The sequence below is a fragment of the Monomorium pharaonis genome, chromosome 4, assembly GCF_013373865.1.
Source record: "Monomorium pharaonis isolate MP-MQ-018 chromosome 4, ASM1337386v2, whole genome shotgun sequence".
Taxonomy (NCBI): domain Eukaryota; kingdom Metazoa; phylum Arthropoda; class Insecta; order Hymenoptera; family Formicidae; genus Monomorium; species Monomorium pharaonis.
The window spans coordinates 31,326,378-31,396,954 of NC_050470.1; the positions used below are offsets into that span (position 1 = coordinate 31,326,378).

The following is a 70,577-nucleotide window of genomic DNA, read 5'->3' on the forward strand; positions in this document are numbered from 1 at the left end:
GTAATTCTATGAGTCATTCGAGATGTGATTCTTAATATATATTTTTCATATATTTACATAAGTACAATGTTTTGTCACTAGTCTTTATTAACTAATATACATAAATACGAGAAAACAAATTATTATATATTTTTATGAGATAATTCTGCAATAAAAATAGTTATTTACAATTATTTATGATATATCATATAATTTCAAAATTTTAGAGTTTGTTTTATTATATTTCTACATGCCCAACGACTAAAATTTTTGTTAATATATAATTTACACGTGCATGTACACACACACACACACGCGCGCGCGCGCACACATGCATGTAAATATATATCACATACCTTTTTATTAATATACAATAATACAATAGTACAATAGTATAATAATATAAATAATATTTTTATACACTTTTTTTGCTATTGATTAACATTTTTTGTTTCCAATAAAATGTTCTTCAAGTTATACGGAGGTATGATATAAAAGAAAAAGGTTTTCGCATAGCACGAAGGTAATCACAGTTCATCGGGACAACGTCAGCTGTGGTATGAGAGTTCTCTGCGTTCATTGCCGCCGTGTGAACAGCGACGATGACGACGAGGAAGCCCATACCGGTCGCAGACGTTGACCCACTGAGAAACTGGTTCCGCTTCCCCTTGAACCTCTCAATGGAGGAAGAGAGCGCCGGTGATACTGAAAGGTGGAGAGAGACAGATAGAGAGCGAGAGAGATCTCGCCGCGCAAGATTTTTGACATACTTTCTTGGTACTTTGCCTTGACCTTCGACCATTCTACTTTAAAAAACATTAACATCTCCGTGATCGACATGACGTGATTTACAGAAGTCTATTATTATTACCAAGCCTATAATGATGGACGAACAATTGACTTGCGTGCGTGTTCGTATCTCGGTATCTGTTTATCTATCTGTATATGAATCACTGTTACAGTTACAATGATTAATTTCACCGTACGTATATCAATGATCATTAGTTTTACGTACAAATTAATTCAAAATTCTATCATATTATTTATATAAATTTGCATGAATTATCTTGATGTATCATTATATAATATTACGACATTTTAATGAAGATATTTTGTTTATATATATTTTGTCTTATTACTTTTGTATTACACTAGAGTTATGGATTTTTTAAATTTCTAATTAGAAAGAAAAATGATAGTGTATTGTCGTTAAATAAGATTGAGTTTTTTCCTGTAATTGAGAATGCTTGAACCTTATTAAATGCAAGAACAACTAAAAATAACCACGCAAGGAAGATATATTTTTTACGTAAATATTTCACATATTTATGTTACTTTATATTTGTTTCATGAAAGCATATAAGTACCTTAATAGTATATCATATAATAGGATAATTGGCATCATAGAGCGAAAACCGTATACTCTGAAACATGCCTACTATACTACATCTAATGATTACTCAGATTCCCGTTCTCTCTCCACACAGTGTGAAAAGAGAGTAATGATAGTATTAAACTTCACGGTTCGTATATTCACATTCCATAGTTAGCGAGAAATATATGAATACGTACATTGTATGTACCAAACCTCATTTTACATAAATTTACATAATTTACAAAAAAATTTATGCGCGATAAAATTAGATTAAAAAGATATTTTAAAGAAATACCTGGTGAATATCTCTCTAACGCTTATTTTGATGTAACATAAGAATATTTGAAATATTACAGAAAAGGCGCAGAAGATCTTGGGACCCCTGATGATGGCCATGGCTCTGAAAGCAGCCGCTTTATTGCCGTTGGCGCTCGGCGCGATTGCCATGATTGCCGGCAAGGCTCTACTCGTGGGCAAAATCGCTCTCGTGATCTCGGCCATCATTGGATTGAAGAAGCTCCTCGGTTCTCATCAGAAGCACGTGACTTACGAGGTAGTCTCACATCCTCATCACAGCAGCAGCCATATTAGTCATGACGACCATGGCGGTTACGGTGGTGGCGGCGGCGGCGGCGGCGGCGGCGACTTCGGCGGTGGTTACGGTAGCAGTGGACACGGATGGGCCAGGAGTCTACCACAGGATGCTCATGAAATTGCCTATCGCGCTCACCAACCCCAACCACAAGCTTAATCATACCGTAGAAAGTTTTCGTCTCGCTTCTCGCTCTTCTTTTCCGTTTTCTTCTGACGATTCTCTTCCCTTTCATTACACTCACGCCTGCTTCACTCGCCGCATTCCTCATTATCTCTTTCCTTTTTCCTTTCTTACCGAAGCTGTTGCTATGTATAATACCTAGTCTGTCTTCTACCCCAGGAAAATGGTGCTATCTATAGCCTCCGACACTCGCTATTTTTAATTTAAAACTTATTTAAATCTGCCTATTCTTTTACTATGCTTACATGATCTCTTAACTTTTTATTCTTTACTTTCTTTCTTTCTTTTTTATTCTATTCTATTCTATAATGGTCGATTTATCCCACGACCAATCACCAGTACCTCTGGGAGATGCTCATTGTCATATATACGTAGATTTACGTGACTTCGTTATTTATTCGTTGTATCTTATATATATAATTAATATTTATTTGACTGTTTGACTGCGTGCTTCCATTATGAAACCTCTTGTTTTTTGTAATAAAAAGAACAACAAATGAGATACCTCCATCTTATCCTGAAGAAAAAACTTCATTGTTAAGTTCACTTGCAACCTTTGCTGGTCGAAGGAATTGACATCCGCGCGTCCTGATGTGGCTCTCGTGAGAGTTCATGACCGAGTGTTGCTATTTATACATAATATTGCACTTGCACTTGTAGTCGTAAAGCGTAACGTAAGGTCGTGAAATACGGTCTATTGAACTCGTGGCGCGATTATATACCGTTGTACCAGATTTTCCACACAAATTGGTACAATGAAAATAGGATAAAGTTCGCGAGTTCGAGCGAAAGTAGTCGAAGAATGCGCGGCACAGACGCTCTATTGCATGCAAATCGTAAATATATATACAATTATGAGCGATTGATTTATAGATGTATATTTACGATATATGCAGCAATATTTTATATTTTTACCGCTTCCTCTTTTTTCTATTTACCTCTTTCTTTGCGTTATTTACGGTGCCCATTTTTATTATAATTATTAACAAGTTTGCTTAAAAATTTAAAGTAATCTCTCGTTCGAAAGAATAGAAAAAGAATAATGTCTAACATATTATTTTATATATACAATATTTATATTATATATAAATAATTTATTTCTACCAAAATTGAGTTTATTTGAGTTTAATATTTAGAAGTTAATTTTTAAAAATTTCAAATGTAACTTATATTTGTTGCAAAAAAGTAAATATCTATATAAAATACTATTTATGAGTCGCATCAATGTCAGAAATGTCTGTCGCTTTCATGTCGCTAAATTTGATTTATTATTAGTTTCACAAGGATTAGTTAAAGTGTCTGCAAATCTTAAATTTCTCTAGACTTTCCGCCGATTCACAACTACAACGGGAATAATGTGTCATAATCACATAAGCATCCACGATATTTAACTTAACCCAGTAATTGGCCACCAAAACCGGACGCACGCGCAGCCAGGTACAACTGGTAACCTGCATACCGCGGATAATGCTGCTCCTTCCGTTGCTACCGGAGTGGCCTTAAGGAAGAAAAAGGATGTACAATAACGACAGTTTCATCGGGCGAGCAGCCACGCGTGTCGGGCCGGTCGAGAAAATCACCGTACGACGAAACGGTTGTACAAAATGGAATTCAGAATCGCGGTCCGGTGATTCCGCGAATCGGAAACGGAGACCCGGGCGCACGATTATCTCCCGTCTCATTGTGGCATCCTACGAGATCCGTCGTTTTCGCGACGCGTCGTCGGAAGATCATTTTCACGGTACGTACGTGTACGAGAAATCGGTAACGAGACATTATGCAGGTAAGTTCCGGCAGCATCGCGTGGATGACGACGCGGCGGGGAGTGGGCTGCGGGACAAGAGAGGACGAAAAGAAGAAGCGTCTTTTTCTTCTGCATCCGTTACCTGGCTGCGATGCTTTCTTGAGTAGCGTGCAGCTCAATGAAAACGTCATGTATTGGCAGTTTTAACACTGTGTTAACGAAGGCAAAGGGGGTGGTAGAACATGATACACATTACAGAAAATTATATCTATGTGATAATTCTACGATAGGCGATACAAGTTATTTCGCTTTTCTCCCTTTGCGTGATGGTGGTCTCCGTTTCGTTTCTTTCTTCGTGGAAACGCCGCTGGCGTCTAAGTGTATCTACATGCAACGCGTTTTCACTTGGTATGACCCAGTTAAAACTGTGTCCACTGACGTATATCGAATTGGACAGGATGAAAAGTCAAGGATACGAGGGACCAAGTAGAAGGATGAAGAAGCATCGTGCGAATTAGATGATTAATCGGATGAAGAAATTGTGCCTAACGCGCGTAACGGTATACGTTAATTCGCCGATTCATCGTTTCTCTTTTTCGATGACATGATTATGTTGATGCGTAAAGGGAAACGTTTGTTCGATCTTCCACTGAAAAGTGGAACATACATTGTCACCTTGATTTAATAGCTGCACCAAAGAATCACAAGTTTAATGCCGGCAGTATAACTGTGCGTCTAATACTTGAAAAGTAATGAGAAATGCAGTTATATCCAATCGTACACATGTGATGATGATAATTTTGTATCAGTAACTTTAAACTGTTTCAATCGACATTAACAAACACATTTTTACAAGATATTTTCACAAGTATTTGGAAACATGTTTCTTCTGTCTGAAGCGTATTCGTAATTTGATATTGCCGCTAAAACTCTCTCATGTAAATAATTAAAATAGCCTAGCAAAGAACAGTTGGAGTAACGAATTCCTAATAATTATCTCATTATCTTAGTTTAACGTGAACAATTTTATATTATAATAAACAAGAGAGAATAATCTATGGGTACGTAGAGTCCCGTGCCAATAACACACTTTATATTTTATTGCGTTTCCTGCTTATCAAATATATATCAATGACCGCGAACATTCAAAATGCTTTCTATTGTACATCCGCGCTGTATTATTTTTGCAAAAGCTAATGCACGTATCTCGCATTTTCGATGGCGGATCGATCCAAAGTGCGCCTTTCATTTTCAATCTTGTTCTTATCCCTTCTGAGCTATGAAGCCTAGTGACGACGAGAAATTAGAGCTGAGGCACAACCAGCGGGAGCATCGAACCGCGTCGAGTGGCGGCCAATGCGTAGTTAACGGCGCCGCCCACGCATAAGAGGGACAATGGAATAATACGAAATGCTAAACCGGTCGAATTAAATCGGTGAGGTACCAATGGGAGCGGACGAAAGATAACGAAGAAGCAAAGAAAGAAGGCCCGCCTGGTAACAAAACGGTGGTAAAATTCTGCTCTCGGTAAAACTGCAGCGGAACTACTAGGATGCGTCTAACATGTTGTTGGTGGGAGACAAATCCGGGGGGAAGAGCTTGAGAGATCATGACGCGCGTTCCGGTGGAATTCTGCTCTCTACTCTCGTCTCCCGGGTGGTTGGTCTAAGTGCAAAAGCAACCGCTCTCAAATCCAATGCCCGAGCATGAAAATAGTCGCGCAATGGTGGTGTACACCGATGCTAACCAGGTGGGGAGAATATCGCTCGGTACGGAGGTATACCTGGCCAGATATATAGAGCTAGGGCAGGGCTTCCGTTACGTACAGTCTACTTAGAGTGTTCTCAGGTATACACGCATCTCGTGGTGGCACGCATCGTGTTAAATTAAATAGAAGTCGGATAGCCGTTGTGTGAACACAGCTGGATACCCGAGGGAAAAGCGAAGGACAAGACGTTTGATCTCCGTATCGAGCCGCGTGGAAGGTATAGTGCTTGATTGAAGCTTACGCGATTCAATTTGAACCTTCGGCGATCGTATTAAGTGTTGTAGTCTCATAGAACTGTAATACATTTGAGAAATATACATAAAAGTTTAAATATAAAAATAGCTTTATCGATTCAGATAGACGATAGATAAAAGTGATTAAATAATTTAAGAATATCATGTTTCCTTGGATCCTTGGAGAAATCATTTGAGATATCGTGTTTCCTTGGTTTCTTCCAATCCTTGGAGAAATCATTCGAGATATTATGCAGAGCACAAGTACTTTTAACAATTTAAAAAATTGATATTTTTTTTAATTTATAATAAATGTAATTAAGTACAATCAATGATAGTATTCAATTTTTTATGATTTACAATTTAAAACTATTACAAAATTATTTGTACGTATCCATATGCGCGCGCACACACACACACATACACATACAAAATGAAGTAATTGCTCTGTGCTTATTTTTTATTAATTAATTTATTGAGTTATACTATCAATATATTATTTATTGTAATTCTACATTATTAAATTATGAAATCAGATTTTATATATATGTATATATATATATATATATATATATATATATATATATTAAACGTTTTGTAAGTAAATGTCAAATTGATTTTTCTTTACAGATTATTTCAAAAATGAAACATTTCGTGCATCATTATGTGTGTCTGGCTGTATTACTGACAGCGGTCTCTGCGAGATCAGCTGAAACTAATCCTGCGGTTAACTCTATCAATGAGCAACAAACTGCAAGATCAAATAATGGCATATTTGGCGACTTGCGTTCCATCTATCTATTATACAAGGAATGTTCCAGTAGAGAATTGGATTCTTGCTTGAAGCTGAAGCTTTTATCGGCTATAGACAGGGTATCTCGAATGTCACAATTGCATGTGACTGATGGCGTAACTCTAGTACGAGATGAATCAATTACTAATGAATCCGAACCAGAAAAATCTTTGGAAGAAATCGAAGCTAGTTTACCCCGAGCATTAGATGACAAAGAGAACGTTATTAATAATATGATCTTCGACAAAATTGCCAAATTCTTTCAAAGTCATACTCTAAAGCTGAAATTGCCAAATGTAGAGGAACTCCAACGTAGTCTCACAGAAGAAGGTATTAAGAAAAAAAGATATAGAATTAAAATTCAACCAACATGATTTTTATTAATAAAAAAATATGAAAAGTTGTAATTGTTTGGTTAATTATATATCTTTGCACTTATTTATAATAAATATATATTGAATATAGTTACTACTTAAATATTTATTATGATAAGATTAATTTAAATAATGCGTTTTGTTGTAATCTTGTAATTTTATTTATTTTTTTAATATAGTATGTAGAATTTCTATTATTAAATCGTAATTGTATCATCTTCTCTAGGTCGCAAGAAGAAAAATAAAATGAGTGGTCTTCTCGCTATTCCTCTGTTAATTGGTGGTACGTTAGTGCCCTTAGCGCTCGGCGCTCTCGCGTTGTTGGCTGGCAAAGCGCTGATAGTGAGCAAATTAGCGCTCGTACTCGCTTCTATCATTGGATTAAAGAAACTCGTATCTGGTGGACACGATCATGGACACGAAGTTGTTCAAGTTGGAGGAGGACATGGATCGGGCGGATGGGCGAGATCGGGACATGATATTGCCTATTCTGCATACAAACCATCGACAACTTAGGAAAAAAACTTATAAATGTTATCATAGCATTTCTTCAACTTGACGTTATTTCCTCTCTCAAAATTTTTTCTTCTTTTTCGCATAATTTCTATTTATTTCCATCCTGCAAATAATTCTTTCCAAACTCTGTACGCAAAACTCACATCTGTCTGATCTCTCTTTTCACTGTCTCCTATCCAGTTGTGTTCACTTTAGGTCATCGCACGTACGATGCCACTCATGCACGAATCATCCTTGATATTTATTGTTTCATACGAAGCTGCGATACACTCGTTGTCGTATAATATGTATTATAAATGCGCAAATAAATTAAGCTTATAATTATCAAATTGTACCTTTTATTTTTTCATGTCGTTTCCTATCAATGAATTTTTCCATTTCTTGAATGAAATCTACATATGCACGGTTGGTTATTCTGATACTTTATTGTGTGCTAGCTGAGTTTGATCATAATTATATGTTCGCTCGATGGAATTTTGGTGCCGTCTCTTAGTCGATTGCGAGATGCTTAAAATTCGGGTGAAACTAACGGATGTCGAGGATACGCTAAAGTCGTAGAGCGGTGAGGAGAGAGCAACGAGTGGGAAAGAGCGAGTGAGATGGACGCAAGAAAACGGTGAGGGGGATGAGGCGTGTAAAAGAATTGGAGCCTGACCGACTGATGGCCCATTGATTCGGGACTCGATCGAAAGTAAGAGAGCTCAATGCGCGAGACGTGATGGAAAATGGAGGAATGAGTGAATATCGGAAGTGGAAAGCGTCGAGATAAATATGCGAGATAGAGAAAGGCTTTTATAGGCATCGACCGAGTACACGATGAGTTGCCAATCTGAATGACGGTTTATCATCTCGATGCAAGCAACTAAATGAACATACGTCTCCGAGTCTTTGGTTGTTTCTTAGAGAAAAATGGAGGAAGATTGTCAAAGTAGTGAGTAATAGCATAGGACGCAGATACGTAGAGGGATTAAGAGAAGAAGCGACGTTACCTACATACGAGAAACGCAAGAATAAAACTTGAAGTGCTCACGCGAGCATGTATCCATCCTTACGCACTTGTTCCGTCCGCTTCGTGTGCGTATTCGAGCGTGTAAATCTACGTGTGTACGTTTACGAGAGAGCCTACGTGTAGGACGTAAGATGTACACACGGGGACCAGTCGGTGGACACACACTCGGGAAGTAAACCAGGCCGAGCAGACCGATCGGGCCAGTCAGCATCCGCGCTGAGTCTTTTCAAGGTGCGCCTAACACTCTCTACCATACCGGAGAAAAAGTCGAGGCCTGGTCCCCCGATTCTCGCGGCGAGTCCATGTCTCTAGTTCTCTCTCTCTCTCTCTCTCTCTCTCTCTCTCTCTCTCGTATTCGTTCTTGTCAATCGACTTCTCTGTCTCTCGCCCAAACCCGAAGTTCCGTCGATTTTCAACAACGTATTTCTGATCAAGTAGTCCCGTTCCTGATACGCGTGCCCGCAGAATCTTTCGAGATTCAGAATTTTTCGCTTCTTTTACTTTATTTTTCTGGATGTGATATGTATCGTTGGATATTTTGATACTGCGTTTATTTTTGGAGTAAGAATGTCGCTATCAATTTGCCTCCGCACTTGTTGCAGTATTTCTGGAAATTGCATTTATGATTACCAATGGCAATGTAAAAAGTACTAATATCGCTAAGGAGCGGACTAAAAGAATGTCCTATGTAGGTCATATACAAGAATTAGCACTAACTGAGTTTACATTAAGCACAAATTTATTCTCGTGAAAGTACTAATATCGCTACTTTCTTCGGCGGCGAGTAAACAAATTAGAACTATACGCGGAGAATACCATACCCGTATTTGCGGTATCGCGCGCGCGCTGTTATTAACAAGATAGTTATTACCCATTCATCTACTTGCTTATCCTATTGTTTGCCTCTCGCCTCTCTGCGGATGTATCATTCTAACTATTAGCACCCGTTCATTTATCTCTGTATGGCTTTATTCATCTTTTAATAATCCCTTTTGTTCTACTCTAAACGAATCGTAGATGGAAATAGGAGCTAATCTCTCGATAAAAAGCTACAAAATGGCATGCGAGCACAAATGAGAAAAATGAGAGATGAGAAAGAAAGGTGTGAATTTTCGTTTCGTTCACGCGTGCAAGGTGTCAATTCTTTTTTTTCTTTTTTCCTCTATCTCTTTTTGCACTTCTAACGGTATGGAGACAAGACAGATCAATACTATGGTTTTACTAACCCGCATGATATATAATGTATATAATATATGTATAATAACTGCATAAAATTACGTACTTTCATAAATATTTCGTTTATTGTATGCATTAAATCTAAAAAAACAAAGAAAAAAGAAATGCGTTCTAATAATTCCTAGATTCGATGAATATAAATGTAGTCGACGAAAGTTTTATCACACGTAAAAACTGTTTTCTTTGTTTCTCTTTAATGGTGATTTGTTTCAATAGCTCTGAATGTTTCGTAAGCAGCAAAGAAGCGGTCAGCGCACGGACAAATAGACGAAACGGGCAAAGGTGTAGGACGAGGCATGAGAAGAGGCAGAACAAGTAGGAGAGCGAGAATTCTCAGGTACGAAAGCTTCACTTCGTGGGGGCCTTGACCTGACCTCGATCCTCGGACGAGTTCACTCTCGCCGGCGTCGACGAGAGGAAAGTGTTCCACCACCAAGAGTGCGCATGGCTGCTACCCAGCTCGATGTACCTACCATCCGGATTAGCGTTTTTACCTCACGATGCTATGTACAAGTTCATTTGTTGTAAGTAATATAGATGTATAATGTAAAATGATGAAACTTTCAGATTTGCCTGTTGATTACAAACTTAACTGTAAACAGTACAGTAACGGAATCCAATACGCGAGGAGAACAAACGTTTCTTGTGCGAGACGCGGAGAAAAAAGCTGCGAAAGCAAAGTGAAAGTTTCCTGAGACTCATTGTATATTATGTATTGTATATTATGTATTTCATCGCGAAGAAGTTGCGAATAATGCTTGAAAAAAAGAAAAAAGCAGCAATAATTTTTTGAGCAATAAAATATATAAAAATAATTAATATTTTTATTATTTTTACATGACAATTTATACTAAATGTATATCTTTATCAACTAGAACTTGAAATTCCTTTTTATATTTTTATATTGACATATTGTTGGCATAATATTTGTATCTGTGTCAATCGAAAAAAGAGAAATTTATGTGCTAAAAATTTTAAATTTTAATTCAACGATTTTTAAATATTTTAGGTATATTTTAAACAATATAGAAGAACTTAAAAATGCTTTAAAAGATTCTAAGGAATTTTAATTTCAAATATCTCTAGATATTTTTTTCTAATATCATGACTTGTGATTCAACGTGTAAAATTGATTTTTAGACAGAGATGTAACATCATTTATTTAAATAGCTTATGTGCTAAAATACGTTTCGTCTTAGCAAATTCTTCGACAAAACTACTTTGTGATTTTGTGAGAACGTAAGTTGGTTCTACCAATGCAGAGATTGGCTTGACCATCTTCGAACTTGAAGCGCGGAGAAAGTCAGCCGCACATCCGAGTTCTTTCCCTCGCGCACGAATACACCGGCAACGATGAAATACTTTTGGGTATGTCTCCTCCCTTTTTCCATCTTTTTTTCTAGACAAGACGCCTTCGGGTCACGGTGACGCGAAATGAGACAAGACGAGGCGCGGCTTGTCCTCCTGGAGGAAACCTCTGGCTTGGGCCCAACTCACACACATGATCGAATCACAGTGATACGTGCACGCACATTCCATGTGAAAAACCGTTAAATGTTCCGTGCGACAGAGCCACTGGAATACATTAATTTCAAAGATCATTGACTAGTTATGGTACTGATCGGTACCATCCAACAGAACATGACCTTAAATCGTATGCTTAAGATTAATATGACAAAGGAGAAAAAAGATAAATAAGGAGATTAGTAAACGGAGTGGGTAATTGAGAGGAATGCAATATCACGAGATATATAATTCAATAGTAATGTATTACCAATGAAAATCGAGGCATGTGTTATTAGGAAATTTAGTTATATTAAAAAAAAATGAGTTCCCAATAATACAGCAAAGAAGCTTCTATAATCGAGGAATATTAGGAAATGTCACAGTTCCATATGATAATGGCCGCGCAATGCGATGTCTATCAATTGCAAGGCCATCATCGGCTCGCATAAAGTTATAAGTACGTTGGAAAGTTGTGGAGGTATATACGAGCGAAGTATCATCTACTCGATAGTGTAGAAGTACTCGGTGTAATATACTTTGACGAAAGCGAAATCATAAGCTAACTTATCCCAAGTGCTTGGCTAAATATAACTGCTACTTTTCTATTAGCATAATAGGAGATCTTTTGCAAATGGTGTCACGAGATTTTTAAAAATAAAAGGGTATTAATTAAAGATTCTAAGACAAATCGCTTTTTTTTAGTTTTAGCGCAAGTAGAAGCTGATAAAAGAGACACAATTTGATGATAAATAAAATATAGACAGTCTCCTTATTCTGTCCTAGAAACTAATTATGACAAGTGACTCAATTCGGCAAGTCATCTGAAGAGTCATCCGGAGAGAAGACTACGCCAAATAATTTATGCTACCGCAGATAATTCATCTTTAATGCATAGCACATTGCACATGTGTCTCTTTGAAAGTTCTGACAAGTAGGCAATTCCTGTCGCAGCTGCTGTATCTTCACTATTGCATTTAGCAGATAAAAAACAGGACGTAACACCTAAATCTTTCGCGAGAGTAGTCTCGCGTAAATTTCCATAGTTATTTGCACAGCGGCTAACGCGAAATCGCTAAATCAATAAGAATCGCAATCTGTGAATGATAACGCAACGATGCCGAACAAGTCCATATTCTTATCAATTCGTTTTTAATCTAAATTCTCGAGGGACCCTCACATTCTATCTTCTACCGTTGGTATCGGTACTTTCGGTGCTTTTGACTCGTGTCGGAACATCTCCGTCAATTCGATCGTAGTAGTCCGATTTTGGTGGTCCGGAGGAAGAGGCCAATGGTGCGTAGGTACACATCATCTTTCTCTCGTTTTCACCGTCTCTCTCTCTCTCTCTCTCTCTCTCTCTCTTCTTTTTTCCTCGTCCTCTTCCTCTCGCGTTCTCGCGAATGTGTGCCTGTATGCGTATTACGCACACGCACAGGGCGGGTTTGTCGGCAGCCAACACACCCGTTGTGTACACAAACGACCTAAGTAGGCACACACAGGCACACGGAGAGAAGAGCCGGTGGAGAGAAGGACCAGCGATGTGGAGGCGCGTCAACGAGAGACGCACACGACACAAACGGAACGACCGCCTGGAGGAGAACCAATAGCTCGTATGGGTTGTAACCCAACGGCAGGCGGAGGCCATCCGGTGGGGGCCATCAAAATTTCAAAAACGTACGCGGACCCCTTTCGCGACGAGGATAAAAGGCAGCAATCGTGATTCTTTCGGGCAGTGTCGATACGATCGCCGTACTCGTTCGAGCGTTCACGTGCGAGAAAAAAAGAGAGTCAAAATCGCAAGGGCGAGAAAACGCGAGGAAGAGAAGGAGAAGAAGTGAAGACGAGTTGGAATAATTGACTCGATTTGGTGTTTTCTTCGTTATCCGGAAAATCCGTCAAGATGTTCAAATACGTGGTAGTCGGCGTATTCTTCGTGGTATCCGCTCTTGCTGCACCGGCGACACAGGATGCGGGGACGACGTCGTCACCCTCGATCGTCGAGGAAGCCGTCGACGTGTATACTTCCTGTTCCGGAGAATCGAACATCGCGGTGTGTCTCAAGATGAAGGCTTTGCGCTATGTCGATCGTGCCGCCCGCTCAGCCGACATCGAGATCGTTGACGGATTCAAGATTGTACAGACCGAAGAGGCTAAAAATAGGTAAGGAATCGTGAGGATTTATTCGAGATAGTGATCGATCCGTTTTATAGTAGTCGATTATCAAAATGGTGATGGTTGACACTGAGTGAAACTGGGACGTGAGAAATGCGGCAGGTGATTCGTGTGGTGAACGCGTGATGTCGTATCCAAAATATCATAATTCTTCTTATGCTAAAGTGTATAAAATATTTACATAGTATAAACATAAAAACTATGACTGATTTTTTAGCTTAGTTTGATTAATTACTTTGTAATATTTGATAATTTTGAGATTTAAATTTATTTTAATTATAATCAGAAATATAAAGAGAGAGAGAGAGAGAGAAGAGAAAATTTATAAATTTATTACTCAGTAAACTGTTTTGAAAATAAATTCTTACTCTTGCTTAATTAATAAATGCTTAACTTGAATGTTACTTAATTCTACTTGGCTCTGTAAGCGGTTGTAAAATTAACATAAAAGGTTGAAGAACGAAGGTTAAGATAGTTTAAAATATGCAGATATAATCATCGTGATAAGAACACACTTCTTTCTTTTCAGCCGAGCCGACAATGCAAGGTCTCTTAATGACATTGAAAGTACTTTGCCTGCTGAGACCGAAGCCAAAGAAGCCGCAATTGATCAAGCCATTGTCGACAGAGCTGCCAAATTCTTATCCACGCACACTGTTGAATTGAGCCTGCCCGAAGATGTTTCTCGTTCGTTTGATGAAGGTAAAATTAAAATGTTACGGATTTTTAATTAAAAAAAAAAAAAAAGTCTTAGTTTCAAAATTCTATTACCATATATTTTCTCGACAGCTATAACATATTGCTATAATATTTGGAAATTTAAAATAAAAAGAATATATAAAAAAATTTGGATACGCCTACATATTATAACTTAATAAAATAAAAGGTATATATTAATTATTGGAATTATGTTTCAGCTCGTGGTAAAAAGAAGAAGATTGTCAAATCACTTTTGCCCATCCTTCTTCTCCTGAAACTGAAAGCTGCTGCTCTTATTCCCATCGCTCTTGGTGCTTTAGCTCTAATAGCTTTCAAAGCCCTCGTTATCGGCAAGATTGCTCTCATCATCAGCTTGATCCTTGGTCTGCAGAAATTGCTTGCTTACAAGAGCCAGAGCTATGAGGTTGTCGCTCACCCCGTTCATGACTATGGACACGAAGCGCACCACGATCATCACGGCTGGGCGAGATCAGCGGCCGGTTCTGATCTTGCATACAAGGCGTATAAACCTTCCGAATAGTTCAAAGTTATGCGCAACTTTTCTTCCTTCTAACTTTCTACCTTCATTCGCCAAAGTGATCGTCTCTAATCCGGCGATCACGTGAGGGTGGCGTGGCTCAGTTTCTCAGGGATCCGCAAACAAGCTCAACTCGACAACGAAGACACTTGTTATGAACGACTATATTGAACGTAATTCTACGTAGACGGGCAAATGACTGTTAGACACGGACAGTTACTGGATTTTGCACGGACAGGATTTAACGGTGACTCGACTGCATGACGCCGATGACGATACTGCAATCGACAATCTATAGGGATGCTACGATCGCCATAGTTCAATGTACATTCCGGCAAACCTATGACTTATCACTTCACCGACAACGACGAAAGGCTGTATCCAGAGATTATGAGAATCTCAAAAGACTCTCAGAAAAGTGGAATCCTGTCAAAATAATAGAAGCCGCGCTCCCTCGATCATACTCGTGCGGTATCCTTTCAGAATCCTCCGTGTCTATCGCATGCGGAACGACTCGTAGTCAGTACTCGCACGGGACCACCAGATTTAATCCAATGATTATTTATATATCGATCACCCCGTTTTGGGATCATCATGTAACTTATCATATTATTTATAAATAAATTGTAATTTTGTATAATATTAAAAGCCGACTTTACTTTATTTTTCTCCATATATTTGTTCCATAAAAATATCCTTTATCGTAAACCATACAAATTTCTCATTACTGTATTGATAATAAGACTTGTTTAACGCGATAATAGCAATAAAATTATAAAAAAGGTTCATATATTTGTCCAAATTTATATAGATTTATATATCTATATAAATTTGGACATAAAACATAAATAATGTTTAAAACATTTATCGGTCAAAGAATTAACTTACTATTATTATAAATAAGAAATAATTTAAAATTAATAAAAATAATATGTCGATATTAAGAAGAAGGTTTTGAAATACGCGAATATTTATAAAAACTTAATCATTATCTTTATCTAAACGCCTTAGTAGGTGATACGTTTTTAGATCTCGTTTGTTCCAGATGTACGCAAATTCGGTAATTATATCCGCGCTACTTGCGTCCCAATTTTTCTTTCTCAGCTGTCAAGCCTGTCCCATCAAACTGACGATATAACGATCTTTCCAACGCTCTATTCTTCGACCAAAGGAAATTACCCTTCTCTCAGTGCATCCGGTGTATCGACCAAGCGCCGTGCGTATGAAATACAAACGAAGTATACTTTCGCTACTTGTAAAATCTTCCGAGTGAAACCAATTGTTCTGTCGTGTGTGAACGCCCCCTTGTCGCCTATATAGGTGGGTGATTTCAGGAACAGTACCAACAGTATTTTACGAGAATTTCATTACTCTGCATCTCCTCTGTACGACAAGATTCTCTGTTACAATCTCAACAAAATTAAAAGAAGCAAAATTATGACAGTTCGAAGATATAAAAAGTGTTTCAGAAATCAAAGTTATTTGTGTTTACCATATTGGAATTAATGTAAATAAAATAACTGTGTAAAAGTTTTAAACCTTGAATAGTTGTGATAAATTTATTTTTTAAGTCTTATCAATTTTCTATTCGATGATTTGATTTCATCTGAATAAATTTGTGAGGGATCGGTGAAGATCGATGAATCAAAGATGAAAAGCGAACTCCGTTATTTATGTCTGTTAGTTCTCGTGTCTACGAGTTTTACAGTGATCACGGAGCCTAAGGAACATGTTACTTTGGATGACGAACATTCCTATAGTTTTAACGAAGCTTTCGGTGCATGTTCCTCAAAGAAGGAACACGGAACATTTGAATGCATAAATCGTGGCATTCTAAGCGCTTTACAGTCTTTAAACGAAAAAGATAGCTTGGAATTTGGAAAGATACGACTGGACAGAGCAGAGGGTTACGGCAGAGATCTTCTGGATCTAGACTACGATCCAAAGGATTTCGGAAATGTCATGAAGGCAGCTGCTAGACTGATGGAACGCCGCAATATCAAGTGGAATCTGGATAATATATATCCGGGATTACAAATGCGCATCGGACCAATGCTAAATGGAAACGGGATACTGGAATTTATTCTTAATGAAAGAGTTACTTCGTACGGTGATAGACAGACTGGTACAGGTAAGCTGTAATATTAATTATGCAAAATTAATCGAGCGTTTTGACTAATTATCCTTAAAAAGCTTGATCATCTTTTATTATACATTTTATAACGTTAAGAAAAAATTGATTTAAAGTTGTGCTGTAAAACCTATATTTTTACATTTTGCGTAAAAAAAACAAAGTGTAGAAAATTTACAAAAATGCGTAAGAATATTTTAATATAAAATTTTTTAAAACATTAAATATCTTATGTATATACATGTATATACAGATATGTGTGTATGTATACTTTGTTAAAAGATTGCGTAAATAATGTAAATTAGAAGGTTACATATCCCTTACATTATACATTGTTTGTGAAAGAATGATTACATAAAATGAATAAAATTACAAAGTGCTTGCTTCAAAAGATTGTAGCTTGTTACACGCGGAGTTATTTGTGTTGCCTTAGCACAGAACTAAACCTCACGCTGGTTTCTTGTACTGACTAAGACATTATGTGTTTCAACCGGTTTTAAGAACATCCTCCAGCAGGCAGCACGATCAAGGCAACGGAACCGGTTGTAAATTCAAGGTCAAATTCTATCATTTCAGGAAGGCAGTTGACCAGACACATATTACTGCCATTTCTATTGGGTTTCAAATTCAATCTGGCATCCCTAATTCCACTTATGTTCGGTTTCCTGTTACTCGTGACCAAGAAGGCTCTCTTATTGACGAAGATGGCGTTATTTCTGATTGGTCTTTTAGGATGGAATACGCTCTTTTTCGGGACATCTACAGTACCTCCTTATTCGGCAAACGCGTTCAATGGCTTCCATGCTTACGGACATGAGACACCGCCCGGTGTATACACGCATTACGAACATCATTTCCCACGATCTTATAGACAGCTACAGGACTATAGTCCTTATGATCAACATGTCATTAGGGAAGTCGTCAATGTTTACGATGGAAATAGCGATTCGGGACAGGGTAGACAAAATGCAAAAAATTTAGTTTTTGACTCAAAATAGTTAATTAATAATTTATTTTAACACATCAATAAGAAATTTATATAAACCATCAATATTAAAATCTTGACCAAAGTTAGACGTTTACTTTTGATTTAAATTTATATATATATATTTTTTTTTAATAACTTATTCAATTTTTTATTATAAATTTTAAAAGAATGTTTTATCAAATTTTTATGTATTATTTAAGAATAATTGATTCAATACTTAAAAAAATTTAGAGTTCTTAATATATGTAATATAAATTTTAACAAGAATACTTCATAATGTCGTATATAAATATTTCAATTATACTTACTACATTTTTCGTTATATATATAATAAAATTTATATAATTACAGGTATCTTTATAAGCTGAGTTGAGCATATCGAAAACTGTTTCACATTTTTTATCTTCTATCTTTTTATACTCTTTATATATATATATATATATATATATATATATATATATATACATATATATATATAAAATATGTTATATAACTTTTAATAGATTTAAATGGATTTATCAGAGAAATTTTCTTATAACTAATATCATTGATATATCATGATCTATATTATCAATGATTTTAGTAATAGGAAAATTTATTTGATAAATTTATTTATATATCATGATCTATATTAAATGATTTTACGGACTCTTGCAAATAAACACAGCAAAAAATGTAAAGTATTTATCAGATTTAATTTGATATATTTTTCTTATCACATTTTTTTCTATTTTGTTACAGTATCTATTGTATTATATGCATCTGGATTACTAAAATTTGTCAATGTAAGTGTTAAGCCAAGCGAATAAATTGAAAGAGAAGTATTGTGTAATAATATTTTGTATTTTAAGCATTGTGTTGTTCACTTTCAAGTTCAGTTTCAAATATCTGTCTATCAGCAAGAATTGTCACTAAGATTCTGACGTTTTCACTTAGCAATCCCATTAGTCTCAGTCCATTATTGCGTTGTCCTTTCTTTCGGTCGTCTAACTGTACTAATTCTCTCTTTCTCCGTCGCTCTTATGTTACTACCGTCCGTAAGAACAGTGATGATTACATCCGGGAAACACACATTTACTTGTAAAGGAAAATACTACCGTGTCTTTACGGTCATGTGACTACACGTACGACCACGTGCTCATAGCATTCCCTCTGATAGATATAACAATTAAAGTGAGAATGCATCGCATGTTGTAATGGCCGGTGAAGAAAGCCTTTAAACAAGTTTATCGTCTTTGTCCATCATCATTTAATTATTCCTCTTTTTACACATGTAGCTTCTTGTATCTTGTACTAATCAATTTATATCGTAAAAGAGTGTTAAGATATATCATATTAAGATTAGATTAAGATTATCAATTGGTTGTATACGATGGAAATGTCATTTATAGAAGTATCAATAAAGTAACTTTTTATTAAGAAGCGCTTGTTTAGAAGTGCAAATCTATAGCCGATAAGAAAAATGACATTTACGACAATACTATTTTGTAAGAAATGACAGCATCATCATTGAGATTATTTGGTAATATAATAATGTTAAAAATTTAAGTTTGTATGTATACTTTCTTTTTAATAGTTTTTTAAAATAATTACTCATAGTATGTCATATTAAAGTGATGACGAATAAAGTGAATAATGTATATTTGATCACGTATAGTAATAGATGTTGATATGAAATTCATCAATGCAGAATTATAGCAAATTTGACTACTATGACAAACAGCCTTTCGACAGAAAGAATTGCAAAAATTGAATGTATTGATCAGCGTAGATAGTGTTAATCAAGTCCATTACCATAATTGTTTAAATTAATTTTCAAATGTAGCTCGTCACAGATCATAAATTGTGCTAGATTAACAGTATTCCAGCTAAGTTAACGAGTGCCTTGATTTTCATTAATCATTGTCTCTCTCACACATATATATGTAAGATTTATGTTTGATAATTTCAAAATGTTTCGGTAATCATTTAATAATGAAATACTGTAACTCTTGATGAGTTAAATAATGAAATACTGTAATTTTTTTCCGTGCATTTTAATGATGTTTTCTAGGTCAAAATATGTAATGCATAATACAATGTGTTAAGTGACTCTCTCTTTCTAATTTTTTACTGAAACTTTACTTATCCTTAGAATAGTAAAAGGTTTCAATTATACAATATTTGCAATTAAATGTTGGTAATCTTTGGTCTTTTTATTCAAATAAAATAATTTTAATTAAGCATTTTATTAAAAGAATTAAATGTAATAGAATAAAAAAGGTTTAAGCACTCTGTAAGCTAAGCTAACTCATTTCCATTCTATTCTAAATTTCTATTTCACTTTAGATATTGAACTTGATCAAAGTATGTAAGTAACAATAGTACAAAAAATAACTAGCGTTGGAAATAATAAAAACTCATTTCCGCATGACACTATTCTGTAACACGTAAAGTTAGTCATGCATGCAAATTGATAGATAAATCTACAACTGTTTCTGTTTCTTGATGCAGAGGTTTGCACTTATAATCGTGTCTGGGTGGAGAATATCGTCTGTTTTACCTGCATTCCACTCTTGATGCGTTGTTATTAACGACGATTGGCGCGGCGGAGTTTTAAGGTTCGTTTGACAAGGGGGTCAGAGGGATACTTACTTACGGGGCTGTACGACATTGTTTTGGTTGAGGGGTCTTTCCTTCCGTTGTATGGAGTTAAACAGCGCGTGGATCAAGTACGGGCGCGTATACCAAGAATCTTAATGCGTTGGTAGGAGAGGCTAATGGGTGCACACTTATATAAGTCACAATGCAACCAGATTCTAACGAGTAGTCTGCGGGATTTATCGAGCTGACCAGCAAAGAAGACGTAAAACGTAACAAAGGAGAAGCTAATGGTTATTGTGTTGGAGACAGTTGGGAGATATCTAAAAAAGGAGAATCAACGAATCGCGTAGATTGTAGAACAGTTTACGATGGAAAAACGACGTGTATTAATTTGGCTTCTACATTTCCTTCATCTCGCGGTGTTTTGTAATTTAGTGACTGCCAAAAGTGAATATACAAGTCTGTTTGAACGGTGCGCCAACGAAAAGAACACCTTTGATTGTTTTAAACGGCGTGCCTTAGAGATCCTCGACTCGGCGATTCAAGATGATTCTGTATATAAAGTCAATGACTATATTTCAATTACCAAAGATCCGGCATCTACCGCCAGAAGTCACAGCTCAATGACAGCTGATAATGGCACGGAACTAAGTCTCGATGAGAAATTGGATAACAAGTTTTATGAGTATTTAACATCGAGAAGTGTGAAACTGACAATACCAGGCAACGCTTTTGAAGGTAATAGTATTTTAATCCAAACAACATTTTATTAAACTGTGTTATTAAAAATCTGTTTTACACATTTTTTAAAATAAAATTAACGTAGTCTAAATTATAATCTAAAATATTTTATAATTAAAGATTGTTAAAAAAAACATGATTTGTTGCAATAAAGTTTCGGCAAAAAAATGTTTTTTTACAAGAGAAAGGAAAAAAAGGATTTAACAATACTCAAATATTTGTAATATTTGCAGGGAGAAAAAAGAAGAATAAAGGTTTCGGATACATAATAATAGCAGGTGCCGTACTAGCAGGTAAGATATTGTTAAAACATTGATGTTGTAAAAACAGATTTCATAAATAATTTTAAAATCAAAATTGAGAAATATATATTAATCAAAAGTTCAATTAACTTAATAAAATTTTTTCAAATTACTATTAAACTATATTTTTAAATGTCACAAATATAATAACAAATATAATAACAAATATAATAATAAATACAATAACTAAAACCTATTTTATTATACAGTAAATGATTCTTATCTTATTTTGCGGTGAAATAAGTAAAAGATTTAAATATAAAATTAATTAGTAAAAAAAGAATTGATTTTTTTTCAATCTTGCTTACGGATACATCAATTATTTGTTTAGGCATGATGGCGCAACTAGCTTATGGAAAAATTGCTTTCATTGCTGGTACGGCTTTGCTGACAGCGAAAATGGCTTTAGTTTTAAGTGCGATAGTTGGGTTGAAGAAACTCGTATCTAGTGGGGGAGGTGGTCATGAAGTAATCTATGCGACAGCATCGGAACATCATGGAGGTGGTGGCGGCGGATTTGGCGGTGGATACGGTGGCTGGCAACGTGCAATGGAAGTTGTTCCTCCAACCTGAATCACATTTGACATGTATCACGAATTCGAAAGTTTTATGATTTAGTTACCGCATATAATAAATACATCTTTTTTTGATGTATCCAGTAATAAAAACGTATTTATATTTTTTTTACTTTATTATTTAATTTATTTATTATTTAAATATTTAATTAATAAAAACAGATTAATGAACAATTATTTCTTCTTTTGATCTGAACAAATGTGTTATTCCACAAAGATTAAACAATATATAATATGATTATTTTATTTAATATTTTGTCTTAAATTTTTCTTAGACTTCAATTTGAGAATTTTACTTCCTATTTATTAATTTATTGATTTACATTAATTAGAATTGTAAAATTAAGATGTGACATTTTTGTATTTAAGAAATATTAAATATTTATTTAATTTATTACTACATTGTTTGATTTATACCTAACTTTATATATTTTGTAAATAAATATAAAATACTACAATAAAATAAATTTATTTTAATTTTACATGTAAAAAGCGCCAGTTATAGTCTTAATGCTTTATTTATAAACTTTTAAATGCATTTTTAATTATACAAAAAACTACGCCCCGAACACAATCAAACTTGAAATCGCAATCATAAACTAAAATTAGAAATAATATCACAAAATTAAATTGATTTTACTAATAATTACAGGTGTTTAAAACATTTACTAATTTCATATAAAGGTTATTGATATACAAATAATTACACAAAAAATTAAGATACGTAAAAAATAAGTTAAAGAAATAAATTTAAACTGATGAAATAATTACATATTGTGTATTAGATTTTATTATAATACATCTGTATATAAAGATTTATAAAATGCTATTATATAATTTTAAATTAACACAAATAAATTTTCTATAACAAGATATTGCTTAAATTAAAGCCATTTCTTTCGTTAAATGTATATTTATAAAGTATATGTTATTTATCATTAAATTGGTATCTTTTGGTGCTTTTTTTTAAATACTAAATTTTTTCATGAAACGATAAGTTTTATAAATGCTTTGGTTCTCGTACATTTATATATAAGTAGCTTTATAAATAATTTTATTTGTTGGTTGTGTCAATTCTTTAATACTTAAAATCTATTTATATTATAATATAAGTTGCCGTCGCTTTCGATGTTCGTAAACATAATCATTACGATTGTAATCATTACGATCATCATTGTAATCACTACTACGATGATCGTAATCAACGCTTGAGCTATGAGTTTGTATATAGCTGGTATGTGGATGTTTCACTATTTCATAAGAAACTTTTTCAGAATCTGAAAAAAATTTATTAAATCATTAATTAATTTAAATTAATTATCTAATTTTACATCACAAAATCTGCATTACTTTACATAAGAGCTAATATTTCAAGTTTCTATGATCAAAAAGGTTAAAAATTGAAAGAACGTGTTTTAAAATAGTTATTTGTACAACAAATGCGGCGAGTTGGCTAATTGCCCGTAAGTGTGGGAAATGGATGTACGAGTCCAAGACGAGTACGTTTACCCGCACGTGTGGGCAATAGCCGATTCGCACGTATCGCACACAATATATTTTTGTTACCCGTGTGTTAAAATGTTAGTCCTTGAGTAAATTAATAGATAAAAAAAAGACCACTTTTGGCGCATAAGTAACGAAAACAATTATATAGATGCATTATGAGACGTATTATATTGTTTAAAAAAGTTAAAACATATATTATAAATTTTAAAGAACAAAATAATACAATTAAAGAAAATTTATTTTAAATTGATAAATTTTACAATTTTTAAAATAAACAATAATAATTTTTAAACTATTTTTACAATATTTACTTTCAATAGTTAATATAAGAAATTATTTTCAATTTTTCTATGTCTCATCTTTTCACCACTTTTCTCTTTAAATTTTTTAATTTAATTAATTGTAACTGTTATTAAGAAATAATTATTTGTGCGCACCTTTTATTAATCTTTTATTAATAGAAACTTGAATTTTAAATATAAAAGAATTAAATAACAATTTTTTATAATTTGAGTTACCTACCACGTACCATTCTTTTTTACAAGTGCTGCAATGGCAATTGCTAAAGCTATTTTTCCAAGCAATATTGCTTTTCCTGCAAGAGCTGCAACACCGTGTAATAGTCCATAAAGCAGTGCTGCTTTCAAAGCAGCGAACATGTAAATTATTATACTGCCTTTTCCTTTTTTATTTTTTTTCCGTGCAGAAACTAAAATTTAAAATCAATAAATTAGTTAATCTAATATATATTATTTAGTTTAAGTTGAAAATTTAATTTATGTCAAATTAATCATATAATATAAAAAAAACAGAGTTTCTGATATTTATTTTGAATAAACGTTATACGTGCTAACAAACATTTCTATCTTTATCTTTCTCTTTTCTCTTGCATCCATATTGTTATATCTACACTAAAAGAAAAAAATACTGGATTCAAATAAATATTTTTTTCAATAGTACTAATAACATATTTTATAAAAAATCAATAATATTTATTAAAAACAAGTAATACTTTCTATAATTTAAAAAATATTACTTGTTTGAAATAAATATTATTGATTTTCTATAAAATATTTTCTATTCAAAGAAATATTTATTTAAATCCAGCATTTTTTTTCTCTCAGTGTAAAAGCATTCTTACTAAAAAATATAAAAAGATATTATTGATGTTAAATAAAAAAGTATTATAATAAATAAAAAAAAACTTAACATTTGTGTGTGTGTGTGTGTGTGTGTGTGTGTGTGTGTGTGTGTGTGTGTGTGTGTGTGTGTGTGTGTGTGTGCGCTTGCCTAATTGCTAATTATAAAGTTCTAAATGTTGCAAAGTATAAAGTTATTAAAACTTTAATAACTCTATAGTTGACATTTAAGTTAATATAAAAACTTGTTTTATTTTTTTTTTGTTAATAAAATATTTTTATGTTTAAGCATTAAGTATCAAATTGCAAGATTCTAAAAGTGATATGCAACAGGTAAAAGTATTTTACGTATGTTTTACAAAAGAAAAAATATAAAATAATTTTATTTGATTTAAAATACTTAAATTACTAAAAAAAAAACTATATCACGTGAATATGTTTTCTTTAGTTATGTTGTATTATACATATATAGTCTATATTCAAACAGTTAAGAAAAATTCTCACCTTCACCCACATCATTGGTATCATCTAGGAGTTTTTGTCGGGCTCTCCTACTTGTTTGCGTTTGATTTTCGTTATTTGATGAAGGAGTATTGGCCGACTCATTGGTTCTACATGTGGAGATATCACCTTCATTGCCGGCACACTCGATTGTTTTCGAAGGTTTCAGCAAACGTTTTTTATTCACGGGCTCGCAAGAACAAATGGCGATGCAACCGCCTAATACAAGAAGCGCGAAGTGCCGCCAAAGCATGTTCGATCAGAACTGACGCTTTGTGAAGATCGTCATATTTATAGGCTCTAGCAATTAGTAATAATGGCGGAGTAAACTGGTATTACGACATACAGAGCGTGAATGCATCTATGGTAAAATGCATCATGCGCTTAAAATTATTCCAACCGGTGCTATAGAACCGTATGTTTCTGCACGCACATGATGGCGTACATATCCACAGTACCGTACTTACTACAATGTTAAATAGAGTGCATGAAGCGTAGTGAGAAGATAAATCTCAGCGACGCGTATCACAACATTTTCGATCTATCCGATGTACGGAACAACGTATTTGTGCAGATATATAATGGAAGTCAACCTGCATATTCCATCAGATTTTCACACAGTAAGATAGATTGATATAAAAAAGAGAGAGGGTGGGAAAAATAGTAAAGTAAAAGAAAAAATAGGAAGAAAACATAAAGAAAATAAAATGATGAAGTTTCAAATTGATTGAAATCGAAGGTCAGGCATCAACGAATATGTTGGCCAGAGAAGATATTTTTATGCAAGTTGTTAGTAAATTTTTTTACGTACATGTAAGGTTACAGACCAGTAATTTGTGAGAAAGGTAATCCATTTAATATCAAATAGACCGATAATAGAAACGTTGTTGAAGAAAGTAGAAAGTGATGTGAAACATATGATTAATTTACGTGTTATCCCTAACTAGTGTTTCATTTACCGTACATACTCATTTTCTATTCTGCCGCGTTGGATCGTTTTCCTTGTCAAACGTTCAAGATTCATCAATTGTTTCCATTATTTGTTCTTTGTTATTAATGATTATATAATATATATTATTATTGTGTAATTTGGAGATTTTCTTCAATACAACAAATTAAAAATTATTTAAAACTGGATTAAGTTTCTTATTATTGAATATAATGATATTACATACACACAATAAATTCTTCTATGTTACATACATATCAATATTTTAATCTAAAATAAATTAAACTAAATTATTATCATCTTGGATATTACTCTCAGTTACACGCGTATATATAAAGTGACAGTAAAAATCTTTATATTATAGAAGAAGAGAACTGTACTGATTTTATTACTTACATCACAGTTGCCATTAAAAAGTTACTAAAAATGCTCAAGCAAAATTAAGATGATAAATAAACAGATTGTCTTGTAAATAAAAAAGCTTGCTTTTCACTTATTACAGCTCCCACGATCCTTGCACGCCGGAAAGTGGAGAATAAGGCCTAAAAAGCATGATCTTTTTCTTCGACGAGTGTTTTGTATGCCACTGGGCCAATCGAGCATCCTCGATTCACTAGGTAGAGTATGCAGAGGGTTACAGCCTCTGAAGGTTACCGGCTATACGCATCCCAAGATGGCACAAAGAATGCAGCTCCCGCACTTTAGTGTCTAACCAACGTCTGAAATTCCTCGTATATCCCCGGCGTTAATGTAAGATGTAATTCAAAGAGCCATTATTCTTTCTAAAATATTTTGTAGTGTTGTTTTATAAATCCTGTTATGTCTGCTATGTAAATTTGATGTTTCTGCATACTGCTTTTTTACTCGATTCTACTCATCACGAGCAATTATGCTTGATTATTGAACAATTTTTTATATATATGTATATACATATGTGTGTGTGTGTGTGTGTGTGTGTGTGTATGTTACTTTAGTATTTATAAATCAATGGTAAAGTCTATTGAAGTATAAATTCTTTCGTTTTATTACTAAACTGTAAATTAAATTTAACGCTTTCGCGAACGAACATGATACAGTAATGAGTTAAATCAAAACCCTCCGCATGCGAATCGGCAGAACCACCTGTTGCTGATCGTTGACCTGAATCTAATAACAGGCAGAAACGTCCTGTTCTTGTCTAAAATATCTCTCGAGGAAATCACTCATGACGGTTTAACCTATTGCCTCACTTTTATTATTCCGGAAATCTGTGCGTTCCGCACCATAACTGATCTTCCGTATATCGTAGGCAAAACTTTTACGCGTTAGACTTTTTCGAACTATCCATTTTTCCACACTAGTGGTAGGTTTAAATCACAACGTTCAATGGTAAATGGATAGCCTATTTCAATTTTCAATTTTGTTTGCGAAGAATAGTATTATTATGACCCAATGATGCCTTGGAAAGTATTCTTTCGGCAAACTTCCGCGAATTAGTCGTTGAAGGATGAATGGGGATAATTCATGCGACGTCATTAAGATAAATGTCTCGGATGAAACGACCTACTTCTCTACTTTTGCGAACAATCGAAAGTCCGCCGCTTTTGTGATTTGGGACCTGAGCGGTATCAGATAACGAATAATAATTGAGCCCAACCGCACTGTGCGTAGGCTCATCGCCGCGGAATCCATTTCTCGCACCGTTCGTGAGAATATAACTGCGCGCTCAGAATGTAGCACGGGCCTTAATACAGTTAAACACTGTCTGTGTAGGCCCGTGGCACTGACTATGGGATAATCGCGAAGTAGGTAACAGTATGGAGGATGCATCGTTGGCTGTTGTCGCATTAGAGATGCGCTAACCTCGATCGAGTGTGTCGAGGATGCGCTGTGCGCTCAGCTTCACGCACCTAACAAACCGTGATACAAGAAGAAAACAGAATACGTTTGATAGTTTTGTGTTGTGGGTCTGCGCACGTTATTAATTCTTTTAAAGCTAAGCGCTGTAATATCTCGTACATATAAAGGGCGTAGATACTTTTTTTTATTTTCACACGTAGATCACGATAATTTTTTAATAAAAATTAAAGGGTTTTGATCTTATTGTTAAAAAATCCAGGATTATAATAATGATTATTTTAGAAAAAATATAGTTTTTATTAAATTTCAAAATCTTGTTTTGTGCTTTATTGTATAAAAGAGTTATATGTCTATTGACAGATATAAATTGGTAAAAAAATATTTAATAACAAATGCATTAATGTAATCAGTACAGTCGGAGTGCATATGCATGTCAAAGCATTGGCAGTAATTGAGTAAATTAGCTAATTATACGCCATAAGGCTGTGAATCCATGTTCGTAATGTTCATTCATTTACTGGTAATCTCCATTTCATAGCTATCGTATCAAAAATGAACGACAGCTGGTTTATATATGACGTGTGTTGAGGGATGTGCAATACGTAATCAAAGCGCAAATTGTACAAAGTGTGACGTGCAGTTATAAGTTATACTGTTACGCAATAAAGCAATACCACACATAACTCGTAATCTCGAAGCACGTTATTGTTTTGTTCGTCTCGCTTTATGTATTTCAGTGTCAATAAATCTGGAACGAAATGAAATCTCTTCTTTAACAGCATGTTGCTAAGAAACAGAACAAAAATAATTTTAGTTGTACATTTACTCTTTTCTCTATCTATTTACGCGATTTATACTTGTTTCCAAGAATTATAATCGCGTGTAATGAAAAAAAAAAGATAAAAAAGATGGAGCAACACTGCAATTTTTGTTATATTTTACATAAATCCAAAATATTATTGCGCCCCTAGGAAACACGACAAGATGAGAATGATACACCGAAATTCAGGGAAAGTAGATCATCCGTGTCGATAATTCTCGCTCATTCCGCGCCGCAGGAAAATCGTAGGAAGGTCACAGGCTGTCCGTAACCTGGAACCAGTTTCTAGCATCCTCACGTTATAGCAGGGGTCAGCGAGATCACGGTGCCAGATACTCTGCCAATGCAGTCCACGGCGCTCCCCTCTGATCTCATCTCAACACAGGCCTTTCCTTTCCTCCCGCACAAGATGCGAATCATGATGGGGCCGCACACTAACGTGACGCGGAAGATGCACACATAGTACTTCCAGGTACGTAACCGCCGCGCCGCGGCGAAATTTAATGAACGAATCGCGTGGCGGCCGTTGAACAGCAGCGTCTCGATCTCAAGACGCGAGTGGGTCTCTGTGTCAGGAAGGGTCACATGTTCTTAGCGCGCTACCACCATGAGAATTTTTACCTCGGCCCCGTCCCGCCGCGATGGCAGCTGTCTAGCGAGCTGAAAGAGAAAGAGGAGGATGCAAGGACGAGAGGGGTTCGCGACGGAGAGAAGATAGAAGAGGATTATCCACTCATACAAGCGAGGTCGTGTCGTCACATGCACCAGCATATCCGTCCGTTTATACGAGAGAGATACCTCACCCCCTTCGTGAAGGATGGCATCTAGGAGGATGGCTCCTCGCTGGTATATATCTGCCCGGAGACTTGGTCCTGATGCCAGTTCTCTCTAGTCGAGGATCATCCAGCTCGTGGGTGCGCGCAACTTTTCGTATCTCCGACTAGTCACTTCGAATTTCGAGTCGCGTGTCTCTCGCGTGATTTCGAGGATACGAGGTGTCTGTGATTTAGTCCCAAATTGCCCAATCAAGCATTCGCGAGTTGGAAAGCCATCCGGATCCAAAATGTCGGCGATTATATCGATTATATCCAAGTGCGTGCTGCTCTTGTTAATCTGCAGTGCAACTATTCACGCCGATGAGGACGATGGATTCCTCGAGCGAGGATACCGTGCACTTTATCGTGTCTACGAGGAATGCGAGCATCGCAATATGGCCGTGTCGCCGTGTTTGAAGAAGAAGGCGATCGCCTTCTTCGAAAGACTCGGTCGTATACAGACTTTACCAATCAGCGAAAATCTCGAGCTGATCAAAGTCGCGTCCTCGACAGACAATAGTTCGAAAAACAACTTCTCCGACTTGGAGAAGACTTTGGCTAGAACCAACGGAGGGGCCATGGACGAAATACTTAACGACATTCTGTTCGAGCGTATAGCCACGCTAATGAACAGTTTCAACGTGCAGATAAGCTTACCAAAGACAAGTTCCAGCGAATTGAAACGAAGTATCGAGGAAGGTCGTGGAAAGATGAAGAAGATGATGGGCATGATGATGATGGGAATGGCGATGAAACTCGCCGCGTTAGTTCCCATTGCCATGGGCGTGCTTTTCCTTTTGGCCGGCAAGGCACTGATCATCAGCAAGATCGCTTTGGTTCTGTCGCTGATCATCGGCCTGAAGAAGCTATTGAGCCAAAAGCAGGGTGGTCATGATCATGGTGGCTGGCAGCAAGGAGGTGGATGGGACAGAAGTCTGAAGGGAGTTGTAGGCGCACCTGTATTGACGGAAGCCGATCGCGAGTACGCTCACACCTTAGCTTACAGCGCGCGGCTGAAGCATTAAACAACTCACGGAAGAAAAGCAATGGGAAATCTTCAGGTATTGGGAGGAAGCAACGCCTGTATCCAAAGGAGCAGATAATACGCGAGTTCAGAGACAGTTCGAGATATCGAAATCTATAGATTCGCCTACTTATGTCTTAAGGAAAATTTTATCATTCATAAAATCTCATATTCACGAGTACTGCATAAATTGTGAAGAAAAAAAGTGTAAAAACGGAATGTATCAGTGATGTAATGTCGGAATAACAAAATGTGAAAAAAATGTAAAAGTTTTAGAGATATTAAAAGTAAAAAAGAAGATTTAAATGAACGATCTGTCTCATTCGTGTAAATATATACAAGTCTGATCGCTTTTTGAATGATCATTGGTATGGTAATCATATCGTAATTTTTTATCTTTTAAAAATTAACAGTTTTATAAATGACACAGCTATTTGATGCGATGATATAATAGAAAAGTTTTATTATACATGGTGCGAAAAAGAAGCTATTTCGCATCTCTTGACATTTTTTTTGTAAAGTAAGAAAGAATTCAAACCGCAGCTGGAATGTAAATAACTGTGTCAAAAAGATATAAAACAAAAGAACTTGCAACGACAAGTGTTTGCATTTCATCTGTCAGCTGTCTTAGCAAATCTGAAATAATAGCGAGACTGTAATCTTGACGCACGCGAATTTCTAACGGTGCTGATTTCAAGTTTCTTGTCGGCAATCAAAACGTGATCAATTTCGAGATCGAGCGAAAAGATAACAGACTTTATTCTTTGATTAGCCGAATTTGCAGTCGTTTCTCAGTACACTTGCGATTATTTATATTATTTATTTGTAGTACCGCACTAAGGTAGGCGGCAAAATATGTTTATTTTAGATTTATAACCTTAGAGAGAGTTTGGAATGTGTAGCTTGCGACAAGTACTTACACAAATATCAATTTATGTTACTAAAACGTGTGTTCAGTAGAGTAAGCGTGACGACTAAAACACTTGAGTATTAAAATGTAGCAAATAGGAAATACTAATTCCATCTGTCAACGTTTATTGTAATAATTAACTCATATAGGTATATTACATTTTAAGAAACGTAACATTTATTTCGTAATGATCGTAATACATGCGGATGATTTCGCGTAGCGTTTTTCACTTGTGGTCTCTAAGAAAAAGTAATTTGACTAATTTCATTATTTATAAACACACACTTGACGACGCGACGCATTCTACAAGATGTATACGAGATGTATACGTTTGACTCCGAGAAGCGATTATAAATTCGGCCTCAAGTGTTACTTTGTGAACACAGGCGTTCAATACTTTCTCAAAGATAACGACGATTAGTTATACAAGTTTAATTTGATTGTAAATTATTACGAAATAAAGTCGTATGTCATTCTCACTTTTTATTTTGTATTCTTGGTGCGCTCCTTCCAAAGCTCCTGTATATTTGATTTTGTTATCAATGTATCTTCAGTCCAAGAACGGCAGCGAATAAAGCGAAGAAAAATCCCGCAAGTAACGTCGTTCCCTTGAGAAGAATCAAACCTCCGAGTATCGTTGGTATTAAAGCAACAAATTTAAGTTTGTACGCCATCAATAACGCCAACATAGTTTTGCCAGCCTTTCGTTTCTTTCGCCGCGCTTCATCTGAAAATCATCATGAATAAAACAATTAAAACTTTGGACGTACTTCCGCGTTTTAAACTTGTTAAATCAGGAAAATATCAAATTACTTAATATTTATTATTTAACTTTACGTTAACTTTACAAATTACATAATTCCATATATGAGAATAATTTCATGTATGTTACAAGATTACATAGATTACGTAATTAATACGCAAATGAAATACTGTTGTTAATGTGATTATTGAAAACTCTTGAAAAACGCCTACGTATTAAGATAACTTACAATCAAGAAATAAATAAATGCTTATTGATACCATTGGGTAGCGTTTCAGTATTAAAAATATAAAATTCTAAAAGTACTAAAAAATAAATATTTAAAAAATGTATTGTATTTCAATAATAAAATTTCGATTTAATAAGAAGAATCATTATAGTATTAAAGAAAAAGACTGTTGTATAACGGTATTGGTAATCATACTTTATCAAGACGACAATTCATTCTTAATACTTGTTACTTTTTGCGTCAATGTTTTATAGCTCTTGCTTTACGAGACAAAAAACATCTCTGCCATTAAATATTATAACTTGCTTTTAATTTACCTCGTTCCTTCACTTCAATCTTTGAATGTGGACTATAGATGTCTTCGTCAATTGAACGATCGATCTCAGCTACCTCGCTGGCGTTGCGATCATTGACCGAAGAAATAGAACTCTCAGATGTGACATTATCATACGTGTACCTGAGGATCTTTTTGTCGGAAGTGACGGCTCTCTCTTCCCTCTGCCATTTCTCTAGCACCGATCTCGAATGCTCAGTCGCACGGCTGACGCAATTCAAGGTCAGCAGAATTGCGACCAGGTTAACTCTCAACAGCATCTTTTCTCACGTTCATGAAGAACAGGCTCTCGCTGGAAATCCACTGGTGATATCTGCACGTGGTTTTGTCTACGATCTCACTCTTTCGCCTGTTCCTATTTCACCCTATTTAATCGTCAAGACGTCATCGCGCACTGACGGTTTTCCTAGGTCACGGAGTATTCGACGAACGTTTTCTCAAATCGCAAGAACATCCGAGTGTATGCCGGGGCGAGCACTCTCTTTGTCCAGAGTCGACGACGGGTAACGAAAGATGAACGCTGCGACTGTCACGACATATCTCTTCGTTCGTGTTTGTATCCTTTTAATTCGTTCCGTACGCTGAATTTTGGAGTCGTTTACCTTTACAGGGAAACGACATATAGGAAATCAACTAAGTATGGACAGTATAGGAAGAAGGAATGAACGGTGCAGCGAGCAACCGCGAACTAACGCGATCCACCGTTGATCCGCCACTCGACGACAAACTAACCGGACGCCGCGGATACCACGCCGGGCACGCTTCAGTTGCCGGGAAAATCGGCAGTCCGTGTAAAATGAGCTCCGACCGGTGAGCCAGCGATATATACGCTCGCGGTAAACACTATGATCCAAATTGTCAGTGCCGATATATGTGTCACGTTATATCGCAGAAACGGTATGTACGATGCACGGACTCGGTCGTTGTAGATAAGAAGAACGCTCCTGCGGGTGTTCTCGTCGTTCAAGAGAAAGGGAGTGGAGGTCTTCACGCGAATGAGCGCGTTATAACGCCTCTATAGGGGCGGAAATGGTCCGGCTGAATACGATGCGTTGACGTCGTTTTGCGATTCTTTTTCAGTTACGCCATGCAGACATTCGGGCCGAAGAGAACTCGATGAATAGTCTTCATGTTCTTCATGGTAACGCTCCATGTCTTGCGTCGTCGCGTAAGATCGAGATTTCATTTACCTCGAACGTTCTTATCTCGAGGAAAATCGATTTATAAATGTTTGATCCAATTTTTGAATCTCTCTGATCAAGTACTGATATACACTTTCGTATCAATAACTTTTTATGCTTTTATGCTAGATTCGATGATTTTATACTTATATGTTGTTTGTTTCATAAACTGTTCGTCACGAATTGTTCGCAATGTTAAACATTTTAAAGAACAATTGTCGTCTCCTTTGTTTAGTTGAAGCTTATTTCAAAATTAGATAAAGAACACAAAATTTACTTGTTTTGTTCACTGTTAAATATTTGTAAATTGAAATAAATCGCCGTTACTTGAATTAGTCTAGCTTTATATCTGGAACTGAAATGACATCCGGTAAATCCTGCGAAAAATCGTGTTATTGTTTTACTTCACTCCCTTCGACTCGCTTTTCAATTCTGTTACGCCACTTTTAGATTATCGATTGAATTTCTCGCTGGAGTATCATCCTGCTCTCATAACAGAGCATCGCAAACTGTATTACATCTTACAATCTGCTGCATATTTATCTGAAGTACTCAAAGCGTGTGGTTCCGCTCAAGTGCACAATAGAATATTGCACATTGCTGTAACCAGCGACGTAAATGAGCGTCTTATTTACCTGTAGGATAAGAAATTAGAAATCTGCGTGTATACGCGTAGAAATCTGCGTGAAAAGATTGACCGATCGTAGATGATCTCAATGGGATCTCTTTTTTTTTTAGTTACGCCCAGCAGACATGCTGGTTGCTAATAACCCACGGCAGTTTTAAATGATCCTTACAATCTGCTAATATTTTCTTCTTGTTGTGTTTAATGTACCAATTTACGTATGTAGGTATATGGGTCCGAAAATATTTATAAACACTGTACTTTTGCTGTTACTTTCCACTTGTAATGTCTTGAGATAGATATGATATAAAGATATTACACTATTTTGACATAATAAGGACAGCAGTGTTGTCTAACTAGTTTAATATGTTCTATTGCTTTCTTGTATTCTTTCAATAACAGAAATCAAATAAAGAAATATTTCCTTATTACACAACCACACTGAGGTACAAATAAAACAGAGACTTTAGTCCGTTATTTATCGAGAAGAATGTGATGTGACAAATTGTACGACAGATTGACATTAAAATTTACATGAAAGATGATAGAGTAAAATTATATAATACGTACAGAAAAAAGATAATTATTAAAGTATTTAATATTTAACAAAGTGTAAAAAAATGTGGTGAAATTATGACAACTTGGCACAATTAATACGAAGTATTCAAAACATGTGTTGAATGATTGCGGATGAGATTGATGAGACAAAGCATAATACAGCACAAGGTGTTATCATTTTATTGAGTGATTAATAGCTTGAATGTTTCCAACATCCGATTATCCGATTCTTATCTGTCCTGGAAAATCACGAGTCACATGCACCACATCGAATAAACTGATACTTAACAGTCATTATCACGTATGTACTCTCTCCGTGACTTTCTTCATTCTCAGACATTACATCGAGCCAGTTTCACGAGTAATAAACCTGTATATTTATTATCGTCGGAAACTTGCACGCACTGATTACGCACTGGTATCAAAATTGTCTTTTTGGATACATTATTTCTAATTCGTGTCGCTAATAAAAGATATTACCCGCGCATTATAATATTTGTCGCTATTGAAATCATCAGACTGATTATATGACGATATGTTATAGTAACGCATTAGTCGAGTTTCTCGTGTATGAAGTCGGCAACCCACATATTGGTACAGTAGTTTTATTCATATGCCACTTGGGTAAATCATTTCAGAATTTTGGAAAGAAGAGGTAAAAAATAATTTGCTTGTTTCACGAACCTGAAAACCAAATAAAATTTGTCGTTATACGAATGAAAATATCAAAAGTCAAAACAAAAAAACAATATTAGTTTTGCTATTGATTTCTAATTAATACAAAAATTTCTAATAATTTTGATTAAATGTGTGAGATTATTATGATACTATTTTTATTCTTATCGCAGAATAAATGCTTATAATTATTACTGTTAACTTTTGTAATTAATGAAATATCATATTTATCATTAGTGAGCCGAAAAAATTTTCAGCTATAGTAAGAATCAAAATTTGCAATAAGCTCTAATTATTATTATAAATTGATTGTACATAAAAATAATTCACTTCAATGGCATAAAAAAAAAATCATCAATAAAAATATAAAAGAAGCATATTTTCCGTATATAATTTATCTCATTTTTTAAGAAAAAAATTAATAAAATCATATTCAATAAAAAATTAAAAAATGTAATAGAAAGAATAAAATATATATAAATAAATAATAAATTTATTTTTTCTGTCGGATTTTTTTCATAATTTCTAAATCTAGGTGGAAATGTTTAAAATTAGGTCGTGATTCACATAAATTTGGGAAATCTTGATTTAATTCTTATGTTCTTGAGATATCAAAAAAATCGACAATTATCTTTATAATAAATAAAACAATTTTACTTAATATCGCATGATTACTGTATTAATTTTATGAGCATAATAAAGATTATTTGTAACAATTACTTCGTCAACGCATCGGTGGGTATCTATTATTATTCTTCTTGTTAACCAACAAAACACGGTCTTTCATTTGGACAAATAATAGGGAGCCTCTGGCCAATAAGGACGGCAATGTGTGGTCCACTTCAAGGCACGACACTGAACCAACTGGTCTGTTCCTATAGGTATAAACGTATAAGTATAAATGATAAAATAAATAATATAACGAGGTACAAAATAAATAAAAGGTTACAGATAAGTACAAGAGACAAGTTATTCAATTCAAACAGTGTTAAACAATTGCTTTTTTGATATAAAAAAAATACTATACTAATGTTAAACATAAGTTAATAATGAAATTTAATTTAATAACTAATTACGTTAGTTTGTTGGACGGACACGTTATTTTCAGAAAAATATTTTTTAATATCTATAATTATGTCCCATAAGTTCTTTACAACTATCGATTTGTCTGACATCCGTCTTTCATCAATACTTTCTTTTTTTCATGGATCGTATCTCGTCTCTAAATCTAGTAATATTATAAAACACGGTCAATCTTTACTGCTGCAATAATTTTCGACCTTACCTATCATATCGTACTCAAGCGTGTAACATCATTTTTGTTGTAATGCTAATAGAAAATACTTCTCTTGATGATGAGCATGGATATAAATCTTTTTTGTAGTCTTTACCTATTAATTGAAAAGTCAGTTTCTAAAGACAAGTACACTTTCTTCTATGGTTCTGATTAAGGTTTAATTTTATACACTACTCAATAGAGACATGATATATTGTTCAGTAATATAATTCGTCAAAATTTTTTAATATTAATTAATTATTAACATTATTAATATAATTTTATTAATATCACCTTAGTTTCTTTATAGTATAACATAATATTATAAAAATTTTATTATACAAAAATAGCTTCAAATACATTCTAATTTAATTAAATACTTATTATCATTACAATAATTGAAACAGGATCGAGATCTCTTTAATTACAGATTCGCTTTTGTAGTGGAACGACTTAATTCGCATTACTTCTGGTTTACTTTTCGCAGTATAAGCAGGCCGTAGGTCGCAGCAGCTGGAGCTCATCTTTATGCCACGACTATTCGAGTGTAAAACGAACTCAATTGATAATAGACGTACCACGTCCCATGACAAAGGACAGCAATGAAGAAGACGTTTGACGGAGAGAATGATCTACTTACTCGGGCCAAAATATTCCGGGGAAGATCCTTCGTTCTTGAGAGTGGTCGACGCGAATAGCGTCCAATGGTCGAGGTAGACTAGCTTAGGAGGTACGGGAGTGGACGTTGGATCCTTCGTCACGCATCAGTACCAAGTTAGATGAGTACTCTCCTCCTCTGAGCTTTTCGCGGTCCCACTATATAAACTAATAGCCCGGTCTAGCACGAATGTCAGTTAACATATTATTGGCCAAGAGATCGGTCGTGATTGCAAGATAAGCGGAGTTTTCGAGATAAAACGTGATTATAGAGTGTGTTATAAAAAAATATAAAAAAGGAATAAAAGAAGCATCTAGATGCTAACAAGATGTTACTGCTGTACATATTATTCTTTCTATCAGTGCTCGTCACAGCACAGGGATCACAATCAATGAACACACTGGATAGAGAGATACTGCGGAACGACTCTAAAAGCTCTTTAGATCGGATTGGTGAAAGCTTTTTGAACGGCATTGAAACACTTTTTCCAGTTTCGAAAGCGTATGCTGTAGAAGGTACTAACAATAATGATTATTTATAGCTAAATAGTTCAGGAAAATTGTATTTGTTTTTAAGTCTTTACATTAGTATTAAAAAAAATAAATTTAGTTTTTTCTATTTTCTCATTAGACAATAAAGTATAAAAATAATATATAAAATAAACAACCAAGAAAATGTAATCAAATAAAAAAAACTTTTAACAAAAAAATATTAATTATTTTTATATTTAAATAAGTAAATTTTTCGTATTATTTTGACATAATTGTAATTATTATTAATTTTTTAAATAAAATCAAAATATTTTAATGTATAATCTTTATATTACACATAAGCATAAAAATATTATGTTGAATCAATATACAAAAGGAGCATTAATATAAACGAAGTATGTATGACCTTAAAAAAAAGATTAATATTTTTATAACTTTTAATAGTTTACAATATTACTATAAACTAATAAATTTATATACTATACACTTTTAGTTGTATTATAATAGTAAATAAAAGACGTTAAATTATTGCAAAGCTTATAATTATTTATAATAATTTATGTCTTTATGGAATTTAGCACTACTTGAAAGTATTAATTATGCTTCTGTATACATTTTAAATTAAACATTTTTTTTACAATAACCACAAGTTTTTTACAACAAAATAATATATCTGAATAAAATGAGAGAATTGAGCAACAGATTAACGAGTTGGCAAATCTAGTGCGTCATTTTAAATTTTAGTCAAAAATTAGAATAATTCGCTGTAAAATAAAATTATGAGATCGCTTATTAATCAAACGTTGTTAAAGAAGCGTGTAATTGCACATGTTGTCCATTAAGCTATGATACTTTTGGGTTTACGGGCGCACGGAGTCTCTCGGTACAAAAACATAAGTGCTTTCTACTCCAGTTCATCTTTATTAACTTCCGTGACGATCGTATCTAATAAGGAAGGTATACTTCGATGAAGCTCGGTATGCACATCCTGGTTTTCGAGGGAGGCAAAATACTTATATAATATAGTATAACCTTTTAAATTGTCATGTGTAGTGATTAGTAGAACGTTGCGGGCAATGTAGTATACGTTACAATGAGTGAGGGAATAGGAATATGTTTATTTTCGTTAACTATGTTTTTAAATAAAGAATAAAAAATATGCGTAAATTTAAAGCATGAAACATGTTTATATATTTCTATTATTATTTCTTCTCTTTATTTTTTAAGTATCTTTTTCTTTATTAATTGCAGGGCGTAAAGATAAGAAATTAAAAAAATTGAATAAGTATGTTCTGCCTTTAATCATTGGATTTTTGCTGATAAAATCTATTTTATTGCCTATCACGTTAAAGGCATTGGCTATTCTAAGTGGAAAAGCTGTTGTGCTGAGTTTGATGAGTTTGATCCTGGCAGCTATAGTTGGATTAAAAAAGGTGGCCCAAAAGGACAGCGACTACGAACACAACAAGCATAGACGACAAGATGTATATGGTTTTATTGGTAATGTGCAAGAATTCGAACCTTATCGAATTTATAAAGAACGACGCAGAAAGAAGTAGTGAAAAGAAATTACATTAATGGACAATAAAATTATTTGTTTGTACTTCGATTATCTTTTTTCTTATAGTAATGTTTGTTGTAAGAAAATAATTTTTACTTTAACTTTAAATAATTTTGAAAAGAATTGTTAAGTATGTCAATGTATGTAAAGTTAAGAACTAAATGTAATTATTTGTAGCCTTTTTAATTTTTTCTTTGCTCTATTTATTTATTATTTTAAGTTTAGTTATAAGATTAAAATGTAAAATCAATCACTGTAAATATAATAAATTCAAAGAAGCATAATTTATATACCGTTGTCATATATAATATTGTAAAAGTTCCTTTCTTATTTGTATTAATATCAATAAAGAATTTTACCATAGAAATAATAAATAAGCTATGTGCTTGCGTTAATTGTGTTAAATGCGATAACTGACTGGTGAAAGTAATCAAAATTTATAAAATTCACAAACGGAAACATATAATTGCTGAAATTTATATAATTCAATTATATTTAATTTACTTTACATCTCGACAATAGCTCTACATCTCTTAATTACGATTGCAATGTTGTTAACAAAATTTTTTTTTAAAGTAATCTCAATGTATATATCTTGACTCATTTCACTAGCATGATGTAAGAAAGAGAGAAAGTTTCTTGATTCCGTGGGGAACTAGTTTGTAGATATCTATTTCTCTCTTCGTAACTATCAAAGTTAAATTATTCAGTTATGTATATAAATATGTTTTTAATAAAAATTTTTAATTGTTATAATTACAATAAGCTTATATAATCCTGTATAATAAAACATAAAAATAAAACATAAATTTTATTATTAAATCTGAAGAAATCAAGTATTATAACTATTACAAAAAATTTATTAAATGTAATATTTGTAAATAAAATAGGGAGTATTAACATAATCAATTGCACAACAAAAGATTGAGAGAAAGCAAGAAAAAGAATGTTCTTCACGTCATTCGTACAAACCGGAAAGAAATAAAGATAAGACCCTGGAATTGACCTGAATGTAAGTCATCGACCTTCGATTCTCTAAGTTTTATGAAATTTGAAATGTTTTTAAAGGGCTTTTATATTTTATTTTAATTTAATAATATAAATTATATTATTTTATCATATAAGTATAAAAATAAAGTTTTGCATATATACATATGCAAATATTGCACATAGGTATTATTTATGATTACCAGTATTATTATTACCAGATGCATTAATTAGTAATTTATTATACATTAGAAATAAGTAGAATTATTAAAATTCTGTGTTTTTCAAAAAACTTTATGTATTTTTTAAATAATGGTGATTTTTGTTATAAGAATTCCTGCGAAATATCATATTTGTAGGAGGAAGTAACCGATAATATTCGTAACCCAGAAAATAATCGTAAAATTATCTTCGTTTCTTACATGTCGGATACCGTTAAACGAAGATGACGAAGTTCCTGACGTATCTGTTAAATATTTAAACGGAGTCATGTGTGTGGAGTACAATGGAATACCTTTTGTGAATAAGTTATTTGTTACCCTCCCAAGTAACCAAAAAAGTAACATTGATGCCTTTATCCTTTATTGTTTTGTCATGTTACACCAATTTCTCTCATGTATAATTCTTAAGTATAAAATTAATGAAATTAATATATGATATCAAGACTTTTAAGAAAGAATATAAGCAATCTCTCATAAATTAATTATTTATTTTCTATTTTACTATTATACGTCAAAATTAAAAAAAAAAGATAATTTTATCTTCTACCCGTATATTTTAATACTTTAAACATTTAAAAATGAAATTTTTACAAAATAATGTAAATTCTTGTATATTAGAGTTAGGAGATTGTGATAAAATTAGAAAAAAATCTGTAATAATGGTTTATTACATACTTGCGCGAATATTGCTTATAAAGCGTCGAATTAGTTGAAAATAAAATATCAACTGTAACATATCTCTCCTGTTTTTTAAATAATAATTATATTTTACAGTACTTATTATGTTAACATCATAAAATAATTAGGTGGACACAGACATAATAAAAAAGAGTAAAACGTTTTATTAACTTTAGTTATATCAGAAAACCTGTCGGATACGTAATCTGTAGTTCATGTGTTACCGACGAACACGTGGCTGGGTCAAGGTAAGCAGCTTGGTGCACGTGGTTATGAAGAATGCACCGGTTTATTTCACAAAGGAAGCTGGGTTTTGATGCTTGAGTTAAAAAAAAAGATTTAAAATCAAATTAATATGTTAAAATTACCAATAATTACATATATGTGTGTTTATGTGTGTGTGTGTGTATATATATACGTATATATTAAGTTGTTTAAAAAGCTTTGTTTGTATTTAATATTTGTTTTCAATATTTTTAACCGTATTTAATATAATTTCTAAAATTATATATTCTGTGACATCTATGTGCCTGCTTTATTTACAACTCAAAGGAAAATTACTACTAGGAATTATCCACATTTAGCGTCACCTAAATGCACACGCACACGCTACTCGTAAGAAAAGAGTATATTCGCGACCGCGAAGCATGTGCAATCGTGAATGGCGGTGAGGTGCGAAATGTACGTCTGTCATCGCCGTTGTTGTTGGTTTTCTAAACAATCTGCTACGCGTGAAAAATAAACAGAAAGTGCCGTATGTCAAAATGTTATTAATCTTGCAGAAGAGAAAAAAAGGAAGTTGTATCTTAAGAAATAAAACTCACATAAATATAAAATATTTATTTTTAAGACTAATAAATAGTAAGATATGTCTAATGATAAAATAAGATGTTGTTACCAAAGTTAATACATTCCTCAGTGATTTCAAAGATTCTTCTATAGAAATAATCCTTGAATCTATAATGAGTATTACCTCCCCTACTGACCTAAATTCTGAGTGGTTACTGTGGTAAACGTAAACTTCTCTCGGTGACATTAGGGAGAGCGACTTCTAGGTCCGCCCAAGTGGTGACGCGTCTCTTCACGCAGTCGTTCGTTTGTTTAAAAATTATCGAAGAAAGTTTTCTGGGGAGGTGGCCTGCAATGATGAGTCGTTCGTCTCATCGTTCCTTGTCGTCATACACGTCTTCGTCATTCAGAGTGGGGATACCGAGGAGGGTCCTACATGGTGCACACCTATAAAGATTCAAGCGCTGCAGGGCCAGGTCACACTTTGTTCCGAAAATTTTCCGGAGAGTAGTTTGCTGCGTCTCTGGTCATTGCCTCTTGGTGTTCCGTTCCGCGACGACTTGACGAGTGATTAGACGAAGAAGATGAATAAATTGTTAGCACTGGTACTTCTTGCTGCTTATACCGCAGCAGGACCTACAAATGTTGCTGAGCGGCCGTCTCAGGATCTGAATTGTTTAGAGCAAGATAAGTTCTTCAGCTGTATCTTCGTAAAGACTGCTAGTGTTCTTAACAGAGCGGCTCGATCGAATGACATCGAGATTGCCGATGGCATAACTTTCGTACGAGTCACCCCGAGTAAGTTGTTGTGTGTTTGCATGATATAATTTTTAAATTTTAATCAGTTTAATCAACTGTATAATATTAACTTTAAATAAGATTAAATTTGCCTCTCTTTTATTAATATAATCTATAAATCTCTTGTAAACTAAAAAATCAATCGAAAATTGCACAAACTCGTTTTATGTTTAACGTTTTATTTTACAAAATTTGAAGAGTAATATGTAAAAAATATGGAGGCGAGTGTGTGGCGGGCGCACTAGCTACTTTGAAAGTCTTAAGTTCAATTCTGGGCAAAATTTTACACGCTCGTTCTCTTCTTCGATAGAATGGCAGGCCATTAAGAATATTCTATGCCTAGAAATGCCACTACCTTTGTCATTCGGAATCGTAGTTAAGCTGTAGATCTCGTTTAACCGTGTATGACGACGTGCGCACCACGGTGAAATGTAAAGAGAAGGCTCAGGTCCAATTTAGACTATAGTACCAAAGAAGAGAAAGATGTAGAAAGTGTAACCAATATGTTTATATATTACTATATATATATAAATTAATATAATTTAAAACATAAACCATTTTAAAAAATAGATTTGTTTTAAAGAAATTACCTATGTACGATACGCATAAAATTATATCCTTTTAATACTTCACTACAAATGCATAACTTAGATTCTCTCCATCAATTTCTAATTATGGCAAAAATTGATAATAGTTCTTTTTGTTTAATAAAATTGTTGCAGTGGAACGCATTGGCAAGAGTTTAGAGATCAACGAAGTGGAGATCATGAATGAACTACCTCGTGAGAGCACTGACAGAATGATGGAACTTTACAACATGTTGTATAATTCGGCTGTCTCTTTTATGAAGAGTCATAGTTTGAAAGTCAACATGCCCGAAGATTCGAATATTTCGCGCGCCCTGAATGAAGGTAAGTTTTATTCTTTCTTTTGTCTCTAAGTATTCCGCAGTTATGCAATCATTCATCTTTCCTTGATTATGTCTATTCGATTAACGTTACGGATTCGCGACGTCATGAGTATAAACGAATAAGCGTCTCAGCATGCCTTTCACCTTCGTGATATCTATATATACGACGTCACAGACCTGTTCCGGATAAACTCGTTCTTCAAGAAAAAATGATTCGCTTTCCTTCTCAATTGTTTTTTAAAAAGTTTGTGCAAATTGTAATTGTATTACTAAAATTAGATTATACACAAACACTTCAATCATATTTTTTCTAAAACATCATTTAAATGTATAATTAAATATATAAATAGTTAAATTAATATGTAAATACATATTAATTTACATACTTTTTACGTATCAAAAAGTTAAAGATTAAAGGTTAACATATCCAAAGATTTTAACAAATATAGTGTATCAAGTAATATCTCTATTACTATATTTATTTAATAGAAATAAAAGTTTCATCTTTTTCAATTTAAACAATTAAAAGTTAATTTGAGCTTATATATTGTTGAGCAAGTCATAATTATATTACGTTAATTATATCTTATGTCAATTATATACAAATTCAAAATCTACTACAAATTAATTTAATTCTTTTTTTTCATGATTAGGACGTGCCAAGATCAAGAAAATGGTTTTGCCACTAATTGCCGCAGCGGGTCTTAAGGTTTTCGCATTAGTACCAATCTTGCTCGGCGGCTTAGGTCTGCTGGTTTTGAAAGCTTTAGTTTTCGGCAAAATCGCCTTGATCATTGCCAGTATCATAGCATTCCAAAGACTATTCGGTGGCAGCAATGTGGCGAGTAGTTTTTTTAATAAGAATCCCGCATCTCTTTGGTACGACAACGCCGCCGCTGGAAATTGGGTCGCTAATGGATCCCCATTACAACACCAAGGATACAGGAGCTTCAACAGTGTTGATGAGAAAGTCGACGCCCACAATTTGGCATATTCCGCCCACGCACCGGCTGCTACTACCGATACGGATTAAACGAGACTTTTTACTCTCTTCATGTTGTTTGCCATGGGGTGACTTAGAGATACATGAAAGCCATATCCCGCGGAGTAAAGATCTCCTCGAGGCCATTGGACCCACCTATGATTTCTAGATTATAGTATTTATATGTATATGTCGTATGTAATTTATTAACTAAATAAATTATTCATTAATCGTATGTATTAAATAACTGGAACGTTTGTATTTAATAAATTGTTCATAAAAAAGTATCCTAGAGAGAAATATTTGTGGAATATTCTTTTCCTCCACTTTTTGCGATATTTAATTAACGCAAATTAAAATTAAATTTCTCATTTAGAGAAATTATCGTCACAGCAAGATTCAATGCAGCACAGTACATAGAAAACTTCATACGTGATTAGTTTCTGCTAGCACAAAATATTGACAGCTTACGGCAATTGTGGCTGGCCAAGCTCATATCCGATTCCAATCATATATGGACATACCTACAGGTCATTTACACTCCCACTTCTGTTTTCTTCGGTCTTTCTTTCGCCTTGGCTGTCGCGTCTGTCACTCGTTCCATTTCTCTTATTCGAGCGGCTTCCGACTGCATGATTTGGGACACAAGTTTTACATACCATACCGTGTCACCAAGAGACACGGAAATCTAATTTTCACCAGACTGTGTACGAATGTGTTGATGATGTATGCTGATCGTAAACACAGAAGATGATAATTGCTTACAGTCAGACCATTGTATGTATATGTGATGCAAATAAACCGTAGGTGCATGCAAATAAAGTAGAAATTTCTATAAAACAGATTTCTTTTTTATAAAGAATGTATTTTTACATAGAATTTATACAAAAAATATAACACGCTAAAAGAAAGGAGTAATTTGACAAAATGTGATAATTTTAAAATTTTATTTGATTTAATTATAAGTTTTTATTTCAAATTTAATTATAAAAAGCTCTTTAATCTTTACTTTTATACAAAATTTTACAGTTATTTTACAGTTAGTTTTTTATAGAAAAACATTTTTGAATTTAAAAAGTTTAAAAGATTTCCTAGTTTTGATAGTAAAATTCTGAAAGTAAAAGGAAAATTTGCTTGTGCATGTGTATTCTACGTCACGCGATTCTTGTGCATTGTATGTTCAAGTTGACTGTTCAGAGAGTCGGCAAAATTAAAATTCTTGACACTACTGCCCTTGCACGTTGCTTGCCAAATGGTTCAGTATGGCCCCACTACTAGTCGATTGTGATTCGTATAAAAGAAAAATTGCTCTGAGGACAAACAGTCAAAAACGCTTCTTCGAAGTCACGCTATATAACACTTCGTAATAATGAAGACTAAAGTAATCATCCTTCTAACGTTGCAACTGCTAACGTTGGTGATAGCTGATTCAAGTCAGGAAGATAGAAATAGTTTGGAGCATCTAGAAGGAAAGCTCACGAGAGCGATGGATGAAATCGACAGAAAGGACGTCATCGATGTTTACGGCGATATGGTAACCCTGAGAAAGATTGCGGGAGACGGAGAACCATCGGAGGAGAGCGAAGATCCGCTTGTGAGCAGGATCGAAAAATTCCTAAGAACGCGAAAAATACAAATTAATTTTCCTAATGACGCTTCAACCGCTGGTTTGTTCGCACGCGCCCTCGGCCAGAGAAACGTCGACATAGAACTTGGAAGCTTAGCACGTGGAACGTCTGAAGGTAAACGATGCATTACAAAAATCATTATAATTAGACATTTAAAAAGAAAAAACGGAACTGATTGTCTTGTATTTAATGAATAAAACAATGCTATCAGTTTTGTAAATTAGCGGTACATCTGGAGCGTTTACCTCTTACAATTTTTGTAAATTTGCATAATAAAGTTATGGTTAGGATAATTTAAGGAAATCATTAGTAATAACAATGCTATTCAAGACACTTATCTTCAATAAAACTTATTTTAAATTGCATTAAAACTGCTTCAATAAGTTTAAAAAGCAAACTTTTTTTAAGATATAAAAAACTTGAAAAACATTATTTCTATTATAGGATAAAATAATAAATATAACATCTGCTTGTGTAGTTATATATTTAATATTTAATTTAATTTTTAAATAAAAATTATTTCAAAAACAATTGAATAAAATGATATTTCAAAATTTATTTTCTTTAATATACTTTTAAATAAGTACCTATAAATAGATATTGATCCATTAAGTCTATCTTAAGGTATTCATAGTCAAATCTAATTTCAAGACCATCTCAAGTAATGTCTTAAAATAATAATAATGCGGCTCTGATTAGTTTATGACATCTTGAGGTAGTACTTAAGATAATCTTAAATATAAGACTTGGCTACAAATACCACTCTAAATTTATATTAATCTTGCTTAATATTACATAAATGCTGTGTTTTTTATAAATTAGTATAAATATGTTAAATACTTCTCTTTTTAACATCTATATAAATTATTTGATAAAAATATTTAGCATACTTCTTACATCTAATTGATTGATAAATCAATCTTATGCTTTATCTTTTTCATACATATTATATAAATTTGTACTTTTCTTTCATAAGAATTTTTTACAATTTAGTTTGATGATAACATTAAAGTTCTTGTTAGATTTTCGTTAAACTTATATCAAACTTATATACTTGGATCTAACAAGAGTTTCTCTCGTTCTTCTCGTTCGTCTCTCGTTTGGATCTCGTATGAATACATCATTCAGTAGGCACAAACTTATAGTGCCTCACCTTTCTAAAGCCTCGCCAATGGGATTTAAGTAGCTCACGAATCTGGAGAATCATTGGCTGGAAAGTGTAACTTGGGTCTTTCTTTTCAATTCGACTGTGGCCGAAATACCATTCACTCATCCTCCATGTATTTCTCTCTAGTAGCTACATAGTTCACCGTTTCTTTTCTATTCATAAATTTTTTTATTTACATATTTACAATGCGCACAATATTTTTTTACAAAAATTGAAATTTTTGAAAATATTGAAAAATTTGCATAGTAGATGTACACATAATATATATTTATCGATGGTCATTGAGAGAGGGAGGTGAGAGCGACTGGAATGAGAAGGATTCGTATGTAGAAAGCTACGACGCGTTCCACTTCTACTATATTCGCGAAAATAAATGCCGGAGGTGGGAGTGGACCGAAGTAGGTTACCGTTTGGTAGATCTGGTGGGATTCCGGGTTTCTGGGACGGCTACCGCGAGATGACGTCTGAGAAGGACCTTGAACGAGAGTGTCGCGTGTCGAAGAAAGTAGACTGGATGATAAACGTCTGTTATAGTGTTTTAGAAACCCTCGATTATCCTGTATTATCCAGTATTCTGCGATTATTGATATCATTTTTGTGTATTAATTATGCCTTACATTTCTATTAAAGTTAATGCAAATTATATACATAGACAATATTATATTATACTAGACGCATACTATAATTCAATATTTGATCATTCTTCTTATACTTTTTTTTGTTACAATTGTTAAAAACTAAATACACATGCAAACACACACACACACATATATAAATTAAAAATTTTAAGAAATAATATCATTACTTACAAGGAATTGTATGTTGTTTACAGCACGTACAAAATTGAAGAGGATGCTCATGCCACTCTTGATTTTGCTGAAGTTAAAAGCAATAATCGTTCTGCCTATCGTAATTAGCTTGATCGCTCTAATAGGTTTGAAGGGTTTGGGCGCAGGTCTCATGTCGCTCTTGATTTCCGGCGCGGTAGCCTTGAAGGCCCTTGTTACACCACCACCGCCACCAAGAGTCTCCTACGGAATTATAAGACCGCACGAAATTCATCATGACCACTGGCACAGGTCAGAAGAAGAGGTCAATCAACCCTACAAAGGCTGGATACCAGAATACAATAACGAACATTACCCATACCATGACATTCCATAAAATGCAATGTTTCCCTTGCCATTCATTTATTTATTTATTTATTTATTGCGTGTCTGCATATGTTCACTTTATAAAAGAAAATAAATCATCTTTTTATAAAATTTTGTCTTGATTATTGTAAAACATCAGCAAATTATCAAAGATGTTAGATTACATCGGTAAACTACCAAAAACCTCATATCATCGCGACATTTGTAAATTGCCAAGCTCAGATATGTCATATCTTATTAAAGCTTGATAATCACATGTGTTACATGCAACATCAATAATAAAGATCATATGTGGTAAGGATTTTACAATTTATATAAATAATTAAATAAATATTAAAAAAGATAACTATACAGATATACATATAAATATATAGCCATAAGCAGGTTACTCAGCCAGTCAGACGAGAAGGCTAATGACCTAGATGGAAGTTCACGGACGAAGGAAAGATAGAATGATATTGCGCGGGTGGGAGAAGCGGAGAAAGACCGGATCAAGGTGGGGAACTAGGAACAGGAAGGAAACGAGGTTACTGTGTCGGGAGCAAGGTAGGAAAGCGGATCGTGGCTGTGATTGGCCTACCGAGTTCCCCCTCGATGCCTCTCACGTATGAAGGTCAGTGTGTCAATGCCTCCACGTGGTTCTCCACTTCTACCAGCAGATACGACCATGGCCTTCGTGGTAGGGATTGAAATAACGGTATCGGTTGTGATTAGTCGAGTCGCTTGAAAGGAGTGGAACAGAGGATACAGGTATATATGAGCTGTTCGAGAGGCCAGCACCGTCGAGAAGTGACGAATGTGATGAGAATCGGAAGCTCAGATCAACTAATGCTCAGGCATTCTTCCTTTAATAATAGATTATTTTTTTAATAAAACTACTGCTTCTGCAAATAGTGACTATTTTTCACATATAATTTCTTGTCTAAATATTATTGTAATTAAATACTTCATTTTTTAATTATAAATTAAACTTATTCGTTTACATTATTGAATGATTGAGATCTTATTTATCATGCTTAATAATAAAAACACATGTGTCAATAAATTTGAGAATATTGTTGCATAAATCTTTCTTATATAAAATATGATAAAATGATTATAAATATTTTAGTACATAATCGTCAAATTGTGATTGTAGATTTTTATAAGTAAATAAGACCTTTATTTGATTAATATTCTTTTCTATTCTTATATATTCTTTTTCAATGACTTATGTACTTTTAACAAATAATTATATATTTAAAATTATTATATTTTAATATTATTTATTTTATTGGTAGTCAATTTAATTTATAATATTACATATTCCGGTTAAGAACTGTGTTTCAAGACTATCGAATTTATCGATGCGCAGTGTATGCTGGTGATTGTAAATTTAAACAATTAATTATACACGCGAACAGTGTTGGTTCGTATAGCGGCGACATTATAATAAATATACATTTCTAATTTTTAATTATTCGAGCCAATAATAAAAAAATTTTATTAAGGCATTATTAATTTTATTATATATATTGTATATAAAAGAAAAAAAGGAGAATTTTGAAAAAAATTATTTGGATTTATAAACATTATATATGCAAGCATTCTATACATTAAATTATGTATTAACGGAAATATTCAATTTTTATTTTAATTGAGAAAGCAGATCCAAGAATTTCTTCGTTTTTTTTAAATTTAAAAAGACTACCATTGTGGCAATAAATTATTTTTCATCTTGACATGACTGGGCCAGCAATGACCAGTTTGCTTGAAATGTAACTTACTTAGAAAACGCAACGTAATATGGTGACTTTATACTAGTCTATTCTTGTAAATCCCCGCCACCGAGACAGAAGAAATTCGTGGTATGTAACGTTCACTTTGAATCGCGAAAAAATTGCGAAAGTATAAATGCACGCAATGCATTTTGAGTACATAACGGATATGCGTTCTCAAATTAACGAGGTCTATGCAATCACTCGAGCAGTACCTAGTGTATTAGATGCGGTAATTTTACCTTTCTTCTTTTCTTCTTGTTTCACACCTAGGCGCATAAATCATATACGCACTACATGCGCGTATTCGTATCATACGCTTTCCTAAAATACATTCATATGTTGTCTAATTGTAAAAAATATGCTATTTTCAACATTAAACTGTAATGCATATAAATAAATAAAAAATTAATTTGCTGGGCATATTTTGAGCAACTATGTAATGTAGATATACAATATATTTATTAAATTTATTTTTATCTTTATATTTTCTGCTATATATATATATATATATGTATATATATATATATTTATTATCTGATTATTATCTGATCCACCTTATTATCTGATTAGACACTTTTAATATAGTTAACATTTTATTATAATATAATATTTATAGAAATTAAAAAAAAATAAATACAATAAAATACTATATTTATACAAATATAGAAATATCAAAATAATGAGGCAAATTTTCCAATTAAAGCATTGGAATCTTGAGTTTTCTGCGGCAAAAAAGCGATAGTATTTAATTATTTATGGAATATAATATCAATTTGTATGCTTATCATACGCTAAGGAAGGGAAGGATAACAATTATTTCTTGGAAACAGGCAGATCGTCCGTAAAAATTTTGCAAGTACCGTTTATTAACGGATAATATGGTAAACAACGTTCCAGACGGGCTCGGTAATTTCCAGCTTTCCAAAACAATCAATTTCTCTATGTTACGTATATTTTTTAAAATTCCTAACAGTACTATAGTGCTGATATTCCAACAATTTTGATGCGTAAGAACACGATTTGCTGTGGAAATTGTCAGGGAGAAATTATTGGCACATTTCTTGATCCAGTGTGAACAATTCCTGAATTGTCGCAAATTGTTGGGTGAGTGCGAGCGACTTTCTTGAAACAACGACTCTCTCAATTTCGACTGAAAATGGGGTAACTATGGCGTTACGGAACGCACAATAATAGTCTTCATACAAATTCACCTGCCATGACGTTATGTTTGCACTTGTAAATATATATATATACTATTTTCGAAGCATATCCTATACTTAATAAAATTTCGTATATTAAATTCATATATTAGAAGGTTATCTAAGAAAGATTCTATAATTTAAAAGAATTTTTTTTCTATTTAAAAAAATCTTACTTTTATTTTAGAAATATTGGTTTCGATATAAAAATATTTAATTAAAATGTGAGCATTTAATTCACTTAAGTTTATTTGTATTTCATAATTTGTATAAATATTTGAAAAATATAAAGTCTGTTAACTTTAAATAAATACTAGCGCGCTCATATACTTTTTTCTACCTTTCTTTATTTACCACGAGCTATTTGATAGTAAATCGCGAGATTAAAAAATTCGATTTTTTGTTGAGTGTCCCAAATAGCGCAATATTGCGGTTTCAACTAATAGTTGGTCGTTTAACAGGAAACACAGATTATATTACGGGTTATTTCGATTGAAATCTGTTAAGATAAAAAATGCGACAAAAATTGCAACGTCAGACTGAGTGCGTAAATGAGCGCGACTGAATCCAGCGATCTGTGTAACGAGATACCTTTTCCATTCCTGCGATTTTCGATTTAATAACGGAGATAAATGAAAGACGATTTTCAGAATCGTTCTACGTTGTCCTTTTCGTTGATGCTTACACGACCGTAAAGTCGACGCCCACCCCACTAGTTCGATCTGCCGTGCATAGTTTCGCGAGAACAGAATCAGTACGACAAGTGTTCGAGATTATTAACGAAAGGAAGGCACCACGTGAAAAGGAAGCAACACATCGCGAAATAGATGCCTCTGAAAGAAGGCTAGTCCGTTTTAAGTCGGCACACCTGCCGCATGGACATGCAAACGCGTCATATCGAAACGTGCACGCGCTCGTCGTATTGTGCATACGCACACGCGCACGCAACGATAAGGCCTCATCGAGTTGCTCGTGAAAATCGACTGCGTACTTTCACATCGGCAGATCCGTCTGAAGCGCCGTTGCTCGAGCGTAGCGCGCGAAAATCGGATCTCCTACGAGCTAGCTAAACTGGGCTGATTTAAAGTAGGACTCCCGTCTCGTTTCGCCTCGCCCGCAATAACAATTTTCACGATATACTTATTGACGAACTTTTTAATTTGCAATTTCTACTCGCATTCAGTCCGCAAACTCCGCAAAGACAATGTGTGCCGCCGGTCTCTTGATTTCGTTACTGAAATCGAAAGTGATTTCACGCTGGGCGATCAGATATTAATGGCGATTGTCGATCCGGGCAATTAAGGTGTACTCCAATTAATTGGCCTATCGATTATCACATCTCTTTATCACAGTATTACTTCTAATCTTGTTGACTTAAGTTTCACCCTTACAAAATGATCGCTAATCTTTTTGTGAGATAGTGCAGGAGAGTGCAAGAGATTTCTAGGTCATCCGGATCATATAGATACCTTATATTATATTATATGTCCTACATTATATTTCAAATACTTATTATTTTGTAAAATATAATTATATAAAAGCAAAGTATAGAGACTTTTACAGGTACAGTTTTTGTAATTTTATGATTTTAATTAATTTTCAACAAATTATAATTTTTTATGAATATGTCTAATTGTGCAAAGAAATGTGGGATGTAGAAATTCCTCTCATTTTTATAAGTAGATAACTTGTAATAAGAAATATTACAACATGAGCGTAAAAGTGAAAATAATATGGAGAAAATTTTCGTAGACTATAACATCGATAAACGTGTAAAGAGTAACGATGTATTCATAAAAAATAATTGCATTGTTAAAAAGGGATTGCACACTCATTAACTGTAAGTGCCATTAATACGATTGAATTGGCGTTAACGTGATCGGCCTTCGCTCTCATTCATCATCTCATACCCGTTCAGTGGTAATGTTTTTTTCGTAAATTTGACTCAGATTCGAATTCTCCGCTCTATTTGACGCTCCCTCTCGCCACTGCTGCTGGACGGCTGCGAGAGGCCCCTGCCTCCTCTTCAACGTCCGCAAAGAAGAGAGTTCCGTCGCCGGTGCTCTCGTCTACGGAGAATGTATGGAACGACCGAAAGGCAAAAAGGAAAAAGGACTATCCGTTGACTCGCTCTATATATACTGCAAGTATCCGAGGGTATGCCCAGTGCACGATACGCGTCTCATCCGTCAGCTTCAAGGTCCTTCGTCTTCGAGGATATCGTCGTGTTACTGGCGATTCGTAGACCTGGGGTGAAAAAAATAACCGTACAAATTTGTTCATCAGCCAGACTTCAGGCAACATTCAAAAATTTACGATGAAAGGAATTACGCACGTCGTCCAATTGTCACGTTGCCATCTCCTTCTGGTACTTTTTCTTTCGGGATGCGTCAATGCGGAGATTGAGAGACGTACTACAAGGCAAATGGTGGAAGATGCGCCGGAAAATCTGGCACCTAATTTAAACAAAGATTGTGGGAAGTCGTACAGTGCCACGTGCCTTAAATTGGATATGGTATCCTTCCTGGATAAATTATCGGAACAGGAGAACATCGGCATCCTGCCGGGTGTATCTGTGATCAAAGAGAACAGTTCTACCAACGTCCCGGCATCGGAAGTAGTTGCCAATTTGGCGAGGGATTTCCCAAACGATGTTGAGAAAAGACTGGATGCCTATCTGATTCATAAGGTCGGCAGTTACCTTAATAGCCATTCTATCTCCATCAAACTTTTTGATCCGAAGACTTTTGAAGCTACTAGGAGCTTCAATGAAGAGACACTTGCGCAACTTGGTTTGGGAGGAAATCAAAATGTTGAAACAGGTTAGACTACTAAATTTTTTAGTTTATCTGTTAGCAAAGCCACAAATTAAGACAATAAACTTACAAGACGTTTTTTATTTTACTATATAATTTTAATTTAACTTTTCATGGAAATACAATATATATTCTCACATTATTAAACTTTATTTTGTTACGTATAAATATTTTTCATTATATCTAAGTATAATTATATATTAACATATATAAAACATACTAATAAAATAATTTAAAATAATGATGATAACAATTGCATACTTAACAGGACGTAAAAAGGACAAGGGCGGGCATGGCGGATTGATGGCTGGTCTGCTGATGATGAAAGGAACCCTTGGCGCGGTTGGATTCGGTGCACTTGCACTTCTCGCTGGTAAAGCTCTGATGACCGGTCTCATGGCGCTGATGTTATCAGCTATCATCGGGTTGAAATCCTTAACGCACGGCGGTGACAAGAAGACTACGTATGAAATTGTTAGCAAACCGGTGTATTCCAGTTCGCATACGCATAGCTCCGAGGAGCATCACGGACATGGATATGGACACTCTGGATACGGAAGGTCTCTCGATACCGTCCACGACTCTCTCCAGCAGGCCGTATTGAAATACGGCAACGCGCATGATCGTAGATCGCTTTTGCAGAATTAAAATCATCTAATCAACAAGGTGTTTACACACCTTCCGGTTCATGATAAAACCTTTAGCACATCTCTACCTCACCGACTTTCCTTGCTCTCTCTTTTCTTTCATTCTTAGCACTATCAACTTTTTTCCCTGTCTGTCTACGTCTTCTCTTTATCTCGTTCTGTTACTTCGTCTCTTGTCTTTTCGTTTCATCTTCATGACACTTCTTGCCTTCTAAGATCTCATTCAACCTCATTTCATCAATTCACGAATTATCACCCTTATTATTATAGTCATATAGGTATTTATTGCGGCCACCGTTGCATTTTCGACTGATACCTGTCGAGAAAGCATATCATTGCCGAGCACGCAGAGTTGCCCAAGATCATGTACATGATTTTTGGATATTTATTTCATTATTGTAAAGTTTTAATAATAAAGAACATTTGTAAAAACATATGGTTTTGTCATTATTTTAATAACTGAGGCAATTAATAAATCATACACTAAATCGCAGATTACGCGTGATACAGTTTATCTGCAACAGTATAAACATTTGTCTTATGTTTAATGATAGTCAGAGAATTGTTAGCTTAAATGACGTTAAACTTTTTTAATTACTTGACGTAAGTCCATTTATACAGGTACATCACGCGCTAAAAAGTGCACGTACTTTCTGTTACGGTAATTACATTTGCGTTACTGCTAAACATAGATCTATCTGAAGGTGAATGTACGGACTAATTAAGAAGTAATAAGGCCAGCACCTTCACCACATTAGACCATCAGACTGGCAATTCTGCATCAGATCATGAAGTATTGCAGTCCTCAAGGCGCACTTACCTATTCGTTATTTTATACATACTTAATGCATCAAGTATTTAAAATAAGCTAAAACTATTTTATCATGATTATATATATATATATATATATATATATATATATATATACTTATAGAGAATTATATATCAGTTTTAAATATCTTGTTATTTCTTTTACATTCTACTAATGGTTTTAAATCATTAGTAGAATGTAAAAGAAATAACAAGATATTTTTTGTTAATACATAAAAAGAATAATTTGTATGTTATACATTTTCTATAAAAATATTAATAATATTTTAATCTGATAAAACTAATTTTATTTAGCAAATAATAAATATAGAATAAATATAGAATAGAATAAATAAGTAATTATAATTATGCATTTCCATTAATTAAATAATGTAGATTATTATTAAACATGTTCTTCCTATTAAATTTTATTTTGTGTTTTGATTATAAACTCTAATCCTTTTAAGATATTTCTATTCTTTACGTGTATAATTAATTTAGAAGTGGCACGTATTGTCTTATCCTACAAATGTTTTTATAAGCGTGTCAGTTTATTATAGCAGATCGTAATACAGCATCCGGAAATGTTTGTTTTAGTGTTACGTATGCCATCCCTGTTTGTGGCTGGAACTCGATAAATGATTCTGATTTACCTTTTCAGCCTTATTATTAGATGATTATTTATCTCGCTGCAAGTAATGGCAATCGTGACAAACCGCTGGAAGAATACCGCGAATGACATAAATCTCAATGTATATAAACGATTGTGATGACCCAGAGATCAGTCAGTGTTACTCAGTACTTCTTCTAAAGTTATTTTTGTTGTCATCGTCAGAATCGATCAAGTTTATTTTTCTTATTGTGTAAAAGTGCGTGAACCTATGCTCATCTTTTGTTTGTTAATCACGTGTGTGATTCACGTGAATGCGTACGAGAAGAATGAGATTCGAAACATCAAGGATTATATCCTTGATACGGAATTACAGAAAACACCAGTTGAACGCCAAATATTTAACTTGAAAAAGAATGGCATTAAAATCGACGTAAAAATTGTCCCAACAGCTAAGAATGATTCGGCAAAAAATAAAAGCAATGATAACTTTCCGGAGTTTCCTGTAAAGGATATTGGCAAATGTATCATTGAATTTTCACTTAGTTGCATCAAAAAACGTTTCATTCGTTTCTTAGAAATAGTAGGTCGCCTCGATGAAATTACATTACTTGGGCAAGATGTGAAGTTAGTGAAGAGCAGAATAGTCCGTAGATCCGATGCTCGATCTAAGAATGACTCGGATGTCAGTATCGAGCGCAGCATAGATGATTTCTTCGATTCCTTTACTCTGCGTATCACGTTGCCTAGATGGAACAGCAAGCGAGAAAAGAATCAGATCGACGTGATGTTTGACGAGACAGCTGTAGCAGAAGGTGAACGTTAATAGCCATTAAAATAAATATAGGTCAACAAATATCTTAAAAATATCTAAATAACCCATAAAATCTATCGTGATCTAAGATCATTAAACATTTTTTAAATATGTTTTGTTCAGGAAATTATTTTTTTCTGCATTATTAAGTTTCATTAGTAAATGTAATTTGCTATAGGACGAAAGAAAGGAGATAAATGCGGCGGAGGCAAGAGCAAAGGCGGAAAATGCAAAATGATGATGATGGGCATGATGATGATGCTCAAATTGAAATTAATAGGTAATATTATTGTATCTGTTTCGTATTTTCGCGTAAACGTACTCGTGCAAATACATTTTTATTAACATTTTAAATTATTTTACTCACGTCTATGCAAAATTTTAAAATTACATTAGATTACAATAAAATTTAATTTTTCTTTTTTATATACTAGGATTGGCAGCATTAAAAAGTATGATGATGGGCGGAATGTCTTTGATGGTTTCAATGATGATGTTAGGCAAAGGCGGATTTGGGAAAGGCGGAGGAGGCGGCGGAGGAGGAGGGGGTGGCCCTTGGAAAGGAGGAGGCGGAGGAGGAGGTAAAAATCCTCTTTAAATTTTGTTTATGTTTAATTGTTACAATTTAGATAAATTTAAATTTTTAACGTTCTTACTAATTTTTGGTTAGTGCTCTACTAAAAAAAATTAATAATTATGAATTGCTTTTAATGAGCTATGGTATAAGAAGTCATAAATAAAAGTAACTTTCAACAAAGTCCATAAATAACACAAAATAAAATAATATTTTCGTTAAAATATTATATGCTACAATTTTTTAACATCTTTGATATCATGACGGCATTCAGATTACAAAGAAGTAGTACTCCTTACAAAAGCTTCGAGTGGTGGCGGACATAGTGATAGCCATAGTGCACCTCCACCAAGTAGTTATGGTCCACCTTCAGGAGGTGGTGGTTATGGCGGAGGCGGTGGATGGGGTCGCAGTTTCCACAAGTGGCCGATTGTATCTACTAATGAAGCTAAGGCAAAAGTCGCGGATGGATCTAATTACATTCCGATGACAGGAGAAGTCATCTCGAATACAACAAGTATTGATTACCTTGATTATGAGGATTATCAAGAACAACCATCGATTACAAATTTAAGTTCTATAAGTTCTAATTTGAATACGTCACATAACACCGCTTTCCACCAATATGAAAACACTAATGTAAGTATCGATTCGGCAATGATTAATTTGAAGCCAGAAGCGACAGTAAATGCAAAAGAAAAAAGTTTTATTTTCAATGAGTATCCACATATTATAAACGCTGAGAAGAATGTTGATTCAATCACAACCACAATTCAACCTGATGTTACTCATAAATTCACTACAAATGTAGTATATATGGATGAATGGCAGGCTACAGCTGAAAAAACAAGTTCTAATAACATATCAACAAATTCGAGTTCAAATATTAAATTGCAGCAAACTAAGTTACAATCTAAGGATATACCTTTGTTACGCGAAATTTAGAAATGTTCAGTTATAGTCATGTAATATAATGTATACGCATTTTTAAATAAATAATACTATAACTGTTAAACAATTCTTAAACAAATTTATTTTAGAATAAATCTCAAATATTTCAAATAAACTTTTTATTAACAAGAATTTTAAAATAAAAATTAAACAAAAAAGAAATAAAAAATCTGTATCTAAAACAAAATTTTTTCTTTTACAGAAAATAAATCATTTTTGTTTATTCGTTATTTTTATTTCTATACATAAAGAATTTTTTATATTAATTTTAAAAGAATTTTTTTGAAGATTTTAATTAATTTTAATCTGCAAAACAGTGGCGCAATCTTTTGAAGAGTTTTCCAAGCTTCTTCCTACTTTCTAGTAAGTAACTGACTCTAAATGCTAGAAGTATACGGAATCCATTTTATCGGGTATACCTAGTATACCGATTGAGGCGCTTCAGCATGAAGAACATCGTCACTAGGTGTCGAAAGCTATTCCTGTAGTTAATCATGTTCAGAATTGAACAGATGGATTGGTTTAAAGAACAGTTAAAACGTTTTCACGATCTATAACGGTTTTTCTCTTGCGTCATATTCGATAGATATTTTTACTTCTAATGGCTTTACTTCTTCGACATATGCTTAATATTTTAAAGCAGAAATTGGTCTTAATTTTTTATAATCAAATTCTTTTAAAAACTTAAATATTATATATAAATATTAACTTTAGATTATTAGCAGATTTTATTATAAAACCTTATTTTATATTTCTATAAAATTTATCCTTATTTATTTAATTTTTATTCAGTACAGTTAATGAATAAACTTGCACTTTATAAAAACAATCACAATAACATAATAAAAGTTTAAAAAATTAATACATTATTTTAAAAAATATTCTAATTTATTAGGGTCTAGAAAATGTTTTTTAAATTAAATTGAAATTTAAAGGAAATTAATAAAAACCGTAAAAATAAAAACATTTTACAAACTTCATATTTCTTTAAAGAATTTATTAAAATATTAACTTTTGCTTACTAGAGAAATGTATATAATACGATACAGTGCATCTTCAAATTAATCTAATATTTCACTTTATATTTAGTTTTTATTTAAAATATTTTGTTTATGAACGTACAAGTTATATTTTAAATAGTGAAATTTTTAAGTCGTTTTTTTACTCGTGCAATGATTGACCTACATTAGTACATTGACCGTTTATTTGAGACTCACGGCACGTAATCTTTTCGGTGGCAACGCGATCTGATTTGAAAAGAGAAACGGTATATGGATTTGTCAGCCATTGCAGTGGACGATAGCGCGAGCGTGTGCGGTTATGGTCGCGCATTTGATTTTCTCGGGGCGCTCTCCTTTAGCTTCTTTGATGGAGTAGCGCCTGTTTAAACCTCGAGCTTATCTGTCAATCACCGTTAGGTAACCTACTGATCAACAGGATGCTACCGATTGCTTCGACTACTTTTCGCAACTGATCAGGAAAATTGGTGAAAGTGTTCGTGCCGCTCGACACAAGGAAGGTTCCCACTGTTCCGGAAATAGATGCAACGCGCAACTCTACGCCTGAGGATCACTTTCCTATGTTACCGCATCTCAGGATCAATCATTAAAAAAGATCTATGTACTAATAACTGATTTCAATTTTTCTTTAATACATATCGTATTGAAATATCACAATGTAACATACCATTCTTTGGACATATAAAAGTTGATTATTTTTTAAAAATAGTAATACTCGTATATTATAAAGAAATTGCAAGAATAATTATTTCTATATTAATATATAGTTTAAAAGAATTTTTTATAAAAAATATTTCTTACTAATTTATGATAAAAATATGTGATGTTTCTTAATACTTATTTCTGTGTACATATTTAATACGATATTTCCGTTTACTTACTTATCTACCTGGAAAGTTTATTACAAAAGCTGAAAGCCATTTCCCTGTCTCAGTTGACGTAACGGAAATTGTATAGCAGTCTGTGTCTGTAATGTCTGCATAATATGAGGCAATGTGTAGTATGCTATTTGTTCCGTCAGAGACAGTGCGATAATATTGCATTCGCATGCCTTTGGTTTGTGGTAAAAAGTAGGAGATAGGTAAGTGGGTGAGTAAATGTTGTCACTCTTTGTCAAAGAATGAGAATGAAAAAATAATGATTGACACTTTGACAGTTAATCTTTCATCTGTTCTTAACTGTAATATCTTTATTATAATGCTAATGCGCTTTTAATTAAAGATATATATTATTTATTAGATTTAAAATTATCAGGATTAAAAAATTATCTGAATTATCACAATTTTTAATTTAATATAAATAATGCTTTTTAAAATTAACCTTTAAGTTAATTAAATCAGTTTTTTTTAATGTAACTTTTAACATAACTAAGTTAATTTTATAAATGATTAATTTTAACTTAATATATTTAAAAATAGAATATTAATCTAATTGAAAATTATGTTATACACAATAAAATAAATTTTAAATTAGTCTAATAAATAGAACACTTCTCACACAAAAAATTATTTTTAAAAAATATCTCTCATGTTATTGTCAAAAATAAAAAGTTACTTTCTAAGATTCCTTAATATATTATTGGAAAGCTTATAAATTTTGATGAGTCTCATTTATATCAATTACCACACAATGGACTTTTCTTAAATGTTAGCTATATTTTTTTTTCACCCAATATGTGGTATGTCCCAGTTGCTTGGTTCACTTTGTACTGCATGTACAAACCAGTTTCGATGCACCATAGAAAAATACTTTCTGTTGAATCTGCTGTCGCTGTTGAAGAGTTTACACTTTTGGTTCACAATTAACAATTACGTCTATAATTCAAAATACTTTCCAACATACAATCACTGATACATCTCAAGTAGTTTGGCACAAATTACTTCCTTCTGTAGAAATCATTAGAATAAAAGCAAAGAGCTGCACTTATTTTCTATTTAAAGAATCATATCGTAATTAATCATATATTAGAAACATTAACATCATTTAAATAAAAAAATAGTTAATGTTACATGTGATAAAAATAATAAACAGTTTTTAAATAAATCATTATATAATGGTATTATTAAATCTACGCAAACTAAAAGCACGGCAATTTTAATAATGTTGTTGTCTTCATTTCCACGAGATGGAAATGTATCCCGTAATCTTGTCGCCCGCCTTTGATAAATTATAACTAAGACATAACTAGGTTGCGCTGGAATGTTGAACGAGCCCCTTGTTCCTCCATGGGTATCGAGAGCTCTAAAGAAATGAGATAAAATAAGAGAATGTTCGTGCCTCTGCGTACATTATATTTTGTATTCATCAGCGTAAAGAAGACAAATCTCTGCGGTGGAACGAAGTTTTCAGTGTGAAATCTTGTCGAATGGACGTGTGCGTACGTGCGTACGATTGTTTTTCGGCAACAAACGTGTAAGCCGGTCATGTGCCTCAACCTGCCTACCTACCTAGCGCCTTACGTTAGTAGGTCAATGGAATTCATCCGGTCAAACTGCGTCCGTCCACTTGCTTGGCCCACCCGATTATCTTGGTTGGTGGTTTTTGAAACGCGGAACATACAGTTCCTTCACAGGTTGGTCGATTTATCGATACGACATTGACCTCCATGTTTTTGGATTCAGATGTTCTGAGAGGTGAACGTGCTACTTTCAAAACTTGCTTTTGCATGAAAAACAATGTATTCAGAAATATATACAGAAAACGGTTATATATATAATAAATAAAACATTTAATATCAATATTATCATATATATAGGAATATGTTAAATTTTTAAATATGTTTAAATTGAAAGAAAGAAAAAAAGGGGGAAAGAAAAGACTAAACAAGCATAGTAATTTAACATAGTATTTAAATCATTAAAATTTTATAATATGTAAAAGAAATGTTCTAATAAATTTAAAGAAATAAAAAACAAGTTTTAAAATATTGTAAAATATTTTGTTTATTTAAGTTAAATTTATAATGGATTTAAAGTACAATTTAAAGTACAATTTAAAGTACAATATAGATATCTTCATATTTTAATTCATATTTAATTCATATTTTAATCGAATTGCATAATCGAAGCCATCAATGAATATTATTAGCGTGCTAAAGAAGAAGTAACGTCTAGCTATCTAGGTACAAAACATAGGTTAGATATAGATCCTTTGCATCTCAAAGTTCTCTCCTCTCTAGCTGGAATAAGGAGAACACCTTCACCAGGAATCTGTTAGTGAAAAGCGGTTAGTGAGTATGAGAGAAATGTAGCAAAGTGACGCTTATTTGATAATGTTTTGCTGATGTTAATATGTATTGATGAAGATTATAAAGCAGGTTTTTAACTTGATCGATTAAACGATTTTTTTTCTATTATGTCTAGTTACACGATGAACAACTTCATTTTTTAGAGTAAAAGTATATTGCAGCGTTAATAATAAATGAGTAATATTTTAAAATTTTACTTGCGCTTACACAAATTTTTACACACATTATTTATAATGATTCTTGTGTGGTCAGACTTTTATTAGCATTACACTTTAACACATTTATGTTCTTATATTGATACTATTTTCAATATATTCAATATATATTCCAATATAGCGGTAAAAAATAATATACGTATGACGCAATATTAACATAAAGAATAAATCATTAATTTGTTATTCATTTATGGATATTACATTAACGGATCTGGCAATTTTTCATTCTGACATATAATACATATATAAAATTTAGTAGATATCGGGATAAATAATAGAGATAAGGAAATTAAACTGGATTTGTATCGTAACGTATATCATACTTATGTATAATTTTGTACAAATAATCTATGTAATAGTTTAATCATATATCGTTTACTTTATGGAAACTTTTTTGTTATTTTTTTCGAAAAAGCAAATTACAAAAAAATCTCTTTAAAAAGAAATTCAGTTTATTCTATGTAAATGTCATTACGTGGCAAATACATAATATATGTCAAATTCTAATCGTATCTTATAATTTTACACATTTATTGTTATGTAACAAAATATTATAATATACGTCTGATAATAAATATCATTTTATATCACTTTATAATAAAAATTCGGGTAAATTTGCTGTTTAATAAAATTTAAATTAATTTATTAATTCTCATTTTTTACAAACATATTGTGTATATCTTAATATTAAAAAAAATAACAAATCTTTACATTAATAAAACTCAAGATAATTAGAGACCATCAAAATGACAAATATAAATAAATATCAATAATGTAATTATTATTTTATTCTATGTACTCATGCACTTGAAAAGGATCGAAACCTACGGTCGAAACGTTGTGCACTAATTAATTAAATATATTTAAGGCCAGTCAGGTCGAAATTAATAATAATTACATTGTTGTTCTCACTGGCGAACAAACGATCATATTATTGTTACAAATAAATATATTTTATGTTTTAAGAATGATTTAGCTGTACAATACTCCAAGTACAAATTATTAAAATTTAAAAAATGCAGGTTCATTAGATTTATACATACATACATACATAAATACACATATGTATATATATTATATATTTAGAAGAAAACTTTAAATAAAAGAATTATACTCAAATTTTACACAGAAATATCAAATGTAATAATAGAAAAAGAACAATCTAGAAAAATTTTGAATATTTGCTAATTCTTTAAGATGTGACATATACATTCTTAAATATATTTAACCGGACGTTGTAAATGCTTTAAATATTGCAAACACGAGCAGACACGATAAGAGTACTCGATTGGGGAACAGTGTTCCCAGGCAGATCGTCCAAAAAGAGAGTACCCCACTACATATTTATGTACCAGGTCTGCGGTCAGGAAGCGGACGGTCTTAAACGCGCGCCTGTATAAGCACAGACCTGGTCGGTTGCAGTCCGAGAGGAGACGATAATGACCTTCCACGGAGGAGCTCGCCGACGGAGTAGGAGGGCCTTTGACACACTTGACGCTCAGGTGAATTGTAACCGAGAACGGAGAGGCTCATGGTTAGTGCGAAGCGAGAGATTGAACGTAGCACGTCTCTCGACAAATGAGATAAAGAGAGAAAAAGAAGGTGAGAGAGACAAAAAGGGTCAAAGGTGTATGGAAAAGAAGTCATATATGATGATGGTGATACGAATGACAGTAGTTAGCCTCACGATCGACGTCTGCAATGCAACGTGATAGTGGCGACAGAGCTTACGTCGCACCAAATCGCTAAGGATTTGAAACGTGAAGAAGAGGACCATCGATGTCGTCACTAAGAGGTGGGAGAAGGTCACGGTAGATTTTTCGGCCACGAAGAAGAAGGGGAAGAATCGACATTGAACAGTCACTCCAATAAGTAGAAAGGGCTTGTGACGATCACGGGTAGATACCAAAGAATCCGGCGTGCACGTGGACTAGTGATGATGACCCTTTCGAGAAATCAAAAGTGTACTGGTTCTAGTTACTAAACAAGTAGTTAGTGCCGGTCATATATATTCAGAGCGTGCAGTGCTTCCGGCACGCTACCTCACACTTCTGGTCATACGTAAACAAGAGTCAAATAAAATATATGCATTAAATATTAAACGTAATTAAATATTCGCAAGTGATACTGAAGATGTATCGGCGAACAATATTAATCCTGTTGTGTTTTTCGATAATGTTATCTCACTCACAGTTATTCAGTATCGAGAAACTTGGGCTATACGCGAAAATGTTGAAATTTAACACGTTCAATATCAACGAAACCGGAAATGAGCTCTGGCATGGGCTCTTTAGAGATTGCAACAAAAAAGTGACGTTTTCTTGCATACAAAAAAATGCGTACACATATCTCGACAATGCATTCATCGAAAGGGACAATATCACAATCTTCGATGGTCTTATACTTACAAAAAATAATGTTACTTATGATACGTGTTCTAAAACAGAAAATCGTAACGATGTTCATGAGAATTTCGTGGATGTCGATACGGATGATTGTGAAAATAAAGCTGCCGAAGAAGCAAAAACACAAGATCGAAATTTTGGCGATGAATCGCCACTCGAAGAGATTACGAACGCTCTACGACGAAAAACGGTGAAGTTTTTGTCAACTCGTAATTATGAAATTCAACTTCCGCAGTTTTTTTTTGAAGGTGCCACGATGAAAATAAGCCCGCGCGAAATAGACGAAAATGGCGCTCTCCTCAGGCTAGATTTCGGAACTGCAGGTGTACAAGAACAAGGACGAATCTTTAAAAAAATTAGTAAGAAAATATAATTTTTTGATATTTATTATAACATAAAATTAAAGATGGCAAATATAATGTTATTATTTTATTTTAGAGAAATTCATACAGAATAAATTGTTAACCAGTTTTCTGGCACTTCTTTTAATTATCAAGTTAATTAAAGTGAAGTTTCTATTCATAATTCCATTCCTCTTTGGTGTGGGTGCTGCTAAGAAACTTTTCCTAAAACTGCTGCTCTTCTTCATCCCTGCGTTTGCTCACATATTCAAGCTGTGCTCCAGCTATTATTCGAACCAAGCCAAGTTCCATCATCACCATCATCAGGTATGCATATAAACCTTTCGTATCTGAGTTGTAAAATATCTTCCCCCTTCCCTCAAAATATATATTTTTGTCAATAGTGAATAATGTTAAAGTAATCTGAATCTTTATCTCAGGTAGCTCATCACCATCATCACGTACCGGTTCCAGTACCTGTCCCAACTTATTACGAGCAGCCTCATAACACTTTAGACAGTTTCGCCGATTATCATCCTCATATTCAGTATCGAAAGGATTTGGAAGAATTAAAGGAATGGGGTATCGAGCCTAATAACGAGCCCTATGAAGAAGCCAGTCAATCTATAAATCGCATAGTACCAGCTCCGACCTCAGTTTCGGGACTTATGTATTCGGGCGCATACGGATTGCCTCAATACGCAGCGGACGTAAAGCCGATCGCGTCGTCTTATCTGGACAATTCAGTAGCGGCTAATGCTCACAATTTGGCCTATTCTGGATACCGAAGACCCGTAGCGCAACCAACTTCCGCTGTACTTTCGGTAAATCCAGGCCTCGTGTCTAGTGCAAAGACGCCGATGAAGAATCCTTATGCGGTATTTGCGCCGAATATACGTCCAATTCACCATCAGGCCCAGAGGTTCTTGACACCAGTCGCGCATGCCAAGAGTTCTTCTATCTCGCGACAGGATACGGAAGACGAGTATTATGGGCCGATAATTGCTCGGCTGGAAGATATCTTCGGACAGCTGAGATTTTATGAGGAGACGTGTAGAGAGATGCTCGTCTGTAGCATGTACAAAAATCCGGCAAGCTATTCACCACACAGTAACCTTGTGTCGAATGAACTTTCCAGGTATGAAGTGCAGTAGCAGCTACGTGGCTTATCGATTAAATCGCACATCACAAAGAGAAAGGTGGAGATCGCCCGTGCGCTCCAAATCACGTTAATCGGGTCATGTTGGTTTCTCTCTCTTTCTCTTTCTCTTTCTCTTTCTCTCTCTCTCTCTCTCTCTCTCTCTCTCTCTCTCTCTCTCTCCCTCTCTCTACTTTTTTCTCTCTTTTCTTCATATCATTCTTTTTTGCTATTTCTTAATGCTAGGAATGTGATTTCACGCATAGCATCATAGCTGTTACCTTTAAATATTGCGTATCTTGCTTAATATTTTATCAACATTTGACATAAGATATGAAGATATTTTCTCTCTAGCCTGCTACGCGACGGACCGAAAATATAGTACAGTTCCGTTGCGTCCGTGACGCTCGTCAGTTTACTCGCTTACGCATAATTACAGCCTTTTGAAAAGTAACTTTCTATTTAGGAGCAACAAAATTACGTTTCAAAGCAATGCGTGTATATCGAATTATTCCGGTAACGAGCAAGAAAAACAGCGTGAATCGGGTCGACGCGGCTCAAAACAAGCACATTAATTGAGACGTATAATCTCTCTATGCTTTTTAAAGACATTATACCTTTCGAAAATTAGATTAATTTTAAAAATTACGTATTTTTTCAGAGATCCACAAGAACTCAGGCGAGATGTAACAGGAAGTACGTCCAGTCAAAAGTTCCACAGATATGTGAGCGCAGCTAGACACGGTCAAGATGGTGGAGATTGCCTCAAAACGTATCCCTGTCATAATAACATCGAATAAATATTCCAATAATATGGAATTTACATCGACTTGCATCTGCGATTAAAATATTACGGATATTATCCCGTATAAATACTGCTGGATAATATATATATACGTGTGTGTGTATATATATATATATATATAATATATATATATATATATTTGCTCAATGAGGCCGAAGAAATTATATTAGAAGCTCAGCGTAATATAATAGCACTATAAGAAGAAAAAACGATAATATATTGCCATGCATTAATTTATAAATACATGAGACGTACATAAGCTCGTGAACTCCAATTTTCCTATTAGCAAAGAAATTGAGGTGTTCTACGGACAAATCTATTCATCGTGTTAATAATAATTATTAAGTAAATAAGCTAATCAACATTGAATGTAACATTTTGTTGTAATTTATGTCAATTTTTCAAATTTTATGACCGAATTTAGTAAAGAGTAAAGTCAGTAAATTTTGTGATGGCGCGTCAAAGCTTTTAGTCTGTTGACACGTTGTCAGCAAGATCGCTGTCTCCAAAAACAATATTATTATTAGGTATAATTAGATAATAAGATTCATATGATGTTGGATTATGTGGCATTTTATGAATTAAGTGAGCTTTATAATTTTTTAGGTAATTTTTATGTAATTTAGAAATTTGTGATTATTTCTAAAAAATAACAAATGAAATTGTACTAATTTAATTAATTTACGTTTGAAAAACACAGATATTTTATAAATAAAAAGAAAAATTTCTTTATACATATAATATAATATAATCTATAAATTTTTCTTAATATTTATTCATAAAACGAATTAATTATTAAATTTTATAATAATTATGTTTTATATAATTACGTGCAAAAGTTCAAATAAAAAAGATTTAGGTAACATTTTAATAAATTTAAAGTGTATTAAAACAGAATGCATTTTTGCATAATATGTGTGATGTTATATAACAATTAATTAAGGGAAAACATTCAGTACATAAGAATTATTTATTTTGTTAGATAATTAATCAGTTATTGTTTCATTCGGGTGCCATACCCAATAAATATTACTTAAACTTTATTTTAAAATCTTCTAACTGTAATGCCGAAAAATTATATAGAAAAAAATAAAAATATTTTTAATTAATTATGTGGTTTCACTGTGTATATTAATTTATGCGCAATAAAACATTTAATCAATGTTTACATATATTTTCATTCACATTATCCTTATGTGTGTATATATATATATATATATATATATATATATATATATATATATATATATATACATGTATGAACTCAATATTTTTAACATCAAATAATTCTCATATGGACTATATTTAAATTAAAATGATCTTACATAAATATCCTAAAAATGTTATTTATTTGTTAATTTAAATTTAAATTGTGTAAATAAATGTATAAGCGAAACTCTTTCTCTCTTCTTCTCTGATAACAACAAAAAATATTTAAATTTCTTTGGAATAAATTAGCTTAATTATATTATTATTGTTATTACATTTCCTCTGATTAACAGAGACTAAGATCGTAAAATTATAAATATAAAAATAAGAAAAATGCAACATTTGTTTTATTCATAGTATTACATTATACAATTATGCAACTTATTGTAACTTATTTTTGTGTTACTCATAAAATTTATTGCAATTCAGTACATCTGAAGTAATCAAAAATAAAAGACACATATTTTTTTATCAGCAACCAAACACGTTAAAAAGTAAAATTAACTTCCAAAAATTAAAATAAATTTTTATTTTTAATTTCTAAACAAAGCATGATAACATAATTTTATATAAAATATATATATTTCGAAAATTGATTGGTATAAAAATTAAATTAGACGAAAAATTAAAATTTATTTTTTTAGGTTTAATATATATATGTGTGTGTGTGTGTGTGTGTGTGTGTGTGTGTGTGTGTGTGTGTGTGTGTGTGTGTGTGTGTGTGTGATTATTAAAATACATATTGTGTACTCTTATAAAAACGTAATACTAAACAGTATTAAATTAACAGTAATTATTATTTATTTTGAGT

At 33.4% G+C, this 70,577-nt stretch overlaps 11 protein-coding genes and 1 pseudogene across 11 annotated transcripts in view; 10 read left to right on the plus strand and 2 right to left on the minus strand.

Annotated features, from left to right (window-relative positions):
• LOC105828890 overlaps nt 1–2,650 on the plus strand; it is a 6,880-nt gene extending 4,230 nt beyond the window's left edge. Inside the window, exon 3 of the mRNA XM_012667453.3 lies at nt 1,711–2,650. Within this exon, the coding sequence (XP_012522907.1) occupies nt 1,711–2,105 (395 nt within the window). The 3' untranslated portion in view covers nt 2,106–2,650. The remainder of the gene's footprint in view (nt 1–1,710) is intronic.
• A 3,019-nt stretch (nt 2,651–5,669) lies between these two features.
• On the plus strand, nt 5,670–7,886 carry LOC105828892. Its single transcript, XM_012667455.3, has 3 exons — nt 5,670–5,858; nt 6,505–6,997; nt 7,268–7,886. Exons 2-3 carry the CDS (start codon nt 6,517–6,519, stop codon nt 7,555–7,557), a joined length of 771 nt encoding a protein of 256 aa, XP_012522909.1. The 5' UTR covers nt 5,670–5,858; nt 6,505–6,516; the 3' UTR covers nt 7,558–7,886.
• A 139-nt stretch (nt 7,887–8,025) lies between these two features.
• Nucleotides 8,026–15,365, plus strand: LOC105828889. Its single transcript, XM_012667452.3, has 3 exons — nt 8,026–13,468; nt 14,010–14,182; nt 14,398–15,365. Exons 1-3 carry the CDS (start codon nt 13,209–13,211, stop codon nt 14,718–14,720), a joined length of 756 nt encoding a protein of 251 aa, XP_012522906.1. The 5' UTR covers nt 8,026–13,208; the 3' UTR covers nt 14,721–15,365.
• Nucleotides 15,366–16,367: 1,002 nt separating this feature from the next.
• On the plus strand, nt 16,368–17,846 carry LOC118645390. The gene is made up of 2 exons (XM_036286273.1): nt 16,368–16,848; nt 17,425–17,846. Exons 1-2 carry the CDS (start codon nt 16,368–16,370, stop codon nt 17,844–17,846), a joined length of 903 nt encoding a protein of 300 aa, XP_036142166.1.
• Nucleotides 17,847–20,321: 2,475 nt separating this feature from the next.
• On the plus strand, nt 20,322–32,019 carry LOC105828888. The gene is made up of 4 exons (XM_036286274.1): nt 20,322–21,157; nt 21,394–21,453; nt 21,794–22,032; nt 29,684–32,019. Exons 1-4 carry the CDS (start codon nt 20,788–20,790, stop codon nt 30,629–30,631), a joined length of 1,617 nt encoding a protein of 538 aa, XP_036142167.1. The 5' UTR covers nt 20,322–20,787; the 3' UTR covers nt 30,632–32,019.
• LOC114254001 lies at nt 23,045–28,190 on the minus strand (annotated as a pseudogene).
• Nucleotides 31,700–35,993, minus strand: LOC118645237. Its single transcript, XM_036285931.1, has 2 exons — nt 32,850–35,993; nt 31,700–32,267 (listed from the first exon to the last, which is right to left on the minus strand). The coding sequence occupies exons 1-2, from the start codon at nt 33,124–33,126 to the stop codon at nt 32,080–32,082; spliced, it is 465 nt and encodes a 154-aa protein (XP_036141824.1). The 5' UTR covers nt 33,127–35,993; the 3' UTR covers nt 31,700–32,079.
• A 1,485-nt stretch (nt 35,994–37,478) lies between these two features.
• LOC105828934 lies at nt 37,479–41,030 on the plus strand. Its single transcript, XM_012667518.3, has 2 exons — nt 37,479–38,354; nt 39,582–41,030. Exons 1-2 carry the CDS (start codon nt 38,168–38,170, stop codon nt 39,887–39,889), a joined length of 495 nt encoding a protein of 164 aa, XP_012522972.1. The 5' UTR covers nt 37,479–38,167; the 3' UTR covers nt 39,890–41,030.
• A 2,120-nt stretch (nt 41,031–43,150) lies between these two features.
• Nucleotides 43,151–45,478, plus strand: LOC118645302. The gene is made up of 3 exons (XM_036286135.1): nt 43,151–43,364; nt 44,087–44,275; nt 44,928–45,478. Exons 1-3 carry the CDS (start codon nt 43,151–43,153, stop codon nt 45,305–45,307), a joined length of 783 nt encoding a protein of 260 aa, XP_036142028.1. The 3' UTR covers nt 45,308–45,478.
• A 1,084-nt stretch (nt 45,479–46,562) lies between these two features.
• LOC105828939 lies at nt 46,563–49,581 on the plus strand. The gene is made up of 2 exons (XM_012667524.3): nt 46,563–46,998; nt 48,885–49,581. Exons 1-2 carry the CDS (start codon nt 46,626–46,628, stop codon nt 49,214–49,216), a joined length of 705 nt encoding a protein of 234 aa, XP_012522978.1. The 5' UTR covers nt 46,563–46,625; the 3' UTR covers nt 49,217–49,581.
• A 4,513-nt stretch (nt 49,582–54,094) lies between these two features.
• Nucleotides 54,095–56,329, plus strand: LOC118645017. Its single transcript, XM_036285248.1, has 2 exons — nt 54,095–54,987; nt 55,250–56,329. The coding sequence occupies exons 1-2, from the start codon at nt 54,483–54,485 to the stop codon at nt 55,627–55,629; spliced, it is 885 nt and encodes a 294-aa protein (XP_036141141.1). The 5' UTR covers nt 54,095–54,482; the 3' UTR covers nt 55,630–56,329.
• A 9,672-nt stretch (nt 56,330–66,001) lies between these two features.
• Nucleotides 66,002–69,241, plus strand: LOC105828936. The gene is made up of 4 exons (XM_012667520.3): nt 66,002–66,632; nt 66,712–66,941; nt 67,055–67,752; nt 68,414–69,241. The coding sequence occupies exons 1-4, from the start codon at nt 66,002–66,004 to the stop codon at nt 68,550–68,552; spliced, it is 1,698 nt and encodes a 565-aa protein (XP_012522974.1). The 3' UTR covers nt 68,553–69,241.
• The last annotated feature ends 1,336 nt before the right edge of the window (nt 69,242–70,577 follow it).

What these genes read in the sequence shown, in the direction of transcription:
- LOC118645237 (XM_036285931.1), bottom strand. Translation starts at nt 33,126, where the DNA reads ATGCTGTTGAGAGTTAACCTGGTCGCAATTCTGCTGACCTTGAATTGC. An exon ending in GATTGAAGTGAAGGAACGAG is followed by an intron (nt 32,268 to 32,849) that starts GTAAATTAAAAG and finishes GATGATTTTCAG; the next exon opens with ATGAAGCGCGGCGAAAGAAA.
- LOC118645017 (XM_036285248.1), top strand. Translation starts at nt 54,483, where the DNA reads ATGAAAGGAATTACGCACGTCGTCCAATTGTCACGTTGCCATCTCCTT. An exon ending in AAATCAAAATGTTGAAACAG is followed by an intron (nt 54,988 to 55,249) that starts GTTAGACTACTA and finishes CATACTTAACAG; the next exon opens with GACGTAAAAAGGACAAGGGC.
- LOC118645302 (XM_036286135.1), top strand. Translation starts at nt 43,151, where the DNA reads ATGAATAAATTGTTAGCACTGGTACTTCTTGCTGCTTATACCGCAGCA. An exon ending in TTTCGTACGAGTCACCCCGA is followed by an intron (nt 43,365 to 44,086) that starts GTAAGTTGTTGT and finishes AAATTGTTGCAG; the next exon opens with TGGAACGCATTGGCAAGAGT. An exon ending in TTCGCGCGCCCTGAATGAAG is followed by an intron (nt 44,276 to 44,927) that starts GTAAGTTTTATT and finishes TTTCATGATTAG; the next exon opens with GACGTGCCAAGATCAAGAAA.
- LOC105828936 (XM_012667520.3), top strand. Translation starts at nt 66,002, where the DNA reads ATGTATCGGCGAACAATATTAATCCTGTTGTGTTTTTCGATAATGTTA. An exon ending in TCCATCATCACCATCATCAG is followed by an intron (nt 66,942 to 67,054) that starts GTATGCATATAA and finishes TCTTTATCTCAG; the next exon opens with GTAGCTCATCACCATCATCA. An exon ending in GTGTCGAATGAACTTTCCAG is followed by an intron (nt 67,753 to 68,413) that starts GTATGAAGTGCA and finishes GTATTTTTTCAG; the next exon opens with AGATCCACAAGAACTCAGGC.
- LOC105828889 (XM_012667452.3), top strand. Translation starts at nt 13,209, where the DNA reads ATGTTCAAATACGTGGTAGTCGGCGTATTCTTCGTGGTATCCGCTCTT. An exon ending in ACCGAAGAGGCTAAAAATAG is followed by an intron (nt 13,469 to 14,009) that starts GTAAGGAATCGT and finishes CTTTCTTTTCAG; the next exon opens with CCGAGCCGACAATGCAAGGT. An exon ending in TTCTCGTTCGTTTGATGAAG is followed by an intron (nt 14,183 to 14,397) that starts GTAAAATTAAAA and finishes ATTATGTTTCAG; the next exon opens with CTCGTGGTAAAAAGAAGAAG.
- LOC118645390 (XM_036286273.1), top strand. Translation starts at nt 16,368, where the DNA reads ATGAAAAGCGAACTCCGTTATTTATGTCTGTTAGTTCTCGTGTCTACG. An exon ending in TGATAGACAGACTGGTACAG is followed by an intron (nt 16,849 to 17,424) that starts GTAAGCTGTAAT and finishes CTATCATTTCAG; the next exon opens with GAAGGCAGTTGACCAGACAC.
- LOC105828939 (XM_012667524.3), top strand. Translation starts at nt 46,626, where the DNA reads ATGAAGACTAAAGTAATCATCCTTCTAACGTTGCAACTGCTAACGTTG. An exon ending in AGCACGTGGAACGTCTGAAG is followed by an intron (nt 46,999 to 48,884) that starts GTAAACGATGCA and finishes TGTTGTTTACAG; the next exon opens with CACGTACAAAATTGAAGAGG.
- LOC105828934 (XM_012667518.3), top strand. Translation starts at nt 38,168, where the DNA reads ATGTTACTGCTGTACATATTATTCTTTCTATCAGTGCTCGTCACAGCA. An exon ending in GAAAGCGTATGCTGTAGAAG is followed by an intron (nt 38,355 to 39,581) that starts GTACTAACAATA and finishes TATTAATTGCAG; the next exon opens with GGCGTAAAGATAAGAAATTA.
- LOC105828888 (XM_036286274.1), top strand. Translation starts at nt 20,788, where the DNA reads ATGGAAAAACGACGTGTATTAATTTGGCTTCTACATTTCCTTCATCTC. An exon ending in AGCAGGTGCCGTACTAGCAG is followed by an intron (nt 21,454 to 21,793) that starts GTAAGATATTGT and finishes TTATTTGTTTAG; the next exon opens with GCATGATGGCGCAACTAGCT. An exon ending in TGGAAGTTGTTCCTCCAACC is followed by an intron (nt 22,033 to 29,683) that starts TGAATCACATTT and finishes AGTTCTCTCTAG; the next exon opens with TCGAGGATCATCCAGCTCGT.
- LOC105828892 (XM_012667455.3), top strand. Translation starts at nt 6,517, where the DNA reads ATGAAACATTTCGTGCATCATTATGTGTGTCTGGCTGTATTACTGACA. An exon ending in ACGTAGTCTCACAGAAGAAG is followed by an intron (nt 6,998 to 7,267) that starts GTATTAAGAAAA and finishes CATCTTCTCTAG; the next exon opens with GTCGCAAGAAGAAAAATAAA.